The sequence below is a fragment of the Larimichthys crocea genome, chromosome XVIII (assembly GCF_000972845.2).
Source record: "Larimichthys crocea isolate SSNF chromosome XVIII, L_crocea_2.0, whole genome shotgun sequence".
Lineage (NCBI taxonomy): Eukaryota > Metazoa > Chordata > Actinopteri > Sciaenidae > Larimichthys > Larimichthys crocea.
The window spans coordinates 16,376,545-16,448,633 of NC_040028.1; the positions used below are offsets into that span (position 1 = coordinate 16,376,545).

General features: G+C 43.2%; 1 protein-coding gene across 1 annotated transcript; it reads left to right on the forward strand.

The window, feature by feature from the left end:
- The first annotated feature begins 4,284 nt into the window (after positions 1–4,284).
- anos1 (anosmin 1) lies at positions 4,285–45,310 on the forward strand. Its single transcript, XM_019263171.2, has 14 exons — positions 4,285–4,568; positions 10,447–10,494; positions 24,965–25,027; positions 25,442–25,664; positions 30,384–30,568; positions 30,943–31,072; positions 33,353–33,558; positions 35,296–35,440; positions 36,916–37,062; positions 39,922–40,010; positions 41,172–41,343; positions 41,807–42,027; positions 42,719–42,860; positions 44,054–45,310. The coding sequence occupies exons 1-14, from the start codon at positions 4,377–4,379 to the stop codon at positions 44,110–44,112; spliced, it is 2,022 nt and encodes a 673-aa protein (XP_019118716.1). The 5' UTR covers positions 4,285–4,376; the 3' UTR covers positions 44,113–45,310.
- Positions 45,311–72,089: the final 26,779 nt, after the last annotated feature.

Consider the following 72,089-nt stretch of genomic DNA (forward strand, 5'->3'; position numbering starts at 1 on the left):
TCCATTATATCCAATCTTAAAATAAACACCACCACACTCCGTAAAAAAAAGCGCAGCCCGCTAACAACCACCGAGGGATACTCAGCTGTCAGTCAACCATCACTGTCTAAACTGAAACCGAAATGTAACTTAAGCTCTGTGTTGGGGGTTTACACGTGAATCACAGCTTGTGCTTGGACTATCATCCCCCTCAACATTACACAACGCTGCATTGTTTTGGGATGTGGTGAAAGGAGGAGAAAAAAAAATGTTTCATGCAGGACATCTATTTAGTCTTCTATGCCAAGTAGGTTTTTTCCAAACCTCATATACAAGCGCAAATATTTTCACTAGGAATGTTAGAAATTCTTGTGAACACACCAGGAGTGAATAGACTTGAAATCATGAATAGACAAAAGAGGGACTGTAGAGCTCAAGGAGTTTTGCCACATACTATATTTTATTACTTGCAAGACATAAGCACCCACTCATGGCTCAAAATAAAAGAGCAGCACTAAGTAACTGATATATAGATCATGCATACAAATCCAAATTATGAAGCACACTGTAAATCAATATTAGCCTCTCTCTATCTTTCTATCTTCCCTGTGGCTTACGCGTCAATACTCTCTGCTGTTTGGAATAATTAACAATCCAGCAATGCAAATCAACTCGGTCCAGTTATGTCAAATAAAATGACATGGAACATGACAAATGTGGACTGAACTTTTTTTTAATATACCGAAGGGGTTCATTTGAAGCCAGCTAGTGAGCCCGCGTCTTGCTGTAACATGTTATTTGACTCGGTAAGAGGAACAAAAGATGCAGAACAGAGATTTCTTAACTTGGCATGTGATGAAAGGTGTTTAATCAAATATTAGCACTGCGAGTACCGAGGCAAGATTTCACTGTTTTCTGCCTCTACCTGGAGGATGACACTGTAGAAGATGTGTTGCAATGATGTCATTGTTGTAGCTTGTTCTTAGAGATAGATAGATTTCAGCTTTTGTTTAATCTAACATTGGCTGCTGATTCGCCTGAAGCTGTTTTCTTAGTATTAGTATCTCTCAGAAAAGTAAGTCATAGCCCGCGCAGATTAAAGCAGCGATATTTCCATGCGTGGTGGAATAACAGACAGTGTTTTGAGTCATCAAATGGAAAAACCTTTGAACCCTCTGTCTTGTCTATCAGCGGGTATCAACCTGTTCCGTAGCAGGTGTTTAAATTCTGGTAAAACAGTATTATATAATCTCACATCTTTTATTCCGTGAGGTCTTCTGCTTGTGTCAACAATTAAAACAAAGTCAGTGTTTAATTAAGTAAACAGGCAAAATGTCTGCATCATTACACACTGCACCTCCACTTTTCCATGTTGGAACACACCGCCTCCATCTGAACTAATCTCCTTCCCCTTCTTTTTTTTTGTTTGCTATTGTTCACAACAAAAGACGTCCTCCTCTGATCCGGGTGGCCTCTCATCAAAGGTGCGAACCATGAGTCCACCTGCACCTTTAAGGATCAAAGATCCTCAATTGTTTGATCGTCGAACGCCTTCCTTTTTCGTGAGAATGCAGGCTGAAAACCGATAGCGACGTGTTGTCTTTTGAGATTCCTTTTGTCAGATCAGAAACCCACTTTTTTCTTTTCTTTTTTTTTGCAGCTCTAGGCCTGCAGCCAGTCCTTCGCCACACCGGCATATCTTCCAGTCATCTTTTGAGAATACAAACTAAAGAAAGAGCAAAGATGCTGCAGTGTAACCAAGAGGGCCCTTGAGCCGAAGCTCACATCTATGAATATATGTAGACTAAAAATACTACCAGCTTTCTGCTTAGAAATGAAAGTGGGGATATTGATTGGCTGCTTTACACTGATATTGCTGAGGTAATTTTGTGAGAGGGGACAAACTGACCTTGAAACTTGAGAATAATGGAGAAAGACAGTGTTGAGCCACTGCTCTGTGCTCAAATATCAGTTACCGGCTGAATGATGATGAATAACAACAAGACTGAGTGCACCATGCAGGAAGAAAACACTTTGTTATGTACATGTTTTATTGGATCACGCTCATGGTTTATGTACACACGAGTCTATTTACATAGGTAAACACATGTTGTTAGGTAACTACTTGTAAATAAAGGTGTGAATGAATGCAGATACACGTGTTAGAGATGAAATCCAGTCAGAACGAGCTTGACCTCTCTAGATATCTTTATGGCCTCGAGTTCACAATTGGTCGAGGCTTTTCCCAGTCAATGAAAGCATGGCGTCGGAGGGGATACGTGTCCCACAGGCTGCAGGAGACATCAGGACCGCACACAGACAGTTTGTTTCCTTCACTGCACACCATAAAACCACCCCACCACACATGGCTGTAATAAGCCAACAAATTAAGCCATTATACTGTTTTTTAAGGTACACAGACATCCGCGTTTAAATGTTTTAAGAGTAGCAAGGGATCTCTCACTCCGAGTTACACTGTACGTCTGAGACCACCAGGGAAACAAATGCATCATCCATCTTATCATTAGAGAGCTGTCAGATGATTTGTGCGATACACAGTCATATTTTTGCAAAACCATCACAGGCAGTTGTTCTCGTTTACAGCGGTCTGCTTACCCTCACCAAACAGGATGTTGAGTATTCACGAATGACGAACAGGACTTTGTGTCGGATGGGATCTTTTAGTTTGATTTCATGATCTTCCATCGCTGTATGCTGCAGGATGTGCTAATAGGGGCATATTACCATTTCAGCAGAGAGGCGTGGGTCAGACTGTTTGGCACACATCTGTAATTGGCCCAAGGCATGATGGCGACTTAAGCCAAATCTAATGATGGTGTGTAAGTGTGTGTTCACTCCCACTCTGCACACAGTTTAAGAGCAACACCTATAAAAGTTCATTATGTTGCTGCTGTAATGGGGTTCAGGGAAGTACTCCATGAGCTGACAAAAGCAGGAGTGTCTTGTAAACCCCTCAAGGGAACTTTCTAATTAAATACTCACTCTTTAACTCCAATAAATAGCAAGGATTTCAAGCTTTTCCTACATGTCATATTTTCTCCATACCCGAGGCGATGAAATGATGCCAAAAGTTGGGAGTCCATCTTGAGGAATTTAGTCAGGATGGTTTTAATAGTTTTCCAGGTAGAATTGTTTTTCCAAGCTACTGTTAAACTGGGGAGAGAGAGAGAGGGCTGAGGGGTAAGGGCTTCCCTGGGATGTTGGCAAGCTTTCACCCGGGCCATATGTGAGGGTTTGATACAGAGCTGGCTTCTCCACATTTCTGATGAGCTGTGTCATCAGTAGATGGCGGAAGGGCTAAACCCTCCTTCTCATATTAATGTAGACAGGTGCGTTTCCATGATGCTTGGATATATTGTTGGAGTGTTTTATGAAAGCAGAAGAGGGTCCAATTAATTGAATTCATAAATAAATAAGGGAGGCAGCAAATAAAAGAAATGGATAAATAAGCACAAATCTGCATTTTATTTCCATGTTCCTCGGGGTAAAAAATAATTTTCCAGTAAAAATATGCGTGTGTTATTTACCTTTAACTAAAACTTGTTTGTACTAGAGGAACACACGTCTGTGGCTCTAGAAGGAACTTTCCAACATTTAAAAAATAATAATGATGACGACATCAGGGTCATCACTGGACTTATATATGAAGCTTGTATTACAAAGAGGTGCACTGTGTGGGTATTTAGGAGACAGGGGAGTTGCATTATAGGAAATGTAGGATTCCCATACTACAAGGGGGCTAAAAAGTCAGGATGTCTTGGCTTTTGCTGCTTTGACTCCTCCTTTAATCCATCTTTTGTGTGTGTGTGTGTTCCCAACTTTATGGATGTGAAACATACCTTTAATTGTTTGTTGTTTAACTTCTTGATCATGTGCATGCATACATAGATAGATAGATAGATAGATAGATAGATAGATAGATAGATAGATAGATAGATAGATAGATAGATAGATAGATAGATAGATAGATAGATAGATAGGTAAAATAATAAATAAATAACCTAGAATAGGCTGAACTGGGCACACTAGTGCACAGGGAGGTGCTGGATGTATCCTGTGTAGATTAACCTATAATAAACATGATCTGCTCTGATTACAGACAGTGATTTCCATCCATGCACCCTTTTCCTTCCTGCTCTCTGTCTGAGCAACCTGCTGGTGTCTGGATGGACGCTGTGCGGGACTATGCAGCAGTCTACCTGCTTTAATGCTCCTCGTGGCTGTCAGTCACCGTGGGATCGTCCAATCGCAGGGCACGTGAGCCCCGTGACTCCTCCCCAGTGTATAATTGAAGTTTCTTTAGTTTTCTCCGGCGGAGCCCGCACGCAGTATTGTCCGATCCGTGGAGGAGGATTAAATACACAACCGCGGGGACCATGTTTTCCGGGAGGCTGAACGCGTGCGTGACCCTGTGTTTGTGGATTACGGCGTTGATGAGCGCGGGGAGTGTGTGCGCGAGGAAGCAGGACGACTCTTTCTTCACTGGCAGCATTTACCGAGCGAGATGCGCCTCGAGATGCCTCAGTCTGCACATCACTCGCATCTCTGCTTTCTTTAAGCACTCTCAGGTACGAGCATGCGTCCGCAGACTCGATCCCAACTTCTCACGTTAGGGAATAAACAGATGATCGCGGTGATGTTGTTGTTTTAATGAATGAATATGTGGCCAGTCCGTGATCCTTCCTCTTGGAAGTCAAACCTGTTTCTCTTGAGCCCCATTGTGAGTAGTATAGACAGCAGTGGGTCACCGATGGTGCTGAAATACTTTCTCAGATGTGTCTCCTGTCAGTGAATCATCACTGATCATCATCACCAGACGTGTCACCAAAATAAGAGTCAGGGTCTATATGAAAAGGGTTGACTTGCTTGTAAAGTTGTCACATACACAGTATATCAGTGGTCGCCTCGGTGTGTATGTGTGTGTGTGTGTGGACTGAGACGCTTTCAGATCTACCCAATTAACACATTGCAGTATTTTATTTTTTAAGACCGGGACATGATGGACTCCTTTCACTGGAGCCAGTTTCCATTCATTACTTGCTAATTAGTGGAAAATGAGATTTCTTTGAGTGCAAATGTGCTGGATTTAACTCCTGTAATGACTCTGTTTTCCTTGTCCTCTACTGCCTTTTATATATTCACAGTGAGATTTTTCTTTCGAAATATTAGTGTCTTGCTCCTGAGATGCAGACCTTGTTTGAAGTTGCTATAAATGAGCTGTATTTCCCTTTTGGCTGATTTGGTATGTGGTGTCAGAAGTTGTTTTTCACCCTCCACCGGACACACTGTTCTCTCCCAGGGCTCTCTAGAGAAAAGGACTGGTCACTGATCCTTCTCCCCTCTGCTCCTTTTCAACCAGCTATCTGTCTGGTGACCGCCTTTTTTTATTTATACTTAACTCAATTTGCATTTGCAAAGGCCCGTCTTTCTCAAGGTGCATTAACGAATCCCTAATCGTCAGGAAACTCTGTGCAAGGCAAATGAGTAAATTGGTCTAATGAATCAACAGATTGCTTGTTTCTTTGTCACCAATTAGTTTTAAAGCACTTATTGACCCGATGTGTAGCAGGAGAAACCGACTGCGATTCATTCTACCAATTTTATTAGAGAGAATATATACCTGGGGTGAGGGATGAATGTCGTTAACTGGAATTAACATCCTGGCTTTACAGAAAAATCGCAGCGCTGAGCTTCCAGGGGACACAGATTGAAAACAGTGTTTGTTAATTCACAAGTTGGCAAAGCAGTGCCCGTGGACTTGTTTTGAAAAGACTCCAAGGGTATATTGCTGCCCCGGGGTTGCAAAGTTTGGGAATTAAATTAGTCACCAGCTGACTGAGAAGTCAAATAAGTGATGGAAGCCTCACCTTTAATGAACAGCTAATAGTCTATATAATTGACTGCAGAGCCTCGGAGTCTGAGGCAGCCTTTACTCAGCGAGGGGAAAATGAGAGGGAGGTATTTGTCTAAAGAGAGGAGCATTTTTGTGGTCACTGATAAGCAAGGTTGCTTGAGCAAGCGTGCGGGGTCTAAGAATAGAAGGCAATTGTTGATAATCTGCAAAGACTGTCTCATGCACTGTGTTCCCAACGGTCCTTTCATGTGAAAATTGGGGGGTCTGGTCAGCTGCAAAAACATATGGCTCCCTCTCTCTCCACCCCCCACCCTCGCTGCCCTCTACCCCTTGGCCCTGCCAATAAATGCCAGCATCACACCTCATAGGCATGCAGAGGATACACGCCGAGCTACCGATGCTGCTCCGCCGAGGGTCACCTTCCCGCTAAACGCCGGAGTCCAATTGTGCTAAATGTGATAATCTCTAATGTGCTGTTGCCACAACACTGGAAGCATGCTCTGTCAGCACAACCTACAGGTGGATCTGCTTCCTCTGGCAGATCTTGTTACGGCGACAGCCCGGTGCTCCACTCCAATGATTGAGACGACAGACCTCTTAATTCAACTCGGACATCCTTCAGGGGTCATTTAATACTCGATAGGAAAACCAAGACATACAACACTTTCCATTTTAATGGAAATGAAATGTCTGGGCTGTATGTCAAAGCTGTGACTTTTGCTTACTGTTTCTTAATATTTTACTGTGTCTACTTGATATCTAGTAATCTATATGGACCACTACTTACTTTGGTTGTGATACAAGAGACAATTTGTCCTCCTAACACATTCTGCAGCTGGAATTTAAAAACCCTGTTTTTCATATCAGCTTTAATATGATCATTCTGTGAATACTGGAATGATACTTGGAGAATTTAGCACTTGCAGATGTTATGAACACCCACGCGGTTTTTCCTTTTTATGTGGCTGAATCGTCGGACAAATCAGAGACTTTGTTTTAATTGTCGCAATTATGAATTAGTGTGAAATGGAAACAAGCATGGAGTTGCAGAGTTAGGAAACCCATGGGTCGTCCATTGGTTGTCAGATTTATAGTTAAGTTATAACTGTAGATTTATTGATGTAATAGTATTTCCAAATACAGATTTATTGACATTTTACATCACATTTGGGGAACTTGTCACCCCGGTACAATAGACAGAGGGGAACACCCAACCATAAATATTAGCCTCGGACACTTTAAAATATTAAGAGCGAGCTGGGAGCCCTGTGCAATAATGTATTCTGAAAGCATCAGCCTTGTAGTGGATTATTTATGTGGGGACCAGCAGAGCCAAAAACAAGGTGTGTCCATGAGGTCTTGTTATTACATTGAAAGCAATAAAAATCTAACATTTTTAAATTCGCTCATTCATTTCTAATGCAACAGTGAAGTCTAACCATCTTACTTGAGAGATTTGTGTTTTAGGCGAAGGGAAGGAAAAACATTGGAAAGTAGTTTTTCCGTGTCCCCCTTGTTTTTGCCTTTTGATATTAAATGACCTGTGGTGGAATCAAACCACAGCCAGTGCTCTTCTCATGTGTGGAGTTTTTCATTAGTGAAGACAGCGGATGAATAGGGGTCTATGTAGCTTGGCCTCACCTCTCTGTAAGTGCTTTTAAACCATGACAGTCCCGTCTGTAAATCTCAGGCCCCGGTGCTGCTACACCCTGAGCTACCTCATTTGACAAATAGCCTTCATTCCTAAAGTGCAGACAACTTTACACCAGTGTTGTTTGAGATTTCTGAGGCAGCCTTTTTATGTTAACATTGGATGTGCGCTGAACGCATTAGCTCAATAATTGATGAGCAGAATGACCACAGCCCCTCACGCCCACTCAAGTCAAAGACTAAATCTTGATGCCTTTTTATTTTAACACTACATGCGTGCCCTTAAGGATCAGTTATTTTGGTATTGCCCGAGGACCTTTAGGCCGTCAAAGGACACACCAGCCTGTCCTTTGAAGTCCTGTCTCCTGTTAACTTGTCTTGAAATGTACGAGGCCTCCATAGCCTCAACAGTATTTCCCAGTAGTGTAATGCTGGAAAACATATAGTCAAGAGTGAACACAATTCAAAAGCAATTCATCAGTGTAAGCTGAGATCCACTTAATCCAAATCAGAGGCTCATAGGAAACAAAGGATTTCCATTTTCAAAAGGTGGAATGCTATCCTCAAAGATAAAAGGGGTTTTGTCCATGTTTCCCTCAGTTGTCTAGACAATACAACACGCCCCTGGCCACCTGCTCCGACTTCTCAGTTGACAACAGCCGTAATGTATCTCTGTGATAAATTCCCTGTTTACATGACTCCACTAGTGTCAGTGACAAAGCAGCAGCAGAGTTCACCTTAGCCACACACTCATAGACCACTGTCTGGTCTCCTCTCCTTGACCCCCGGTAACTCAGGAAGATATCTGGAGAGCATTCATTCGCTGGAGTCCTTGACGGTCCTCAGCACTGCATAATGTTCAGACTGCAGAGGAATGTCATGGTGAGTCAAAGGGATGAAGTCCTGACCTATAATTATTCCCCCGTTGGTCCCTGACATGGTGGGGTCAGGCCTGGACAGCTGGGGCAACATCCTGCTGAGCTTCTCTGCTACAGAAGATGCTGTCACACAGCAAAATTAGCCCCTCTGTGGATCTGGCCCTGTCGCCGTTGATGGATGGGCGAAGAAAGGTGTCAGAAACAGGATTGATGATTTAGAACATGGTCTAGAGTTGTGACAATCTGTATAAATTTTCCCGAGGCACTGGCTGCCCATGTAAATGTCAAGGTTTTATTTACGGCGTGTTACCAACGGGGTGTTTGGCATGCTCGGATTGATCCTTTTTTATATGAGTTCTAAGCGAACTCCACAAGGATTCTTAATAATTTGTAACTGTACAAAATGATGTAGTGTAGAAATAATTCATATTTTAATCCTCGTTCAGCGAAACGAGTGAAGGTTCTCTATCGCAGAGAAAAGGGCAGAAAACTTGCTGATGCGCACCGAATTTCTCAGCCAACTTAGCACTCCTTTCCACTTCATTTGGTAACGAAATCAAACAACTTTTCAGAGCCTGCTTGGCGTTCTGACTCATATTTTTCACTCTTATCTTTTAGTTTTTTCGTTAAGGGAGATTCTCCTAAGACATGACCATACAATCGTGGATTCCTTTGAAGCCATTTGACCATTATCCTTGACACTAAAAGCACAGCACTCACTGGTACTGGATGTCAAATTAAACCCTTTAATGATAAGTTCTCTCCTATGGTCTCATGGGAAATTTCTTCTGGATTACATTGTGGGAAAAGGCTTTGAACTTGACATTGAACTTAAGCAGACTTCTTGCCTGCCTAAAGTTTGACTCTATCCTACCGCTTCATTACTTTCATTATGAAGTGCAGGCAAGGGAACATCCAAAAGAACGGTTTAGATCCAGGTCACTGAGAAGAATGAATTGCATCAATGAAACTATTCACTCAAAACCTCCATTGAGAATATTTGTGTTAGAATGATCACATATCCAGAGGTGTGGAAAACAGAGAGGGAGTCGGACGTAAAGAGGCTATAATCAATATTTTTGACTATGGATCAGATTACGATGTGTAATTTGGCGAATGTTGCTTGCGGTGATGAACCTGCAGAGAATTAACAACCGGGTCTGCACTTCCTCTTCGCTCTGTGCAGCTAAAGATTCAAATATGTCCCCCTGGAGAGAGTAGAGACCAAAAACTGAGCTAAAAGAAGAATGAATTTTGGACATTGAACTAAAAAATCATGCTAAAACAAACAACTGCCAAGACGTTACACATTAAATTAAAAGGTGATGATATGCCTCTGCCTCCTGCCCTTCCTGCAGGTTTCAAACATTGACCTGAACGACCTTCTAACACACATCACATTCAGACGTTGATCAACCGCTCAGTTATTGTGAAGAACTAGCCTTGCACTTGCCATCAAAGCACAATCGTGTTTGCCAAGGATGACAACATAATTCTCCGTGCTAATGGTATTCAGGAAATGACCACTTGAGCAAACCATTTACCCCCACTGGCCCTTCACTCGACAGCTCTCATATTTACACATAGAGGGTTTATAAATACACGGCACTATTAGGACCAAATGTTTGCCTCGTCGGAACGCAGAAGGTGGCACTTCCACAGCAATTAGAGGAAATTGGCAGTATCTGCAGTCTGCGCAGGAGTGCTGACATCAGTTCCCACCTCAGTGGCCTTGGGGACTTCTGTTGAGAGATCAAACAGAGCCCGAGGTCAACGTGCTCTGCTGAAACTGACCAGAGGCGTGCCCTGGCCCTGGTGCCGGTGACCCCACTTTCCTGCTTAGGTTTCCAGCACTCGGTGTGCAGAGCTGACTCAAAGTCCGTCTTTGAAATCTGTCTACTGTTACAAAATTGCTTCTTAGAAAGGCCATGATTTATGGAAAGTGGTATTAAAATGTACAGCTATAGGAGCGCATAAGGTCAAGGCTGCATATTCATTTGATGAATTGATTATTATAAATGTCTTTTCATAACCTCTGATGCTATTTTTCTTTCTCTCTTTCAGAATAATGGATCCTTGGTGTGGTGCCAGAATCACAAGCAGTGCTCCAAGGTAGTGCGGTTTCACTTGTTTCGAGAACGAGACGCATGCCACATACATGCCTCATTATCAGGGGATAATACAACATAAAGTGTACGAGTCACGGCACGACTAGTTTAGTCATGCCTGCAGGAAAAGAGCCTTTTGAGAGCTGTTGACATAGACTACCATGAGAAAAACTCTTTTCTTTTCAGCCAGTCCTCACTAGACGTCTTCTGCTATCGCCGATAAGTCATTTGCTTGAGTGAACGGGACACAATTAAATACAATTACATCAGATTTGAAGAGTTTAAATGCCTGTCGATTTATCAAAGCGGAGTAATAGTTGTTTTTCCCCACTCATGCCATTAGGAATTTCAGTAGGATGCTTTACGGTGAGTCTCCCGCAGGGCTTGTTTGTGTTTCGTGCCCTGTCCCAAAGAGGGTTGATACAAAGCTGGTGTTGACAGGCTCCTCTGAAAAAGATGGCGCTGACATAGTCTATCAGATTCTCCCTGAGCTGTTGACAAGGCCCTCGGAGATGTGCTATATAGACTGTAGACAGAGAACCCTATGGAGCTGAAATAAGAGGAATGATACACTGAACAGAGGTTGGTCCAAGAGGAAATCTGAACAATGCTCTCTGTGGCTGTCCAATGCTCTCATCTCCTCACACAGACCGTGAAACCAGGATTTAATGCCGTTAGCCCACAAGGACTCGAAATAGGACAGAGACAATGCATATTCATTGTCTACATAAAACACAGGAAGGGTGTTATTGTCCAGGTGATGATAAATTAGATGTAGTCCTTGTATGTATTTGTTCTTTCAGCAGCCCGCAGACTTTGTTGTGCTTATTGAGGAATGCATACCGAGGATCTGGGCGAATCAAAGCGCTGCAGTGACGGTGATTAATTGGAAATTCGGGAATTCTTTTTTTTGTTTTTCTTCCCGTATGCTTACTTAACACGGCCTTACATTTGGTGTATGTATTAATCACAATCAGTGTCTAGTATCAACTGCTTCACAAGCCGACCCTTTGTGTTTGATTTCTAAATTCCTTTTTCTTTTTTTCTTTTTTTGTGAATTTCAAATTGTTTTCTTGGCAATTTGCATTTGCCAGGGACACACAGCAGAGCTATTGTGCTTTGGGCTTTCTCCTACATCTGCAAATCTATAGGTTATTTCCTTTCCCCCCCTTAAATTAGCAAATGTTTACAGCATGTTGTCCTGTCACACCACTGAATGTGTCCTAATCTGGGTTTCAATAGTTTAAGTCGTTATACAGTGTTACTCCTTTATTATTTAGTGCCATTGTCGACCTTCACGTGGTAATCTAAGCACCTCAATTCAAAACACAGTCGACTTAAGCTCGTCTAATTGCCCCTGAAAGCTGAAGAATATATCTTTCATGATACTTTTAAACCTTCTGTGACATAAAATTAAAGTATAGGCACTCGAGGCAAAGGCAAACCTTCTTTTGTTTTCACTATATTGCCGTGAAACTTGTTTCTCTCCTTTCCACTGTGATGGCCAACATTGGCTTTTGGCAACAGTCAGTTCCCCAGTCATTCGGCAGAGTTTTATGTTTAAAAAAGGCTTTTGCTGGCTGTGAGTCCAGGCACAGCATACTGTTTTCATAATCAACCAGCTAACATTGCTGAAAACTCCAGCAAATGTCCAAAAAAACCCTTTAATGGACTTCTTGTTCTCCTCGCTCTAACAAGAATGTCAGTTAGCACTTCTTTATCCTACTTGTAGGCTGTAAATAAATGAGGCTGGATTTGATGTAAGCCCACTAAAAATAATGATGTGCTTGTGTTGCTTGCTCCGTTACTCTGTTGCTCTGCCACGCTGCCATTCCAAATAGTTTCAAGGGGCTCTCTGAATTTAATTAGTTTAATTGTATCCTAGGTTTTTTTGGTTCAGCCATTCAGGATGTCAGCCAGGTCACGGTGCTTAGGTTTAATTTGCGGCCAGAAGTCAATATTTTGGTAGCAAACATCACCACACTTCACATTCACATCAGTGACTTGAGGGCACACTCAGGGCCTGTGTTTAGTGTGTCAAAACACAGAGCTATTGTGGCCACTCTTAACAATTGTACCAAATGGGCCCATGCTGTACAGTGGTACCCCGTGAATAGCTCTACAGCCGCTGATTAGCCTCTTCACTTCATGAACAGCACACACTCAAACAGAGAGACAAAGGCAGTGGCTCCCGGGGAGTGCGTTAGGGCAGAAGGCCTGTCCACTCAGAGCTTAAAGAGCCTCCCTGCCTGTGAAGGAAAATGCGAGGAAAGGGGGCCGCCTAATAATTTGGACAAAGATGCTGTGACCCCGTCCATCTGTCTGCATTTTAGGAAATCAAAGCCTCCCGTTTCCATTTGTGATGAGAAAGTCATCTCTGTCATCTCGTATGTAGTGTCCAGAGCTGCTTGCAGAGCCCCCTCGCTCTCAGCATCCCCATTGTCATGGTAATTAACCTGCTTGCCCCTCTCTTCAGAGCACAGCGAGGTGGCATTTGGAGAGCCGGGGAGTCATTATCACGCCATAACGCTGGACCAGCAGACAGACTCCATTCAAGAGGAGAGAGGGGGGACGCCAGAAGAACAGACAGCAACAGCATTTCTATGAGCCATTGTCATTTTGTCTCCCTACTGTTAGAGCCCTCCTCTTGAGAAGTTTGGATGTATTCCCTGAAAGTTTAAGGGGGGGGGCGGGGAACTCCAGGGTGTTCTCTTTTTCAGATGGCGCAAAGAAAACAGATTTTGTACGTGTGCATGGGAGACGGTGCAAGAAGCAGCCAAGAAGCTTTCCACATTCAGAACATGGCTGATATTAGCAGGGTTTGCTTCCCCCCCCGCCCCCCCGAGGGTGTGATCCAGGCTCCATATCAAATGCTAGGATTGTCTTAAGGCGGCTAAATGTCGATCTGCAACGAGGCGGCGCGCTTCATTACTCAAACTCCTCTCAGGGAAGGAAGTGCAGAAAGGACATGTGCGTTACGCCTGGATAAGTTGAGCTGCGGTGAGTCACTGGAGCGTGTCCATCACATATAGTTCCTGAGGAAGAAAGTGTAACGTTTTTCTTGTAAACATATCCTGAACATTTTTTAATATCGGTGTCCTTTTTCCTCCGCTGAGACGGATCTCTCTCTGACTGTATTAGATGGGAGTGGTGATTACTGAGCTGAAGAGAATTAAAACGCCAGCCGCTTAAGAACGTCTTTCAGCGGGGAGATGTTGACTTGGCCTTACATTTCTCTACACCAGCCACGTCCCTGCCCTTTTTATTTATCCAGAGCTTCCAGAGGGAAAAGCTTTAGAAAGCAACATTGTCTGTTCAGCCATTTGACGGCAATGAGACGTGCATGTCTTTCATAGATGCCTCACATAATCCCAGGTGGCTCTTTTTCGGAGCGCTCTTTTCCTTTCCAATCACACCCCGAGCTGCACATACAAACACGGGAACAAGAAGTGTTTACTCTTCTGGATTACACGCGGCCTCGTCTTCACATGTTTAAAGCTTCGGAGGAGGTTTGCCTGAATGACAATCGCTGGAATGCTACTATGTCTCATTCAAAAGTGTCTTTCAAAGCCCAGCATCAACCCCCCCTCTACGACCAACCCCCACATTTTCTCACGCCAAAATAAAAATGCTCAAACTTTAGTTGTTCTTTTTTGTTTTGTTTTGTTTTTTTCAGGGTCAGTTGAAACCTATAAAACGAAATCCTTCTGCCTTTCTGCACAAATATCACTTTCCCTTGAAGCTTTGGAGGAGAGGGGGCGTCAATGCAATTCACAAGTCTTTTGTGTGGTCATCTCTTCTTTGGCGGTAGGTAGTATATTTTGAGGCGCTCTGAAAAGATGTGATGAAGTGGGTGCCGGTTGTGTAGGTTTATGGCTGGGCATGGCTGGGATTGTTAGACTTAGACTTCAAAGCAACCTTTTGGTCATGTCGAGGCCAGACGTTGGTCTCACCTCCCCGTGTTAGTCACATTACCAGCACCAACACCTCAAAGCAAAGCTGGACTAGAAATCAATCTGTCAAGTGGGCAGCATGTCTGGATTGCCTTGTCAGTGTAACTGCTAAGCAGAGTGTAAAAATTGGAGAAACAGTCCACGGCGGTCCGACTTAATCGATTTTTTTGATTTCATATGTATGTAGGAGAATTCTGAGATCACGTAAAGAGACATCTCTGCTTTCTCCGAAGCCTTTGCTCTAGTATTTTATCTAGTTTGAGGCTGTGTGTGTGTGTGTGTGTGGGTGGCGGAGGAGTGCGAAGCAGGGCTGGTCAGTCCCAGCAGGAAGGACCTGATCTGGACATGGTTGTTAAGTTTCATTGGCTAAAGGGGGGCTGGTGGTGGTGGTGGATGGGTGAGGGGGGTCGCTTCATTGGCTGCTATCTGTGGAGCTCATTATTCACATGGTGGGTGGCAGAGAATGAAAACCCCCCACAGCAAAAAAAAAAAAAAACTAAAGACGTGGCCACGGGAGAGAGGAGGCGAAGAGGAACTGCAGTTTAGACTTCCTCAGTAGTCAAAGCTCACGGCTAAAGCTGCCCTTCGAGATGATGATGAACACTCCAGGAAACCCTCAGACGAAGAAGAAACACGCTCAGTATCTCACACAAATAGCAGTCGTTCATTCTCCGAGATAATCAACCTTTCACAGATAGCCTGATTTCGCATGTTCTCCGTGTCAGAAGGGATTTTATTCTCCTGAAGGATTAACGTAATCAAAGCCGCTGTGAAATCCTCTTTCAGCAATAATGACCAGTCACACTGAGACAATCTGCTGTCATCCAAATGTGTGTATTCTCATATCCGAGGATGGATCGACTGAACATCGTAGATCACAACACACCTTTTCGTGTAGACTTTTCCTCTCCTGAGCTCACGCTTCGAAATGCTGCTGAAGGAAGAACCAGTCCCACGACTTTGCTCATGTGACGTTGTGACGAAGTAATCGTCCCAACACATCACGTCGATGAAAGGAGAAGATTAGGATATAAGAAGCTGACGTGCTTAGTAGATGTGGGCTTATCAATTTATTCCAGCTCCAACTCAAAGCTGCGCCACGCCGCAGATAAATCCCATAGATTGTGTGACAGTTTTCCGGATGATGGAGAGGCAGAATGTGTGTCAGCGACTCGGTGATCGACAGCTCTCTTAACCTTTGACTCGGTTGATGAGTACACGAGCGCACGAGTTTTCCAGACTGTACATGAATCAGACGCCTCTTTTCTTTTTCTTTTTTTTTAATTTGAGTTCTTTTGTTTTCTTTCTACATTGATGTAAATCCCAAAAAAAAAAATCCACCCAGTTCACCCAGATTTGCTCTCTCTTTTGTAAAAGTCTTTGTTCTCAGCTTTAGTAATAAATATAAAAGGAAAATCAATCATCACTCCAAGCAAATAGAACGTGTTATACCACTGTTATTTCCCAATCCCTGTGTGCTGCAAAATCCAAAAAAAAGAAAAGAACTGCTGGCGTTTGGAGCTGTTAGTGGAGTCTGGAGAGGGCAAGTAGGATTAGTGAATTTCAAGTGTTTTTTGAGACTCAAATAAACAAGTGGAGATAGTGGTGGAATGTGACTGCGGCTTGGGATTAAGGCGGCTTTACTCCCCTCAACGGCATGTCATGTTTTACATGTTGTTGGCGTACATTGTGTGCATTTCATTTCAGATGAGGGAGGGATTGAGACGGCGTGAGCGGTCACTGTAGAGACGAGCCAGACGGGCCGACACCCTTCTTTTTTTTTTTTAAATCTCCTCAATCTGCAGTGACTGATGCTGTCATGACACAAATGCGTTTTTCATCTCAGCGCATGGAAAATGTACGTTCATTATCCTCGCTGTAAATCAAACCCCGTACCGAACAGGTTGAATAAATGGCCCTTTGGCTCGGAAAGGGAAATGTTTTATCATGCGATCCCATTTTCAACTCCGCTCCCATTGCGTCTGTCAACGTAACATTATTCAGGCGTGATGGTGTGGGAGTAAATACAGTAAATCATGTGTCGGGCAGATGTGACGTGGAGAGTACGGAGGAGAGGGGTTTTGGCTTTCCCATGCCGCGTCACAGCCGGCCCCTCTTTATCACCGATCTGACCCCACATGATGGATACATCCTGTTGAGTCTAATTGTCATGAAATGTAAACCGAGCCCAGAGGTAGGTGATAACTGAGGCTCTGGTTACGGCCACTGTATTTTTGACTCTTGTCACTGCAGAGCATAACATGAGACGATAGAGGACCTGTAAAAGAAGGAGCCCGCACAGGGGAGGAGGAGGAGGAGGGTGGTGGGTATCTGGGTGAAACTTCAGAGTCATTAAGTATTAAGTGAACTGCTATTGCATTCCACAGCATACAAAACACAATTCTGGCTAAGCTGTGCGGGCTTTATGCTCATAAATAAGGCAGGCACCTCTGATTGTGGGGTGAATGTATAATTCATGCACTGCCCCTCCTACTTCTCCTCTTTTTTTTTTCTCCTTCTCACTTTCTGCCAAGCTATTCCTTTTCAGCTCTTTGTTGTCTGCACCCTCAACTGCATTTAAATTAATAATTAAAGTGATGCTCGAAGAAGGTCTGTGACACCACCTGCTAGGTTACTCACCGTCTCCCGAGTCCCCGGGTTTTTTTTTTTTTTTTTTTAGAAACAAAATAGAAAGTCTTGAGCCGTATACATTTCACTTCACCCCACCGGAGCTGGAATACTCCAGTGTTTTAGTTGGTTGTAAATATGAAGGAGTTATGACGCTGGCAGCGTTTCACAAGCAGGGCTGTAAAACACTTTGGAGGTTTGGAAAATGTGTCATTACTCGAGAGTTTGTGTCAATCTTAGTCTGAATTAATTAGCATACTTATCATAACTGTATCTTGTATTACTTTATAATTGAGAAATGTGATTTTAACTAATAGTGGAAGCTGTGTGCGGCCTTGTAGCTCCTTCAATTCCTAGACAATAACATATTTATCAGCTGCTGCGGGGCATTATACTGCTACAGGCTGCTTGTCCCTCCTCAGACTGGCTGCGACAGAAGTGATAAACAGATACATGGAAAATAAGGCGTCTACTGCACCTAATGCCAAATTTCCATACAGTCTGAATGGCCTGCACCTTTCTGTAGGGATACAGAGTAGAGCAGACAGCCACCAATTTGCCTGACACACATAGATTACCTGGCAGCTGCACAGGCATCATGTACAAGATCTCCCCAAGATTTCAGCAGTGGGCGCAAATGAAGCGCGGGTGTACCAACATGCTGTAATTGTCTCTTTCTTGCAGCGAATACAATAATCCTCCTCTGCTATGTGGGTTTCCTGTTAGTTTGCAGAGGCTTATGTAATTGCAGAATAGGAAACCCAGCAGCAACCACTGCACTGCTGAAACATCAGATCAAAACTTAGTGTGATTATTTGAAACTGAATTTGAATCGACTCACACCAGCTTTTTTTCTGTTGCAAATGAAGCATCAGCTTTCACTGGGAATCATTCCAAGAGCTCCAATACGATTTATAAATTACATACTCACCCGTTTTTTTTCCCTTCCCGATAAGTTTGGCATTTAGATAAGCCGCCTTCTTGCTCATTGGAAAATCTAATTCCGTATTTATGAGCGCCCTTGTGAGCTCGCTGCATATAGAGTTGCAGACTCGCATCTCGAGTCAGCGGGCCATCAATCTTTCTGATCTACCTGATCCCACCCCACTGTCTGCTCAACACACACCTGTGCGGATTTACAGCTGTGCAGAAATTAAATACACAATATCTCATGGACTTAACGCACCATAAGGTCACGTAAGGTTGAGGAAATGGCGCGTCTAGACTTCATAGCAGCTCGGGTCGGGGGATATCTTCTTCCTGATTTACTCGCTAGATTTCCTTTTGAAACCTTTAATGGCACGTCAGAGACTTATTGGAAAGCCTCGCTAACATATGATTTTACGCTCATTCGAATCACAGCTCCGGTACTTGATGAAATATGTTTCAACCTGGTTAACCTGCAATTATAGTCTCTGCGGGCATCACCTGGAGGACAAATACTTTTGGATTCTGCGAGGCAGCTTGAAGTTAAGACCTCCGCCGTGAACGAGAACGAGGGAGGAAACGGGGAAAATCATCAAGAGTAATGGTCCTAACCATGGCTTTCCACTGAGCGCTGACGGCGAGAAGTGACAGGCAGATTGTATTCCGGATAAATCTGAACATAGTTGACTGCGTCTGAAGTTTCTCATCTGTGCTCTAAATGGTAGCCATCCATACTGAAACGCCAAAAGTCATTTCATTGTTGCAAAACTGACATTAATTTAAAAAGAAACGAGGTTGGATGATCTGTGTAGGCTGCGGCGACACACATGGGCGATGGACAAAACAATTAATCAATTAGCCTATCAATGTTTAAAGCAGAAAGCGCTCTCTGGTTTCAGCGAGTATTTGATGTCATAGGTAGCTCAATATCTCTTTGTTGTAGGCGATTTTTAATTTAATGAAAGCTAATTGAGAACATAATTGGTATATGAATGAATAAATAAAATAATGGGTTAGTAGCTCGAGTGCAGGATTCAGTGGTTGCTGATTGCAGCCTCCACGCCTCGCCCACTCCTTTCCTGGCATGTCCTGTGCAGAGCCGGGCCCTTTGTGGAGCCAGGCCCTTTGTGGAGCCAGGGTTTTAGTCTGTCCATGGCGTTTTAACATTTGACATCGTGGAAGAGGATCTGCTCCCTCTGTAGATACAAAAGGCTCATTCTAAGGGAATAAAAACCCAACGATTGTTAGTTTCAGGTGATTATACATGGGTGAAAACATAGTCATGCGTATTATATTTCATTTCTGCCACATTCTGTAAATAGAGCCTCGTAAATCTTACAACACAGACTTAGTTTTGCTTGTTTTGTGCCTCACAAGTGGTCGTCCTTTCTTTTCTGTTCTGTTTAAAATAAATAAATACACAAGTACAGCATGGAAAAACAAATTTGTCATAAATCCCTTGTGCTGTTTAAGCCTACCTGTAACAGTGGTGCTTATTTTTGGCATGCAGTGCTCTCTGCACTGCCAGCGTTAGGTAACCGGCTTGTCGGAGCACTTCAAAAAGGGTATGAAACTCTCCCAGCCATCATTAGTACATGAGATGAACGCATGCATTAAAAAAAAAAAAAAAAAAAAAAAAATCCTGTTCTTTGATGAAATGTCAGAGTATGTGGGGTGTGACCGCTTGCTTGCAGTCTGCCATGGTGGCGCTGTTGATGCCAGCTCACCTCCTTCCTCCACTTTTCATCAAATTTGTATTTTCTGGATCCTTCAGCTACCGAGGTTACATAAAACACTGAACTCGTATCCAGGTTGCAAAATGTCTCTTGAGGATGTTCCATTTTTTTTCTTCCCCCCTCCTCCGGTCTGTGATTGGCATATTTCATTAAATGAGTTTTTTTTTTTTGTGTGTTTGTGCAGTTGTCTTACAGCAGACACAAAACATGTGTCAGTGACATCACCTGTATTGTGCGGTTGGCTATAGGCTTGGAAAACACACAGAAAAATGATCACAGGAAAGAACTGGAGAAGTTGGAAGCTAAAGAAACATGGACTCATAACATCGCTGGCAAGTGAAAGTGAACTGGCAATGTTTGCGAAAGATATATCACATGATAATAAAAAAAAAAGCTCGTTCTTTGTCTTCGCTGCAACGTGAGCCTGGTGTTTTCAAAACTATCTACTTTGGAGAGAGTTTTTGGAAAACATCCATCTTCTGAGTATGATCATGCTGGTCTTTTAGTGGAGATGGAAAGCCAAATAAGAGAAAGAGATGAGTTTTGAAATTTATCTGGATTAGAGCAGACATGGTTTGAGAAAATAAAAGGCAGATAAGACTAGGGAAGTCAAGAGGAGACGACAGCCAAATAAAAGTGAAATAGAGTGAGGAGTGAGTGAATACATGGAGTTAGAGAGAGAGAGAGAGAGAGCAGGGCCTCGCGACTTGCTCCTGGATGGGTCGATAGATATGAGCCCGGAGCTGAGAGCTGCTGGAATAATTGAGTCTGGTCATCGGGAGTGTGCGAAAAAAAAAAAAAAGCACCAGGGCAGCAGAAAATAGCCATAACTCAATGAGATTGGAGGTGAGATTTACAATGTGTATGATCAACAACAGAGATTCCTCTATATCTGAGTCGCCCAGAGAGGCAGAAAGCAGCTGCTCCATCCCGAGGGGCGGCAAAGGCACCTTGTAAATATCTGTTGGCACCGCTCGAGCTTTACGCTGACCGCCAGAGATAGGATCGATGTGCTCGGCTCCCCAAGCTTTTGGGATAACTTACAGGGGGGTGCATATTTTAGCTGTCTGCGTAGGGAAAGTACAGCTTTGTGTCTGCTAAATTTCATTTACAAAATAACAGGATCAGTCGTAGCTGTCTCACCCATCTCCCCCGCGACTATTTGTACTAGTTTCTGGCAAAATGTCATCTACATCAGTATGAATTATAGCCCATCTTGTATTTTGTACACACTGTGTTATTATTAAGCCCGGGGGCAATCTCGACTGGTAGCACTTCATGCTTCATTTGCTAAAACAAAACACGGCCGTGACATTTTTATATAGGCACTTTTTTCATCGTTTATGTTATTGCAGGCACAGACTCGGGCCAGTAAGCATTTTTTTACGATGGGTGGAGATAACCGTGATGGAGAAAGGCGGTTCTGTGCACAGCAACCAACCCCCCGTCTTGTCTTCCTCCCCCCATCCCTCCTTCTTCTGCTTCTTCACTCCCTCTGGCTCGTCCCAGCCATGACAAAGTGAGGATGGGCTGTGGCATTGGCTGCCATTCAGCCTGACTCTCTCATCGGCCCCACAGAATGCCTTTCAGGGTCCCCCAGAGTAACAACTGCTGCGTTTTATTACAGCGTGAAATGGGGAATGAAAGACCGCTATGGATGTTCCTACTTAACCATGCAGAATGTGTCACTATTGGGTAGGAAGATAAGAGGACAAAGGGGAAATCAAGCCCGCTCAAATGCTTTTGTTAAGACTAACAGCTCAAGTCCATAGAAACAGCCCCACGCTCTTGTTTACCTCTCGGAGTAAAACCATTTGTGTCTTTTTAGGTGAAATTTGTCCAGAAATATGTTAACATCACATAGGATAATTACATGCATTCCTTACCCTGTTCAAACAGATGGTAGCCCGCGCTGCCAGCTGGAGAGATTTGCTCGAGGGGAGACCCAGACATTGGCACCCAAACCCAGCAGATACACTTTGTCCAGCTCAATTATGTTCCCTACTTCAGTTCCATGGCGCGTTTTCCCAGATTAGTTCTAAGAAGTCAAACTCTCTCATATCGCCATCGATGGTGCAAGACGTGAAAATGTTTTAAAGGCCTCTAAGCGAACTTGTTGGAGCGCGTACATCTCCTGACGCGATCCTATTAATAGAAAAGTGTCAGATTTATGTGCCACTCATGCGTGCAGGAAGAATTACTAATAGCACTTTTTTGGGGGGGTTTATTGTTAATTAGCAAATTAGTTGTGGTAAGAACATATTTTTCAAATTTCAACAACACCAGAAGTTTTTTTTTTTTTTTTTTTTTGGAAGACGAGGGTGTGTATCTTCACGCGATTTGGTTGGAGGCAACGGCCCCCCTCCAAAATAAAAAGTTGCACAAGAGTTTTCTTAGAAAATATGTTAAGGCAGTCTCCCAAGCATCAGTACTATGGTTTAGATTGAGCACCGAACTGTGTAAATAGGAATCAGGCACTTGATTGATGAGAGCACCTTTGTAATTATATACAGCCGTCCTATTTGCTTTGGCAAGACATCTGTCGTCGGTCCTCCTCTTCCCTGCTTAAATGTCAGTTTTGTGGGTGTGGCTGGGGAGGAACGCTGACAGATTGTCAGTTTTTTTGTGGGTGTGGCTGGGGAGGAACGCTGACAGATTGTCAGTTTTGAGCACACCTGCAGGGAGCTCTCACTGCCTGCACACAAATGCTTATCTTTTTTTTTTTTTTTTTTAAGAGTGCCGTTTATGATATATCCGCCAGTTCAGCAAAAATAACTGATATAAAAAAATAAAAAAAACTTCCTTACAAGAATTCAGCAGTTTTTTTTTTTGTCGGAAACTTTTTGCCTTGAAGACTTGGGGAGTGTGAGACAACACTAAACACACACACACACACACACACACACATGGCCAGCCAGCATTCTGATCTGTGTTGCAATATCCTTGGTACGCAATGTGCTATGTTAATTCATTCTGCTTGGCATGCAAGCCCGAGCATCTCGAGGTAGCGATGATTCTATTTTCACTTGTATAGGCTGCGATTGTGTTGAACCAGAAAAAAAAAAGATTCGTCCTCTCAAGAAAAGCCCCGGTGGAATGTATTCAGTCCGTGCACACAAGATCTTTCAATGAGTAAAATGAGCTTGATCCCCCTAGCTTATGTGTGTATGTTCAGTGATTTGTAGAAGGGATTTGGGGGCTTTAACATGCGCGTCTACTGCCAGAATGTCCTTTAGACGCCGGTGCAGAACACAGTTATTGCCTCAACACCTCATTGTTCCAGCGCCGTGCTTGTGTTGAGGCTGGGATGCTGAGGTTGCTGCTGCTGCTGCTGCTGCTGCCCGTCTTCGCCGCAGGCTGTGCTCTCCGAGGACACAATCGAGAACAGAATTAATGATATAAGGTCACCATATTATTAATAGCAGATGATGATAGAACTGCACAGACTGTCTGGACGGTGAGGCATAACTTGGACAGTGCGATTGAGCTCATATGTCATCTTAAATCTCCGAGGTGTTACAGCGGTTTCACCTGATCAGCTCTGTAGAAACCACATTAGTTTCTTTTGGAGCTCTCAGCTGTCATAACTACGTGCTTTCCTTCCAAGGTGTCCAATTTTCCCCCCGGCGCATTATATTTTATATCATCACGAGAGTGATATCTGTATTGCTGTGGAGTAATTAAGAAAATACCTCCCCCCCCTCCTCCTCCTTCCACCCTCTGGAGCCAGCTGTTTAACACTCAACACACTGTCCACAAAGGGCTTCTCGGTTGCCCGAGACGAGGCTGGGCAGAGCGGAGAGCCGAAGCTGAGTGTAATTGAGCGCTGGCAGGCGTGTGCGTAGGCCCTGATTGCAGCATGTTCCTCCAGAAGCAAGGTTTATGTTTCATCATGCGCCCCGTCCACCGCACTCCATAAAAAGCAAATAAACTTTTCACTGGCAATGGCATAATAATGACAGAGTTGGCTAATGAGCGAATTAAAGTCATAAATACAACCCTGGCCCCCCCCCCTGTCAGAGATGTGAAATTTCTTACATCAACTGTGTTAAACAGACTGGCCTCTACAGTAGGTCCCATCGTGTAACCACTCTTCCGCGTTTCACCTTACGTAACACCGCTTATTGCACCGATGACCGTTTGTTCAGGAGCCTCTTATCCTGGACCTCTTCATATCTATTCATACCGTATCTCACTCTCCCGCTGACGGTGAACATATTGGACTATCCGAGATAAAGAATGTGTTGAAAATTTACTGCCGTGCCTTGTCTTTAGTACTGTAGCTGGTGCAGGAGTCTAAATTAAATGGAGTTGAATGAGTGACTCTGGCAGGTCTCTGGTTGGTGTGGTTTGGGCTGCTCCCAGAGCAGCACAGAAGCAGCCTGGCAGTGGTTTTGACTGTTTGACTGAGCTTGCTCTTCTCTTTCACACCAGCTCTCAGTGGCCAGCAACAGGAGCGTATAAGACCCCGGCTTCGCTCGGGTCCCATCTGAACACATTCCACTTTCCTGCGGCAACATCTAGCCTGATTCCATTGGACATGCATGAGCGTTTGTGTTATATTACGTTTGCTTTTTATTGAATTTGATTCATTCAGGGTGTAGTGTTTTAAAGCAAGAGGATTTTCACTAGATTGGTAAACTTTTCATTTTGAATTTTATCATCTCATTATGTTTGGCAAAAATGACTCGCGCGCGCTTTATGCCAAGCATTCAGTAAATCTGTTCCACGTGTTAAAAAAGGGAATCCCAAAGAACACTAAACCAAGTGTATCACTTATTAAGTGCTCTTTGTTCTGCTTGGTAAAAGAGAGGGGAGTTTGGTGCCAGTGCCAGAGTTTATCAGGCCCAGACATGAGCAGGGAAAAGCTGCAGAATGGGAGTGAAGGCGTAGACTGTATGGGAGGCTATAGCAGTGTTGAGGCATGAGTACATCCAAGCATCAGTACATTATAGACACAAAGCAAAAAGGGTGTGCCTGTCTACTCACAGCACACCCTCTTTGCCCAATGTTTGCCTTGCAGGAGATTGTTTACATCCTTTGAAGGGATGCGGGGCATCTGTAACAAAAACTGATGTGACTGGCTGTTGTGAACTGCACAGGAAGCGGCTGAGCGAGGTGCCTGTCAGGCAGCCAGCGCCCGAGCGAGCAACCATCTCCACGGCAGTGTCTCTTTGATGTGGCTGACGCTTTGAAGCAAACTGACACCCTTCCTCTTTTTTTTCAACAGTGCCTGGAGCCGTGCAAGGAATCCTGGGACCTGAAGGAAAACCAGTGCCAGGATTTATGCGAGGTATGTCACTACCCGCAGAATGCCGCGGCTGCCCCCTCAGACAGCGAGGAGTGTTTGAGCTCTTTTTTTTTTTCATACTTTAGTGGGGGGAAAAAATTCAGCGCGAGGAAAGTTTTTCGAGGGGTGTGAAGTAACTCTTTCTTGCATCGTAACGAGCGTCTCTCTCTGACTCTCCGTGAGGCTGAATCAAAGCTGTTTAATGTACTCGCTGCTCCCAGTGAGTCATGAGCTGAAATGTAAACAGGACGATCCCTGTTAGCTCACAGAGACGCCTGTTTGCAGCCAGGCAGGTCGGTGTTAGAAAGCAATCTGACATTTTTTTCCCCCCCTCTCCTCCTCCTCCTCCTCCTCCTCCTCCTCCTCCCCCCCTCTCTTCATCCTCCTCCTTCTCATCCCTTCCCCTGTACTCCTCAGCCCCTCTTTCCCAAGAAGCACTACGAGTGTCTCACGAGCTGTGAGTTCCTAAAGTCAGTAGAGGGAGTGAAGCAAGGAGACTGTCCTGCCCCGGAGAAGGCCAGCGGCTTTGCAGCAGCATGCGTGGAAAGCTGTGAGGAGGATGGAGAGTGTTCAGCCGTGAAAAAGTGCTGCTCCAACGGCTGCGGCCACACCTGCCAGCTGCCCAAGAACCTCTACAAAGGTAATACTGCAACCATATCTTGCACCATTTTGTGATTTTTTTGCAACAGTTTTAATATTTAAGTCCTGGGCGATTTTAGTCTCTCACTTTTTGAGCAGCTACTTTATCAGAAGTACAACAGAGGTGCAAGTGGGGTATCTGTTTACAGAGCAACCAATCATTTTATTAGTTTTCCATACAACTGCAGGGTATGGGGAGAAGGAGTTGGCTACCTCGCTGAGGAGTTTGAGGTTTGCAGGCTGTCGACTGTAACTCTTCATCCAACAGCTCGCGTTGTGTTCCATTACTACCTACGATGGTTCAAACTAGAGCTGCGCAATCAATCGAAATATTATCCAAAATGTGAAAGCTGCAGGTTTTTTTTTGATAAACGGTGTGACAAAACAGCGTTATAATGAAGTACCGAAGTCCTGCTGAGATGCCCCGGCCTCTAAATCTCGTTCTCCAGATGCATGTTTTGGTATTGACCCCAACAAATGTCACATCAACGTGATGGCTTTCAGTTAAAACGAAACGTTTGATGTAAAATCGATCATTCGCACGTCATGAATCATCGCACAAATCATAATATCTGTCAAAATATTCCCAGCATGTTTGTATTTTTTATCACTCAGCCCACGTCAAAACTGACCAACGTCCAAAAATGATATAATGTTTTGTACATGCTTACTTCAGGGACAGATATGTTGCATTTCCTGTGGCTGCTCCGCCATAAAAGCCTCTCGTGTTTTGCCAGTTGAATTCTTCTAATATGAGGCAGTGCCAGCAGGACAGTAAAACATCTCCACAGAGCTGTATAGAGACTCTTGTAGCGTTGTTTCCGGCGACAGGAAGCAGCTGTTTTCAGCTTAACAATCTACTGTACACCTACCTGCTCAGCACCAGACAGAAATTTCCTTCAAGACTTGATACTGACTAAAGACGGCGTTAAAAGAGAGTCAATACTGGACTTATATTCTCCAAGTGGACACAAACATGCCTTCATATTAGTGACAATATTTCTCTGTAACTGCTGGATATGCTGGATATTACAAATGACTGTAAAGGGTGACGATAATAAACTTGTTTATTGTGTCACAAGGGGCCTGCAAAAGTTATTGCAGGTTTGAATGAAGACAAAATGAACAAATTAACATATTGAATGTATTAATTAGAGGGAGAAGGGAGCTCTACAGGTTGACTAAGATGCACGACGTGACTAAGCGTTGGACTGCGCGCGCCGTTAAAGTTGCTTAATTGTCCGTGCACCCGGCATCTCGTCTCTTTATTTAATTATTGCTCAGTTCTGTTTCCAAGAGGGACCGAATTAACACGGCTCGTCAGCTGAATCACAGATACTCCCTCCCCTCTCTCTTTATCTTATTCATTAAGCGGCGTTTCATATCTGGTAATGGCTCACCGCAAACATCGTGTTTTTTAATGAGATTAAACTGTTGTGTTTGCATAATTTTCCGAAATACTGTTACCGAACCAGTTAATCCCTCGTTATTAATTTATTTTTTTTAATCTCAATGACGCAAATTGCAGATTATCTCGAACAATTTTATCTTGACAACTTGTTCAGAATCCAAAGTCTTCATTTCATCTCTGTGCATTGTCCTACACCCACACAGGCCTCATGCTTTTTTTCTTCTTCTTCTATATAACGATATAACTGTATCTATAACTGGAATAAATCCTCAGTCTTGAATTTGCTGGATGAGCTCGACTGTGGGTTTCACAGACACAGATGTACCCAAGAATCTTTGCTCCAGTAAAACAGTTTAATAGCGCTGCCCCTAGGCGCCCCTGGTGTTTTGAGGGTGCTCACTCGTTTTGTGAGAGAACCAAGAGCCTCTGAACTTGGAGATGAGAGCTGGAACTACATTATATACACTATCAGCGCAGAATTGGCTGGCAGCCTGAGGCCATAACAAAGTTGGGGAGATGTTGAAGCAAGAGCAGTGGAAGATGAGTCTAAATCGAGCTTTTAACCACAGCAAGCGGTGTATGCTTTGAATCACACGCCGTGTTTCACTGTGCTGTACTGTATATAGTTGAGAGAGGCAGGAGGCATGTGATTTTTTTTCTTCGAATTTGAGCACACAAGATGAGCATGCAGACATTTTTTTTATATTTGATGTGGAGAAAAAAAATCCTGAGGGGACTTCATGGCGGATTTCATGCTCAAAAGGTGAACAGCACGTTAATCCGGGGGAAAGATGAAAGCAGGCGTAACCTTGAAAATTTTTCAATACAGTGACCCAGTCAATGAAAACCATTCACCGCACTGTGAGACCTTCAAATCAAGCAGCATACCCCGCTGATTTAGTCCAAACACTGAGCTCATGATGGGTCGCCGTCAGCGCTGCGTTTACACTGAATTACACTCAGCGTTTTTTGGTGAAAGTCCGGATGGAATTCTCGTCCCGGCACTCAGTGTTAAAGGTCTAATTAGCTGCTCATGGTTTGAAGAGTGTAATTGTTTCTATGTGTGCACGAGTATGTGTATGTAGTCTTTTGCCATGATGAGCCATGATGCTGGAAGCCATTAGCAAACACAAGCGGGGAGAAATGGAGCGTTTCCCCCAACTGAGATCACTCTCAGATGTGTGTGCGTGTGTGTGTGTGTGTGTGTCTTCAGGTTAGGGTCCCCAGCCCGTGTACTTATCCCCCCTGAAAACTTCAGTGTTCAGGATCTCTGAGACCACTGGACCCCCCGCTGGGCTTTTGATGTGCAACAAAGCCTCTTCTTCTTTTGATGCAGTTGTACATCATCCACTGTGCATTCTCAGAGGTGTTCCTCGGATAAAATATGCCGTGCACGTATGGAAATAGGTGCTTTATTAGGCACTTTCATGTAGTTATCTCTAGCTCCCTCATTTCCTCCGTTGCCGTGGAAGAAATTGCACCGTGTGTGATGCAACGCAACTTGTTATGCGTGTTTTTCTGATCAAAAGCAGTGCGCAAGAAAGAAAAGCAGCCGGTGGGTGGTTTAAACAAACAATATGTGGAAAAACGTAGATGATCAGAACCAAATTAAGTTGAGCCAGAGTTATCCTCACACTGTCACAACAAGTCAGTCGGTGCATTGGTCCATCATCCATCCTCAGTTCACGGTAAGTCCTCGTGCAACAAGCAGTATTTGCTAGTGTTTTCCCCCAGCCCCCCCCTGTAATTAGAGCCATCATTATGACAGTATGTGCGTGAGTATTGAAAATTATATTCCTGTGAGCGTAATTGCTGGCATGATTAAGACATGAATGGACGCCGTGCTCTTGATCGTGCCTCAGCAGCAGTTACATCATGATTTTTTTTGGAGTAAGCGTGTGGCCATTGAAAAATGAACGCTGTATGATTCTTGGATCAAACCCGGCCCCAAAAAAAGTTATCTTTGGAAAAAGAGCAAGCTGAGAGAAAGTGTATTCGTTTGCCCTCCTACATATTGCGGAAGAAGAGAGGATGTGTGTGTGTGTGTGTGTGTGTGTGTTTGTGTTTTTGTCTAAGTGTGGTTTGTGCTTTGCAGGAGTACTTGTGTGTGCGACTTTGTGGGAAGATGAGCTAAGACACAGGCAGAAGAGGAATGCTGTGGTTACCTCTGTGTTCATTATTGCGCAGGAAATGTGACACGTTCACACACACACACACAGACACACACACACACACACACACGACTGTGGAGCTGTGAAACCACAGCAAAACGACCCCCAGCTGTTAGTATCCAGAAAGCTGTTATCAGTGGGACAAAACAAAGTGCAGACTCCATACGCATGTGGCTCAAGGACCCTCCTCCATCTTCCAGGGTATATATATATATATATCATATATATATATATATATATATATATATACATCAATCAGTCATATCTCTATTCAGTCCTTATGCAGGGCATGTGAAAAAAATAAGTAGATCAAGCACTCTGCATACAAAACACAATCTTGATGATGTTGTTTACCGACGTGAAGCGCAGTAGCCTCGAGCGCGAGTGTGTTGATGCCGTTGATAAATGCCGAGCGTTGGTGGGCCGCTCAGCAGCGACAGAGGTCCAACATAATGGTCTGAAGTGCTAGGTGATTTATAGAGAACAGTGGGATGCATTCAGCCTTCTCCCGTACTTCCAAACTTGCTTTTCCAATCTCCATCTCATTATCACTATGCCCGACGCTCAATCAACAACTCACTACGTCTCCGCTGCAATAAATCCACTCGAGAGAGAGAGAGAGAGAGAGAGTCAGTCTGACTTGGCTGAACATTTGGCCCAGTCCTGCACTTAATAAATCTCTAATTTATTGCACATGGCCACATCGACTTTCGTCTGAAAAAAAAGGCTGAATGTGAAGCGAAGTGATGAACTTTACATGAATGTGCATGTATGTTTGCGCTGTCTGCAAGATAGAAAAAAACAGAGAGAGAGAGGGAGGGAGTGACATTACCCGAGCCATCTTGCATACCTGGATATAAACTGTGTGTAACATTTCTAAGAGGAGCAGCAAATCGTGTCACTCTGGCCAGGAAATATCACAATCGGTCACAGTAGAATGACGACGGCGTTGACCCGCAGTGTGTATGAAATCTATTGCGGTGAGGTCATGTCTCATTTTCAAATCTGTATCTGTCCAACTCTGATGCTGTCATTTATCTTTCCAACCAAAGAAGGAAAACAATAAAATTGCATGTTGGAAGTTCACCTGCTAGCCTCCCGTCACGGTATGTGATCTTCCTTGCGTTTTTTTTTTTAGGAGTTCCACTGAAGCCGAGGAAAGAGCTGGTGTTTTTGGAGCAGCCATCGGGTCAGCTGGAGATCCGCTGGTCTTCCAAGTTCAACATTTCCGTGGAGCCTGTCCTCTATGTTGTGCAGCGCCGCTGGAATTATGGCATCCACCCTAGCGAGGACGATGCCACCGAGTGGCAGACTGTGGCACAGGTAGGAACCAGCACGCCGTATGTGCATGTCAGCAAGATGAAACTTCTTTTCTTTTTTTTTTGTCTTTCAGATCCCATCAATTGTAGTTATGCGAGCGATTCTTTTGATCAGACATATGTGGATTTGTGTCACTAAAGAAATTTCAGCCGCACATGTCCCAGCGTGCCACATGCTACAGCTGTGAAAGTGCTCCACTGCGCTGACAGACTGTTGCACACGGTTGCACATTCCTCGCAGTCGCAGTGTCTTTGAAAGTTTGGCAAAGAGAAACACGCAGATGACTGATGTGGCAGCAAACTCACACTGGGGGCTGTGACCCTGCGTGAACCCTGACCCCTGCGGTTTGCTCACCCACCCCTTCATCTGTCCCTCAGACTGCAGAGGAGCGCGTCCAACTGGCTGACATCAGAGCCAGCAGATGGTACCAGTTCAGAGTCGCTGCTGTCAATGTCCACGGGACCCGTGGCTTCACTGCGCCAAGCAAACACTTCCGCTCCTCCAGAGGTACGTGTGTGTATGCACTTATGTGTGTGTGTGTGTGTGTGTGTGTGGCCTTGCTTTGTGACTAAGTTCCTGTTTGACACCCACTGCCCTCCATTTGTTATCGTTAAGACCTTGGAACAGGTGGAGCCTTTGGGAAAGACTTTTAAAACCTGATTTGACTTCTTATCTTGAGCAAACCAAGTGCATGTGCTGAATATTCAGCCAAGCTTTATCACAGACTCAAAGAAACTGTGTATTTTGCTGCGCATCTCTTATTCACCTGCATCTCTTCAGGGGATTAAAATACAGATTTTTTTTGTGAGAATTGAAATCATGTTTACCTTTTTTTGTGTGATTCACTCCTGAGTTGCTTGACCTCAGGGCTCCGTGCAGCAGCAGCAGCAAACCGATTATGACTGAAATGATTGTTAAAGGAAAAACATACATTCAACACTTTGGACTAACACGTCTTAGATTTGTTTGTTTAAAAATGTACTCAGGTATTAAACCTTTCGATTTCGTGCGTTTACCTAGTTAAACCAGAGTTGTAAATATGTGCTAAGTGGAGAGGGTAATTCATGCCGACGCCAAGTAGATTTGGAGTAATGAGGAGGGACTGGGGTGCGGAGAACATTTTCGTTTCTGTGCTGCAACCAGATCTTCATTTTCGGTTCTTCAAACGAGGGGTTTCCCCCTCTTTACAGTCATATAAAATGTAATGTGTCTGAATTAGTCAGGATATTGCAGGTTTCAAATGAATGCAAGTGTTGTCTTGCCTCCAGAGGGATTGACGTAACCGAGGCCCGAGCTTCAGATCTTTGTCGCAGATTAGTCCTCCCATGCGCTCGACTCCTCCACTCTGCACTTTGGATGCCGAATGACACAAAAATCGCAGTGTTGTGCCGCAGATGGCATTTGTTAAAGCAACGGCCAATTATTCTGCGGTTCCCGGGGATTACAGGTTGTGTCTAGATTGAATCTAATCTGACTCTGCATCTAGACGGCGTGTTTGTTTGACGTGTAGAGGCAGAGCCACCGCTTCAGCCTCGAGTTCGGTGCCTTTTTTTTAAATGCATGTCACGTAAAAAATTGTGTCTGCACTGTGCAGGATGACTTTGTTCTTTTTATCTTTAAAAAAATGCACAGTGCACATAAGTATACTCTACCAAACTTGTGTTATTTATTCATTAATACACATGAATGTTATTTTGTAGTGGTGCACTGGCAGGCGTCCTAAGTGCTTTCCATGTTCTGCCAAATACTCAAAACCTGTGCCAAATGCAAAAAGTATTAGTGTGTTTGGTGGCGGTGGTGTGTCTGTGTGTGTGTGTGTGTGTGTGTGTGTTGACCTGTCCTGTCAAGCCTTCGTCATACATTTATTCCCCGGAGCGTTCTGGATGGCTGTCAGACAGAGCCAGACACCAGGTGGGAAAGGGATTCTGCTGCAGGGATGGAAACCGATCTCCAATCAGGCCAATCAGTGCCAGAACGTTGATAGATTGATGGGAGCTGTCATAGATTTGATGAGCTCCTGGCGATTCTGTCATGCCATTGTTATTTATATAGTACAGCCATATCATCTGATTGCAATTTTGCACTACTACACTTTGTTAGGGCAATTTGTAAGAACTGACTGGCTTATTTATCTTGCGCAGCCAGAATCAGCTGGTATGGAGAACCGATGTGTCCGGTTTGTGTTTTTGGACCTGGATTAAATGTGTTTCAGGTGGGAGAGGGCAGGATAAGAAAGGGGGGAGCCAAAGCAGGGCTGTGGCGTGAATCATTTTCTCATTAAAGGGCTATTCCCTCCGGTCCGGCGTCTGGCATGTGGCCCTGCCTCTCTCCTACCTCGCACCGTGGGCTGACATCAGCAGCAGCAGGCTGGGTCACAGCAGAACCGGTACAGGAATGTTGAGTGTGGAGCCAAAGTGAGCAGCATGTGTTTGTTAACCTCTTGACCTGCGCTCTCGGTCCTGCTGAACGCTGTCATGGACATGACATGACACCTGTCATAACATCTCATGGCAGATTGTCAGTGGAGGACTAATTACTTTACACAGTGTCATACTGCCCCCCCTCCCCCCTTCCTAACCGTTAAGCTCGCCATCAAATGGTGAAAGGTGTCTTGGCCTGTGGTACGTTAAACGTGAAATCATACGTGCAAGAAAACTGCCTTGGCTCAAGATTTGTCACATACAAGAACCAGAGGGCCCCTCTTTGTCTTCCTCTCTAAATGTCCACAGATGTACTAAAATCTGTTCGCGCTGACAGTGTTGTTTCGTGTTGCTGCCATGTCTTCAGATCCTTCCGCCCCTCCCAGCCCGACCAGCTTGCGCGTCACGAACGTGACGCTCGGCGACGAAGGCCTGGTGACAGCTCGCCTCAACTGGACCCTGCCGGAGGAGCCCGATATCCCCGTACATCACTACAAAGTGTTCTGGAGCTGGACCGTGCCCACCAAGTCCATGGTGCCATCCAAGAAGAAAAGGAGAAAGACCACCAACGGGGTAATCTTCTCACCATGTCTTAGTGATGTGTGTTTCTCTCTCTCTCTCTCTCTCTGAGAATCTTGTGCAGGATTATCTCAGCATCTTCCCCTCTGGCCTCAACACCTCGCTGTAAATATCCACGCTGGCCTGCAGTGGAGAAAAAAAAGGATAAACATGGAGCAGGGGTTGAATTTATTTATATATATACACGCAAGGCTATCAATCACACACAGATTGATACAATCTGTTCTTCTTTGTTTTAATTTCTTATACTGATGAAAGGACCCTTAAACGCACCGTTAAGCTTTGAAAGAAAACACATTAAGTGTGATAAATAGCCTTTTTTAAAGCGATAAATCACGATTTCAGGCTCTGCGTTTCTTCAATATCTCAATTTGTGTTGTTCTCTTTTTTTTTTTTTGTCGGGATTTCGAAGCTCTCGGTTTTTCTGATTGTGTAATTCGGCTATTTCTGAAGTGGAACATGGCTTTATTTATTTATCTTGTCTTATTTTGAACAAAGATCTCTCAAAGCCGAGCGGTTGCATAACCACAACTCAAACAGCCATTCTCCTGTTATCATCTCTCACAGTGTATTTTAAACTGAGGGAGGCTGTAAAACGGGACAAACGAGCTGAAAACATGCGAGAAGCGTTCTCTAATGATATCATGTTTAAAGGAAAATAGCATTGATTCTTACCGTTAATTCCTTGGAACTGTTTAGTTTCCATACTGGAACGTTCTCAACTATTTAGCTCGACCAGAAAAAAAAAAAAAAAAAAGAGTTTTATGGCCTCTTGTCTGGGATGTCACAAAGACAAAACCCACTTGCAATCACAAAGAAAGATAAATACAATTTGGTTATAAAAGCTTAAACAAACAGGCGAGCTAAGAGCTAACAAAGTTGGACTTCCTGGCTTGGACAACTCCGAAAGCCGCAGACTAATATTTTCATAGTATTACAAATGTGTTTTTACATACAAATTACACAATTATGTATGCGATCTTCGACTGGACCGTCGAAGATTGATGCGATGGGTCAATAAGCATATGTGAATTGAATCGACCTGGTAGATAAATCATGTGACAAGATCGTTGTCCGTCCTCATAAATCAAAGCCTCTTGTATGAATAGCTGAATAAATTTGGCGTATACCCACTAACGTATGACCTGACATACCTGTGGCTCGGCGTCTGTGATGAGCATTTCGTTTTTTAAGACTCGAGCAAAGAAAGACGGATTGTCTAGACGGTCCACGCACACCTCTATAGAGTCTTCTCCTGAATTAGTTTATGAAACGCATAGCAGATGTGGCACAGAGGCGATAGAGGTGGGAGACACCAGACACCTATTGACACATGTACTACTGGTTTCCACTTTGGCACCTCGGGGCTTTGAAAGCAGCCTGCTGGTAGAGGAATGTCAAAACATGCACAGTCAATAACAAGAACTCATCAAGCTCACGCTGATGGTGGAATGCTGCAAGTCAAACACAGTGAGGAAGCCCTGGGAGGCTCTGATAACATGGCTCCCTCACAAAGCCCCCGAAGGCTATCTCCTCGCCACGATACCTTCCTCAGCTCCACATGTGTTCTTAATAAACAGGGGGGCTTTTCCCACAGGCTCGAGTTGGCCCAGGCTGAGCCAAGCTGGAACTATGACTGGGACAGTGACAAGGGGGCCTTGTGTGTGTGTGTGTGTGTGTGTGTGTGACATACAAAATGCCAACATGTGTGTGTGTTTTCTGTTGTCACAGGCTCAGAGCTGGGTGGATCTGGAGGGGCTGCAACAAAACAGCAGTTACACCGTGGAGCTGCAGGCTGTCACATACTGGGGACAGGTGCGCCTGAAGAGCACCAAGGCTTCTCTCCACTTCAGCACCTCCCAGAATAATGAGTCAGGTAAACACTGGCGCTTATTCCCTGCTGGTCATCCAGCTGACAGACTTTGTCTTTTGCTGCTATATCGTTGGTCGGTTTTACTATTTTGGTCCAGGCTGAAATATCTCAACAGCGATTATATTGATTGCCATGAAATTCTGTGCAAACAGAAGACGAATCCTAATTAACTGAAGGTCGGGGTCGAAATCTACTTGATGCATCTGCATAATGTTTGCTACACACATTCCTTGTTGCCTCACAGCAAGAAGGTTCCTGGTTTGAACTTCGGCTGCAGCCTTTCTGTGTGGGGTTTGCATGTCCTTCGGTGTCAGCGTGGGTTCTCTCCGGGTACTCCGGCTTCCTCCTAAGACATGCACTTAACAGGTTCATTGGTGACTCTAAATTGCCCGTAGGTGTGAATGGTTGTTTATCTACAGATAATGGATGGATGGATGGACATTCATTGTATCCTAACGTCTTTGACGATCCTCTGACTTCCCCTCTAGCACCACCATGATGTTCACATATGTGGCTTTTGAGGGAAATATCGATTGGGATGGAGTGTCGGAAACTAAAATTTGGTACAGACCTTCATGTCCCATACCAGGATTAATCGTAATCACTTCTTTTCGTCTGGGTCAAAAAATTTCACATTTTGTTTTATAACTAAATCTCTGCCATACTAATGACATTCCCAGATCTGGCATGTTAATGTGCTAAAATGTAAGATTGTGACTGTGAATGCGTTCAGCTCAAATCACCGCTGGGCACAGGTTCACACAGTCGCTAGGATGGCTGCACGACATCTTCTTTTTACTGAGTGAATGCCATTTTTATGAGTACTTTTAGCAAAAAAACAACCTTTAGTTTTGGTCAGATGCAGCTGATGTTAATGTGGCAACCAAACAGGCATTGTAAGGTGCAATTAAGAGTCACATGCAGCATCACGCACTGCCTCAAATCAAACACAAAACCTGGACGGTGCCGCAGTTTTGTGATTGCGGCTCCACATGGGATTGATGCCGAATCAACCTCGGCAGAATGCAATCGTCGTGCTGTTTGTTTGTGTCTCTTGAGAGTTTTAAGTTTTCCTAAATTACCGAGAGTCTTCAGGCAAACAATCATCATGAGAATTGAAAAGAAAAAAAAAAGGCAGGAATGGCCAAGGTACGCTGACAGCACATCTGCATTCATTCGGAGCTCCCGTGTGTTTAGGAAACACACAGACCGAGCCTCAGTGCTTACACAGTGTGTACATTTTGAAGCACGTGTGGCTCGCGAGGGAATTGAACCTCTAACCTTGGCAGTTGTAGTTGCTGCGTGTACCCATCGAGTTACGCCACACTCATGCATAAAGAGCGTGTTGTAACTGCTGTGATCTTACAAAGAAATAATTGTGTGTGTTTCTGTTACCATGCCGGAGAGTTTGCCACAACACAGTCAGTGTGTGTGTGTCTTAGCTACAGCAGCAAACATTTCTCCCTTTCTCTTCCCAGCAAAATCAGTGCTCAAGTCAAAGAAGGAGGAGATATCGCCTCTTAGTTCGACCATGGCTAAACGCCCTTCTGGCCCTCTGGAGGTAGGCACGCCTTTCTACCAGGACGGCCAGCTGCAGGTCCGCGTCTACTGGAAGAACCGGGGAGGTATGCGCACTCTATTGAACTGATTTATAGCTTTGTCAGAATCCAATTAGTACCTCATTATGCCCATTAATCACCGCTTGTGCCATAATAAAATGTTATGGCTGAATCCCAGTCGCTCAAACAATGGATGATTCCGTTTAGAAATGCGGCATCGGATGGTGTAAATGAAATGAATGAAACAATGTGTCTTTGTTGGAGCTGGGGTAATGTGAGTTGCCGGGTAAATTGGTGTAAACCTGCACACGGACTCCGAGAGCGGAGCCACTGTTTAGTAAGAAACAATAAACACACAGAGCTAAGCCGAGCGATGGGATTTATTGACAGCTGTATTTAATAGATCCTCTCCCCTCACGCATTAGCCGTCGAAGCGGCCCATTTTTTTTGTTTTACAAGACCTGATGTCATAGGGAACAGGAACGGTCATGGGTTGAAGCACCACAAGGGGTTAAAGCCTATAGGAATGCCTGTCCCAGCGGCGTCCATCCCCCCCCCCCAACCCTTCTGTTAATACCAGAGTGGAAATATGGAAACCTTGAAAGCCATGCTCTCAGGGTAACCTGTCAAGTCCCATTCACTGGTCTATGTTATGTTACTAATATATGTCATCGCCTCAGCCAAACTCCACATCTTAGAGTCAAGAATGCAAACCCTGGCTGAAGGAGAGGCCTGGTGAGACACCAACTGCTGAATCAGAGTGAGAGAGTAAGAGTAAGGGGAAGATAGAGTTGGCCCAGAGCTGTTGGAGCGAGGTTGGCCTGCACTCTGAGAGCTGAGTGATGCTGACGGGGATCGAGCATGGTGTTGCAGTGCAGAGTTAATCCCTGGTCCAGCTTCTTTTTCTGTCTCTTGTTTGCTGGTCTGCAGCATGTGTGTGTGTGTGTACATATGTGCCACTGCCACTCATTAGTCTGAAGGATGACCTTGGCTTTGACTCCTGACAACCTGGGTTCCACTACTGTAAACATACAGACGTGCAGATGGCCTGGAGAGTTTGGAGTCTCTGGACATCTGGTTTGTGTGACAGACAAAAGGGGGCAGGTTAACTGAACTATGATTAAACTCTCACTCATTGTCTCTGTGATCCAAAACAGCCCGGGCCTCTGGGTTGTCTCCAGCAGACGTAAGAGAAACCTTACTGTACACCAGCTCAGATAATATATCGCTGTCTGCCCGACACCCAGACGATAGACAGCAATCCGGCGGTGGCGGCACTTCTGAGGCACGATTCCAGTCGTGATTTATCGAACATCGCCGAGGTTCTGTTCTCTACCTGATTTCCATGTCCCATTTCTTGTTTTACATACCGCTTCCCCTCTCCGTCAGACCTGGCTAAGCATATCTTGTTTATTTTTTACTGATTTCCCGGTTCCCTGTAATTCCTCTCTTCTGCTTCCAAAGACCTCAGGGGCTCCTAGTGCCAGATCTGTGTCTAAGCCTTCAAAGGACCCCTTTTATCTCCCCACTACAACCCAGGCCCGCGCCGAGGGGCAAACATAGCATAACTCAATTATTAATCGGAGAAGAATTTCACATATCCAGGCGACACAGTCGAATGAATATTAAATCCAGTAACATAATATGAAAGTGATGGGCGGATAAACACCGCCGATGAGCTCAGGAGGTGCTACTGTACGGTAATGAAGCGAAATTTCTGCTGCCGCTGCTGCTGCCGGAGCTTGCAGCTGAGAGAGTTGGTGTGTCCCAGCATGACCGAGGCTGCCAGTCCAAGCTGATGAGAATGCAAATCCTTTAAAGTCGAAGCAGAAAAAGTTGGTTGGTTTTTTTTGGGGGGGAACTGAGCCTTCAGCGAACGAACGGAAACGTTTGGGCAACAGGGAAATCATGTTAATAAATTAATGCAAAGACAAAAAGGGGGAAGCGCTTTCATGTTATTTTCAGAGACGTACGTTTTATCGTGACCATCGATGAAGAGCGATATCAGATCTCGGATAGGGGGGTGTTGTAATTTGTGAGATACCCATCAGTTAATCATTCCAGCCTGTCGGACTGTCTTTTGATATCAGATTAATGTTCAGTGGATGCAGCGCTGTGAGATAACTGCCTTCATCCACTCTGTTCTCATGTACTAGACGTCGAGGGGCTGAAGGGTTTTTCCTTTTTACTCGACTACATTTGTTTGTAATATTCATTCGATGCGTTTTGTCCAAAGCAAATGAAACTTTTATGCCCACATCGAGAGCGGTTTGTGTTTCGCTAAAAGATGCTTGTGACGGCAGCAGCACAGCGACTGAATCACACTTAATGAATTACTCCAGCATCTTGTCCTTATAAACACAATGATTACACTAATAGTTACATGAACCTAGACACCGGTGTATATACAGAAGTACCTCCACCTTGTTTTGTAAAGTTAAATTTCCCAGAATAATTACTAATTAAACTAAGGAATATCAAGGAATATCTTTATTATTAAGTAATGAAAGACGCCTGCTCCAGCATGTTTTGTCACTCAGATGTCCAGAAAAATTTGTTCCATAAAGAGAAAAGCAGCAAATTATTATATTTGAGAACTCTGAGCCGGTAAATGTTCACATCATTTCACTTCGTGACTGAATTTGATCATAAAAATTGCTGTCTGTTGATACATTAATCATTTTTATACTAGTAATAAATACAATTATACAATAATATAACTCTAACAAGGGACTTTCTGCTGCTTAATGAGTACTTCATGTTTAATACTCGAGTACATCTTGCTCATACTACTTAAAGTTCCTTTCACTTTAGTGAAATTTGCAGGACTTTCTCTTGTAATAGAGGATTTTTTACATTTCCTAAAGGTGTGTACAGAGTTTTGTCTTTGTTGTGTGACATCTGCTCATCCTCTCTTTGTCTCAGATCCCTCTGTGAGTCGCTACCACGTCCAGTGGATGCCGGAGTACTGCAGCCACAACGAGACCCGAGGACCAGAGAAATCAGTCACGCAGGTTAGTCAAAAACCCGGCAAACCCGGGCTCTGCACAGCTTCCAAACCGAGGTTTTGATCGCAGAGTGCAGCATGCACAGAGCTACGGCTTGATCATCAGCCCCGGCGCTATGCAAAGCACGTGCCTGACCTTTTTGTCTGATGCTTTCAAAGGACAGCTCCCGCTAAAGAAAACAACTCCGCTGAACGAGCCGAAGCCCTGTTGCGTTGGATTTGCACTGGGCAAATCACTGGCTGTTGTTTTGAATATTATGAGTCAGTTGTGTGGTCAGGCATGTGGTGTGTTGGCCAATAAAACGCATTTACTTAAACATTGTTTCCCGGAATGGGGGTTCATTCACCTCCAACAGCCCCAGCCATGCTCCCGCATGGGGTTTTATTTTAGGGTGCACTAAGGTCTGTGTGTAGGCGTCGGGAGAGTCTGGGGGTGGCGGGGTGGGGGTTAACTGTTGGGGCTCAGGCTGATACAGGGTGGCAGAGGCCTGGCAATCAACACATTCTTCGGGGACCGGCGCTCTGGTTGCTAGGTAATATACATCCATTTTCTATAGATCGCTGGGAAGGATTCCAGGCTTGTGCTTTTATGTGAGCACAGCGCCTCATTCACTTTTAATCAAAGCTGTTCCATATCAGAGAGAATATACACACACCCTTTCTCAGGGGACTGCCTATTAACGTGGAATCTCTTTTATTACAAATGCAAGATCTAAATCCACTAGTCAGCATGATTTTTTTTTTTTTGGATTCCTTGATACGAGATGAGAAAGGAGTTTTTTTTTTCAGATCAATAGATGATTAAAGTTTGAAACGAGCGTATAGAGTGTAAGTCTGAATTCATTAACATGGATTTACGGATCTCTTTTTAAATTGCATATGAATACACTTTGGTCGCAGCTTCTTAATTAAGTTCCTCTTGTGTTTTGCCGCATGTGGAAGCGATAAAAAATCATTTATATCGTAAGCCGAATAGAAGAATAGTGGTCTAACCCCGACCATGTGAGCGTTCAAAGTAGTCCTGTAATGTGGGGCATGTTCCTGAGGTCTTAGTGGGAATGTGATCTGCCTTGGCGCTGTGTATTTAATTATCTCTGAAGCTCCATGGGACCTGACCTGGGTGACATGTCAAAGTCATCAGGGCTGAATAATGTGTTTCTTGGCTCAGGAGAACTACATCAACCTCCCGGGCCTGCTGTTCTCCTGCAAGTACAAAGTCACTGTTCACATGCTCAAGTCCAAGAGACGCTCCAAGGACGAGAGCACCACCTTCCTCACCCCGTCCTGCGCCACCATCCGGAGCAAGACTCACAAACACATCCCCTGCCCGGGGGAGGGAGGTGAGTGTTCAGCTGTCAGTGCATCAGACATAAGATGTTATAATCATGTGTGAGATTTTGGGGAAATGCTTTTGTTTTCTCTCATGTCTGTGTGATAAATATGAAGTTACAGCAAGCAGCAGGGGGGTATCCTCACTCCAGCAGCTTTAAATCTCACTGTTTAACACGTTGTAGCTCGCGTCGCCTTGTTGTCACCTTGGGAGACTCCAGGAAATCACACCCGGCTCTGATATAATCCAACGTATAACCCCCAATGAACATTTTGTTTTTTTTTCACAAATGAAACAAGAAATAACATTAATTTGTGATGATAAGTGGCTGCTTGCTGAAGCGACATATGAAGCACACAGACACGCGAGACGTAGTGATCTTATCATCTAACTCCCAAGCAAGAAAACAATAAAATGTTGAACTGTTCCTGTGATATCAAACGCCGTGACCGAGACCGCCTTTCTCCCAACAGCTCTGGGGCTTCCAAAGGTTTTGGCTAAGCCGGAGAACCTGACGGCGTCTTTCTCCATCAACGAGGGAAACATCACCGGCAACTTCCTGTGGCGCGTGTCCAGGGTGGCTCCCCATCAGCGGATCACGGGCTTCCAGGTCACCTGGGCTGAGATCACCACCGAAAGCCGGCAAAACAGCCTCCCCAACAGCATCATCTCCCAGTCCCAGATTCTGCCTCCAGTAAGTCTTCATTAAACCAGGATTTTCTCAGAGTAGCCATAAAGCGCAGACTGTTTTCAAATGCCGCAGACAGATTAGGCTTCCATTAAGCACGGGGAGAATGCTTTATCATTGTCAGTAAAGTGTCCCTTCCCTTAGCGAAGCATGTGCTATCTCCAGCATTTTCATTTCATGGCATCTGTCAGAGGTGAGGGTGATTTGAGGATAACAGTGTTGTGGCCGCTTTGCATGAATCTTTGTGATAAGCTGTGGTGTGCAGACAGACACGGGCACAGATCTAAAGGAAGTGTTGTGTCCTGCTGGAAGTTCTCCTCCTCTACCTTTTCATCTGCCTTCACGTCTTCGTCTTTCATCCTCCGCGAGAGTTCTGAAAAAGCCGCTCTTTGACATAATCTTCTCCATCAACAACACGTTCCGCCTATCTGCACCTCCCAGCCTCTGGAGCTTGTCTATAAATAAAACCACCCACCGCACACTTTATCAAGCTGGCAGCAAGAAAAGGGAGACAGCAAGCCTTATGAAAACAAAGTCTTTGTTTTTGTCTGTGGTTTGTGCAAAGACAGCTACGCATCTGGTACTCCCTTGGTCCGCAGCCCATTCCGATTCGAGTCCTGTCAAATTCAAAGGCACAGTTCTGTTGTATTTCAACTGATTGCATGTCTTCTGCTGCTCTCCTCCCTTCTCTTGGCAGGATCATAACTTGCTCGTAGTGTCCAACTTGCGACCATCCACCTACTACAGACTGGAGGTGCAGGTCATAACGACTGGAGGAGAAGGTCCAGCCACGGTCAAGACCTTCCAGACCCCGAACATATTACCCGTCATTCAACACCGTAAGTCTCAAAGTTGCTGTCGGCTCAGTTTAATCTTCTGGCACTTCATCATTTCCACTAATGTGGTATTTTATTTTGACTTGTGCGGTTGCGTTGGGGACTATTGTTTCGATCGGCAGCTGTTTATCCTTACGGCAGTATTTTGACATTTTAGTTAATGTGTTTATTTGCCTTTTGGCGATAAGTCAGAAGATCAATACTTTTTTTTTGCGTCTGTGCAATAAATATAAAGCTACAGCCAAGCAGCCGGGTTTAGCCGAAGACTAGAAACAAGTGGAAATGACTAGCCGGGCTTTATCAGACCTCTGCTCAGAGGCCAAGACATAGTCCAGTACATAAAACAGCAAATTCTTACACTTAATCTGTAAACAAATGAGATATACAATATTAATTAGGGAGCTCATGCACCAGAAAAACAAGTTCCCAAAGCTATTCCTGTAAAAATATGATCACTAGATACATATTTTAATATCAGCAATAAATCTCATGCCTAGTTGTATGTAAAAGAGATTGCTCAAAGTCATGAACCCACAAAATATTACAGTAGTTCCCCACAGCGCTGTGGAACGTTTTAGTGTCTTTCAGCTACTGTTCTGGTTTTCCAGCCCACAACTCTAAAACTCTGTTTTGGTTCACTGTCAGTGCTCTCTTTAGCATCATTTCCAGATGCAGCAGGCAGCTGTTTTCAGCATAAAAATAAAAAATAAAAATCTCTAGAAAAACCCTTTTACACTACCTGCCCAGCACCGAATAGCTAAGATAAATAGTGGAAGCATTTAGCAGCTAAAGTGTCAGGTGTTTCCGTGATGAATCGGTGCAGCGCGAGACAAAGCTTAAAAAGAAAGTGAATATCGACCTCGCATTCATCCGACTGCCAGAAACACGACTCTAAGCACATGCTAATGTTGCTCTGCTGGATGTATAAATAGCCAACCATATCAACTTTTTAAGGGGGTATGTCAATGTTGTCAGCTGATTTCCATTACCCCCCCCCTAAGCTGCCAAAAAATCAGCAAGAAAAGATGCTGATTACTTTGTGTTTTTACCGGAAAAGACACACTTAACTCCGGGTGTTTATCTCAGCGAAAAAGAGAGGATGTAAAAAGTATTTATGGCCTAGATAAGAAGTTAAACGCTGATGTGTATCTGCAGCGGCAGATCTCTTATTTCTTTTCTTATTTCTTTTTTTTCAGGACCCAGACTCCGGCAGCACCACTCTCACCACCAGAAGCCATCAGTAGAGAGGCACTGAGTCGCAAGTGGAGGTGAACCCTTAATAGGGAGAAGTACCAGTGGCTCTCTGCTCCTGTCTGTCAAGGAAGGAATGTGTGGAACCAAACAGAAACAGCGCACCAGACCATGAACTGACCCCCCTCCCTGATCGTGAAATATGGGTCCATCCTCTCTAGGCTCCGCAAAAAAAAAAAAAAACACATCAGCTATTCCTACTTAAACTCTCTCTCTCTCTCTTGACTGATAACGCATCACCGGACGGGCTCGGCCTGTACAGTGAAATTCATACCGCAAAGGGTTTCATATTCTGCGTTGGTTAGCACGCCCCCCCTCACACCTCATCATGAAGTTATGAAATATTAAAAGTAAGACCCAGGAAACGCCTACAAATGCTGTCATTGTGTGCAGCGACGAGATATTATATCGAAAAATTGAAATCAGATGATTCATGTCGAGCAATTAGTTCACGGCTTTAAAGAAAAACAACTCCTCTGGCGACTCGATTGAAGACTGTTGAATTGTTTATCCGTGAAGAAAGAAAAGTATAAATCCCTCTTATTTATTTTGTGTTACCCATTAAAGAGGCGCTTAGGCACACAGTCAGTACTGATGGATGATGTAACTAAAAAGTAAAAGTCATTGTTGTCTAACCCAGAATATTTCACATAGTATGTTGCATGTAGTACATTTGATTTTTTTCTTTGAAGCTGTAAATGAATTACGCGCTTCAAATTGAAAGCTCGTAATGGTTTTGCATGACAACCGTTAGCATTCTGTTGGCATGAAATAACGTCTGTGTTACCTCCTTTTTCAATATGTTAGCAATATTTCATTAACAGATTAACAAAGAATTATATTGGGAGTAATACGTAATGTTTATTAATGAAATTATAACTCGTGTGGAAATGATGAATTGTACATGTTCTTGGCTGTAGAAATATTTGTCGTGGAACAGTCAGTGAATGTCTATATTTATTTATGTGTGTATTACAAAGTTTGGTTTGGATGTGTGTGAATGTGTATGTTCTTTTTTTTTGTTTTTTGTGTGTGTGTGTGTGTGTGTGTTCTAGTCTCAAGTTTTTGAACCCGGCAAAAAAAAAAAAAATACTTGTAAAGACATTTTGTAAAAATGGAATTGTAAATACAGTCTTATGTTACATGTTATTTTTCCATGGTAGAAAACTGTACAAAATGCTAAGTAATAAAATAATCCTTAACCAGATCTCCCCCCCTTTTTTTTTTTTTTTTGTTTGTTTAATTGAAGCTGCTGTGAGGAGTAAATAGACATGCTTCTCCTCCTCCGTGCTCAACTATTTGGCAGTTAGTGTTGCTTATTTTGGCTGTAAAACCCATCACGGCAGACGGTGTACAGCATATTCACTGATCGGCCCTCGGAGCCTGAGACATGCGCTCTGCAAGTCCAAATAAACAGGTCATCTAGCTCAACAGCCCGAGCGAATTCACCCATCGCCGAGGTCGGGCAGCCCCTCAGCATAATGCTCTGCTTCTCAGAGTGTTTGAGGAGCATTAAATCCCTCCTCTGCTCCGCAGCCTTTCACCCCTGTGAAAATGAAAAGTGGAAATGTTTACAAGAAAATAAAGCTAAGAGTGACACTGTGAGAGTTAAGCCTATTTGTGGGGAGTGTGTGTGTGTGACTCTCTTGTACGGTGGCTACGCCGGCGAACAATAATCATGAAAGGAGTGTGTGCAGAATAGTCTTGAATAGTGCATACTGTGTTATCATGAGTATCCAGGCTTCTCACTGAAGCTTTGTCATGACATTTAAGTTCATTTTGCAGATGGTTTGGACCAAAGAAGTGCATTTATCTTCTGTCAGATGTTGTCTTGCACTGCATTAACGTGCATCAGTTGATAATTTGCTCATTCACTTCCTCCAGAGACCTTTATTACAGTATTCAAACCACTGCATGTGCAGTTTTTGTGCTTGACATACAAGCTGCTTCAAAAGACATTTAACTTTTATTTTGTTAGAAGACGACAACACGCAGGGAATCGATTAGCAATCGGATTTATTCTGCATTATGTTCAGATCTTCAGATCTTTGCACGTCCCAATGTCAAAAAGTTCCAGATCGGAAGCTCGTCTGAGTTTCTGCAGATATCTTTGCACGTCTCTATTGATTAGTTACTTCAGATTCAGACTTCTTCAGGCTACCACAGATATAACTGTTTCAGACTCCCTATGTTGAACATGAGAAGTCTTCACTGCTATTTCCAAAAATCATCCTAGACATGACAACTGTAAAATGAACAGAAGCATTCGTGAAAGCAATGCCAGCAAAATAAATGTAGCAATTGTTGATCAATTTGAATCATTCTTAACTTTTCCAATTGCTCTGACAGTTTGCTGCCAAGTTTCAAATCGATGCATTTTCATAAACTTTGTTTTTTTTTCACCTCCCTGACAGATGCTTATGTTTCGGATCGCAGGTGTAATTAATGAAAATGTTCCCAAACAGATTCCAGTGCTCTGCAAAGCAAAGTCATAGTTTCCTATTCTGCTGTTGGAGGTGATTCAGTGTGACTCGAGTATAAATATGTCAGCGTTAAATGAAAGATTAAAAAACCATGCGCTGTAATGTTTGTGTCTGCGTGAAATGGGTGTTTGTATATTTGTGTTAGCTGATGTTTGTGAACAGACGTCGCTGTCCAGATGTTTAGATCCAAAGTCTGCTCTCATCGCTCCTTTTTTTTTTTTTTTCCACGGCGAGAGACCAAATCGTCCGAAAGCCCCTCTTGTTTTCACACACTCAGCCTCTTCAAGTCAGTCAATGCTTCGCCACTCACTTCTCAGGGATGTTGTTTATGTACAGTTCTATTATGTCATAGGAGATTAGTTCCTCTTGGTCTGTGCACGCTAATCCCTCTCTCTTTTCCAGGAGCCGAGCCAGTGTTTAGCCAAGGTTCCTTTCTGTGTGAGCCAGTCCCAGCCCCTCTCCCTTTTCAGGCTGTCACAGTCTCTCCCCTACACACACCAAATACCATGGCCCTCAAGTGTGAAAACCTCAAAACAAAAGGGCCTCTAGCCTCTTTTGAGGCGTGTTGCAAGACGTCCAAGTCTCCGAGGACATGAAAGAAAGGAAAAAATGCAACAACTAAATAATAGGCTGGTCGTCAGCACAAAAGCTTTGTCTCTGATGGTACAAGGCCAGTGAGAGATTATTCACTTTGAATGACATTACATCCCTATTGTGAAAGTCAGGCATGGGGATATTTCTTTTCAGATTTAAACACATATTTATCTGAAAACAGTATTATTCATTTGGCTCTGCGGATAATCCCGGTCAGTTAAACATTTACCCGTCTTCTGGTTGACATTAGCCCTCGTTTTTTTTATTAGAATTGGGAATAACACAGTGAGTCCATTGAGTGGAGCGCAACAAAGATAGGCTGTTTCTCCCACACATTTCCTGTGACCCCTCTTAGCACCCGTTCTGCAGATTACCATCGCAATGAGCCGTACATCGCTATTTATCAAATTTAAGCCACTTTTATGGGTCATCCTACAATAGTTGTAACATTACTCCTTTAAAGGATGGGTGGAATCTTGAGTTTTCGATGATGGGTACAATCCGAGCATGACTTTGAAGGATGGAGCGAAAAAATAAAATGGACGTGCTCTGCATTCCCTTTTAAAAAAAATTTTTTAGACGACACACCGATCGTAACCTGAACGATTTGAAATTTTACTCTCATGTGAGTTTCAGGTCAGTGAGATCATCGAGCCGGGCCAGGCATTTTTCGCTACAGATTACTACCACATGGACGACATCCATTTGTGCTGGTACTCCTTCAGTATGATGAGATGGAATATATTGTCTGTGAGATTGATGAAAAATAACCAGAGTGTTTCCCCCCTCCATTAGGTAAGGCAATGTTGCTTTAATACTGTGTGGTACGGTGAGAAATCTGACCTTGCCCTGGGCAGTGGCATGTTTCTGCTTAGGCTCTGGTGAGTGGGACCAGGCAAGGGGACACATGAAAGGATCTCTCTGTCAGGCCGCAAAGATGTTCAGTCTAAGTCTAATGAAGACCAGAACACATGAACAGACCTGAGAACATGCATGCCACACATTATACAAGCACTAGAGCTACAACGCCGATGACAAGCTTAGTGTTCCTTCTCCAGCTCTTTAAAGGTTGACAAAACGAACGGCTGCACACTACCAGGACACAGAAGTGAAAACATCCAGAGACAGAAAGATACTGTACTTTCATTTTAGGGAACAATTTCCTTTGCCCATGTGGCTCCACGGGGGAACTTGATTTCCGAGTCTCTGTGCCTGGAAAAAGCTTTTCTTTCGTGTGTGTGCGTGTATGTGTTGGATGAAATGGAAGATGTGCCATCTTGGGTTGTACAAGTCAGCGACTGAGCCGCTATAATAATAACCACTACAGAGTTATTTCATATAAACAAAGTTACCAGCTTATAAGCTACACCTGTGCAATCAAATGCCCTCCAATTCAATAGCTCTCCAATAACTTCAGTCCCGTAACGTTTCATTTTTGTTGACACCGCGTCGAGAGAACTGTTGATTTAGCTTTGTGGTCATTTTGTGGCGCGCGTGCTGGAGAGATATTGGGATATTATGGAGAGCTGTGTTGTGGGAGGAAAATATTAAATCAACGCTCAGTATAATCAGTGGTGGGAGATGTTTATTCTTCTTTCTTTAAAGTAAAAAGAGTCAATGCCACGTTGTGAAAATACTCACACATTCAAACTTTTGCTGAGGTAAAAGTACAGAATCATCAGAAAAATGTACTTAAAGTGGTGTTTATTATCTATATTATTATTATTATTGCAGATAATTAATATATTATATACATTATGTAGAATATTTTTGGATTATAACAATGTTTCATGATGTATTTTGGAAACTAAGCTTAGTCTTGCAGGTAAAATCTAAATCTGTAAAGTAACTAGTAACTGTAAGCTGTCATATAATAGCACTGAAATGTGGCATACAATGAAAATATGAAGCTAAAGTTCATGCACCTAAATGTGCAGTGCTTAAATGTGCAGGTATGATGCAGCATCATGCAACAACAATGCTATCTACAGCCTCATAAACGGCTGCACAGTTGAATCAACTCATCTATGAGATCAGAGATGTTGAGCTAGATCATACAGAGTTACCAAATCGCTCGGTGTATCGAGTTCCACAAGCCCTCTGCTGATCTCCTGATAGATATATTCAATTTGTATATCACTGGAACTTATCGTCGTAGATTACATTTGTTTAGCAAATGTTAGACAAATGTGTCTTCCTCGTACCTTCGGATGGATCCGAGGTGTGATAAAAATCAAAACGATTGAAGCTGTGGCGGTCGAGCAGAGGTTCAAAGCTCAGCTCCCCCGCGGTGTACCATCATGTGATTTAGATTGTGGATGTAAAGGGGACTTGAAAAGCATCGACTTCGTGAAAACAGGAGGTTTGCCAATGGCTATTTGTAATTTTCGAGTTTCTAATCCCAGAGTTCCTAAAATAACAGGAAGGTACGAAAACCTATTTATGTAATGCCAGCTGCCCGAGGGATGAATATCATGTTTAGTTTGAATATAAAAACACACGCAATGTTGAGCCGAAATACATCCATCTGTGTTTCAACCTATAGTGCAGACAAACCAGGGATGGTATGAACGCAGTGATGTTCTGCCTCTTTTTATGGCTTAGCTTGTGTTCAAGGTCTGTTTTTTGCATTCCATGATGTGTGGTCTGCAGTAAATAACTCTCAGTCTGACCCTGAACCGCTTCATCTTACGATATGCGACATTTCACCACACATTGTCGCTTTTACCCTGACGCGAAACACACTCTGTTCAAACGACGCGACCATTCTTTGGAGTTTGGGTCAAAGGTAAGCGAGAGGTCCGGCATGTTTGTGTTTACAAAGAGGAATCATTATCCAGAGCCCTCTTTCCAAACCAAACATCCCGCTCCACAGGCGTACAAAGTGAAGAGATCAGGCAGGAAAAGTACCATCCAGCTGGGTAATAGCTGCATATAATCCCCTCTGATTAGTGTTAATCCCCTTAATGCTCCTTCCTGAGAATAAACACATGTTGACCCCAGTGACCCGCTCCTAATTAATGAAGTTAGGAAGTTTGGTATGCTGTCTATTCACTGTAGTCAATCCGGTGTTACATGAGCTCGTGAGTGAGGTACAGTTTATAGGTAATAACGCCAAATACAGCAGCTGACTCTTTTAAAATGACACTAGCCGGTGTCAGCTCTCTCTAATACAATACACACACACACACACACACACACCCCTGGGGCGTGACTAGTGATGAGAGGCAACTTTCCGTCTTGTGTTCTTCTCTCCTGTGAAGTCAGTTTGCGGGGTCGGTAGCCGGGGCCTCAGAGGCGAGGCAAAGTTCACAGGTCAGCGTGTACCCAGGAGGATGGACGGCAGCGTGAGGGGCAGGGACCAGGCTCGGGGACAAGGGGAAGGGGGTCAGAGGTTGAGTTCAGACGGAATCCACACAGAGGATGTTGAAATGGATATTGTCAGGGGAGAACAGAGCTTCCTCCACTTTTTTTTCTTCCCCTGCCGGCCTGCCGCTTAAGCCTCCACGGAGGCAGAATCAGAGACTGTAAACACATCTCCCAGCTCTGAGCGCTAATTCAGAGGTGTTAATAAGATGATGCATCTGCCATCCAAAGTGGCAGTTACAGTACAAGTGGAAATTATAGCAGGCATAATTTGATGTGTAAACACTCCACTTCAGCGCCTCGGCTTCCTCGTTATGTCGGGGATGAAGTTGCATGACAGAGAAAAGAGCAGCCGAAAAAAACAAGTGTTCTGTGTGTTTAGAGATAAAGATCCATGTACTTCATTTTGCACTTTTTAACAATAAACAAGAAAAATCAGATTCCTGCTTCAGCTCAAACACGCTCGCACATTTTAATTTGACATCTCTCTGTGGGAAATCTGCTCCGTCTCCATCTTAATTGGCCACGACTATCTTTTTTTTAAACAGTAGATTTGGTGTTTGTCTGCCACGGAGAGACTACCGTTGATCAACCTTCCTGGTTTGTTTCCCAAAAATCATAAATATACCTGTTTGTTTACGTATTGAAACAGGGCATCAGAGGTAATTACCAAGGCACCGAGATATGTTTTTCCAAATTTCTGTTAAATCCATTTGTTGTCCTGAGAAAATCAAAATGAGGCATGAGCTGAAAAGGGGAGCATGAAATTGATTACGCTGTAAAAAAAGAAGAACAGCTTATATGAGCAATCACTGCGGCTATACAGGCAAAAGATTTTTAAAGGCCCCCCCTCAAAACAAAACATGGGACGACAATTGACTCCACAGATAAATTAGCAGCAGGATAATGTGATTTTTTTTTGTTTTTATTTTGTATGTCGACGTTGATCTAAACACATTAAAACAAAGCCGGCACACAGCTCAGCAAACCACAATGTTTATATAATGAATAAGCAGTATTTCATCTCTTTCTTCCCTATATATATACATGTGTGTGTGTGTGTGTGCATGTGTGTGTGCATGTGTGTGTGCTCCAAGGCTAAGAGCTCATTTCCACCCCTGATGATCACAGGCACCATTGATTGTAATGCTGACGAGCAGGCTCGTTCTGCCCGTGGCGTACAAAAAGGAATCTGGACATGTTTAAAGCACTAACTTTCATGTTTTTTTTATGCTGGTATGAAGTTGAATGCTGATGTTGCGGGGGCAGCTGGCTCTCATTAAAAAAACATGATGTCAAACAGAGGGCCTGACTGGTGAAAGTCAACCTCTCGTGCTCTTCGTGGTCGCCTGCGTCTCGCAGCCACGCTGAGAGCATGTTCGACCTGCTGGACTCGATGCTTTCGCTTTGATCAGTAATATCCTGCAAAGACTCCAAAAAAAAACAAGTGAATGATGGCTGTAGGTGTGGCAGAAATTATGCAAACCTTACACAAATGGGCTTATATGAACACAAAATCATATTTGTATTTTGATTTGAGTGTTTTCTAACCAGAAAAGTTTTTCAAAGTTGCTTTTTGAATGGTTAATAAATCATTATAGATGAGCGAGTAATCATTTCTAAGAACAAATTGTGCAAATTAAGCTTCATTTGTTTTGTTTTTAATTTAAACCAGCTATGAACTGAAAGTATATATTGCATTGTCATGTCCCCATCTCACTCTTTCCCTTTGTTTCCTGTCGTCTTTCCAATAACGGCATTAAAAGGCCTAAAAAACATGGTGGAATAACCCTTTAGTGCTTACTCGCTTACCAATAAGACATCCAGTTTACAGTCATGTAACCACAACAAGCTCCTGTTCTTATTAATGTGTAACCGGGTACTGTGTCCTGATCTATTTATTCATTTTATTTGTTTATTATATCGCAATTAAAAGTAATTGCACTAGCTATAACAGCTAATTTGGGCAAGGTAGACAAAATAAAAAAATAACCACAACCGCAAAAAAAAATAAAAAAATCTCCACATAAAACAGCACATTAACACAAAAATCCAGTTCTGTGAGGTCATTTATAAAACACGGCGATTAAATGAATCGTAACCCATGAACAGAACTATTAAAACATCTTAACGCCTTATCGCACGCAGAAAAAAAAGGCACAGTTCAAGCAACATCTAATACTTTCATGGTTTCAATTTATGACCTCTGTGATCGCTGACCATTTCCTGTGCCTGGGCATGCTTCGAGGCACAGGCCCGGTCTTGTTTGTCTCAGAGGGTGTGAGGGCGATGGTGTGTATCTCTAAGCATTTCAGTGTCCGAGGGTGCAAATTTCAGCAAAATGTCAAAGATCTTAGCAGGTATCAGGCGTTAATGTCTTAGGACAGTGGGTGGATCTGCAGTCATGACATCTTCGACGTAAACGCAGAGTTGCGAGTGTACGTTTTGGTGCCTGTTTGCAACATCGACACTTCCATTTGTGTTGAGGTGCTGAGCGGACCCAAAGATTTAGGCGCGCTGAGGGAATCCTGTGATTCAGTGTCAGGACAGGCCACTGTGGCCCGTGTTAGCCTGTAACACGTTTATGACACTCAAGAGGAAAACATATGGTATACATGTTAGGGAGGTTTGCACAGCACTGCTAACAGAGGGATTATCTCTCTTTTTCCGCCCTTTGATGGTAAGTGGCTGTTAACCATGTCTCACCTTCTGGGATAAATGACATTAGCTGCTTTATCGATCTAAAATCTGCTTTTCATCACACATGACAGAAACCCAGAGCACATTTCCCAACCTCAGTTCACTGCTCAATCCTTTATAACTGACATCTGATGACTACAGCGATGTCTTTTGGGGTTTTAATTGTTATGTTCATGACCGCCACAAGAGAACTCTGTTTATGACACTGAGCTGTCATTTGGAGCACCTCGAGATTCCTGAGAAAACCAAAACCGCACGGTTTCCGGTACGATCCACATGTGCTAAACAAACAAACATATTTTTCCTGTTTTTTAAATTCAGGGACCGATCTGTTGCTTCACATGATTTGTGTGCTGTGTCTTACCAGCCATCTCTCTCTTCTCAGCCTTGCGACATACGCGACGTTGCCAACGATCCCCCTCGACTCGAGCTCTGTGCTCATCTCTTCTCATATTCGCAGCCTTTTAAGCGAAGCCTCAAAAGACAATGAAATATTGTGCAGATCTGATTGGAAACAGCTTTCATAATGCTCAAACTAGAAATCTCTCAGACTTATGTCATTCCAGTTTTAAAATAGACTTGAAACATCACGGTAATTTTGATTAAAACGGATGACAGCCCGGTGAGTTACTGTCAGTGCGCCAGTGGGAAAAGAGTGTTTTTGATTTCTCCGAAGGAGAATCCTCACCCCCCAGCAGTTCTTTTAATATAAGGGCAGCGCCTTTCATCTGCTCCCAAGCGAGGCTCTTAATGCGTTGCAGATTCTTCAGCTTCAGCCGACGATATTTTACCATCGTCTTTTTTTTCTCTCTCTCTCTCCTCTCTCTAGTGGCTTTTGGATTGCATTTCAATTAATCTTAAGTAAGAGCAAACTATATGCTTTGTCTCAACACAGTCAACCTAACGTTGGATCACACACACAGTATGTTGGAAAACAAAGACATGTATTCCAGCTCGCAGTGCCAGGTTAAGCCCCGATCACACACACTTTATGTTTTAATAGCGTTATCCAGCTGATGAAACACTTCTGAATAGGAAGCACCGTGAGGGCAGATCTCATATCAGTTGTTGTTGGTGAACTGTGCTTATTTTGTTCAGCTCGGCAAGATGAAGGCGGCTAATTACCAGAACAAAGTAAAGGGATAGTTTGACATTTTTGGGAAATACATCCTGCCGAGAATCAGATGAGAAGACTGATCCAGAGTAGTATTGATCCATCTATCTAACGCTCTGCATGAAAGCGAATATTCCCCAACCAACTATCCCTTTAATCAAAGCTCAGCGTTAATTAATGCAGCTCCATCGCTGTTCTATGAATTCCTCTATGCTCACGAGACAAATGAACCACAACAAAACCCAACACCCTCGATCCTTGATTACCAATTAGTAATGACCAAATCAAGAAGGGAAGCCACAAAGTAAAGATAATAAAAAAAAAAAAGCAAACATTATATTAACTAACCACTGTAGTGGTTGTTGCAAAATCCCTCTAGTAGCCCTCGGCCCTCGCTGCACGATCTGCTTTCATAGACGACAGCGCTGACTGCCAAGAATAGCACTCTGGCTGATGTGTGTCTGGCTCTTGTTAGTGGAGGATAGTTTGTGTCAAAGCACGGCCTCTCTGCAGTGGCTGAGCCTTGTTGTTGTTGTGGTTTGAAAAAAGATGGTGTGGTGTGTGTTAATGGTGACTGTGTGTGTGTGTGGGGTGGTGTGTGTGTGTGTGTGTGCACTGACAGAGATGTCGGAGCTGCTAAATGACACACCTCTAATCAACTGATCCTCTGCCAGTGGGAGTGAGCTTTTCTTTCCTCTCTCTCTCTCTCTCGTGGCAAAAAGCCTGCGAGAAAGTCTTTGAACAGGTGTCCAAAGCTGTTGTTTTTCTTTCTCATCACTCTTTTTTCTTTTTTTTATATAGATATATATATTTTATTATTTGTGTATCTGATCCCTGCTAAGTCCAACCCTCCCACTCGCTCACACACCCACCCACACACCCACCCACCCACACACACACACTCGCTCGTCTATTGCTTTCTCTCGGTCTTTTTCGTACAAAAGAAATAGTGTTAGCCTCTGGCATTTATCAAGGATGAAACGTGTTCAGAGAGAGAAAGTGCCTTTGAATTTGAGCCTATTCAACATACTTCATGAGAAAATATTGAATTCAGTTAAACTTTCATACCGGGAACATTTTTTTTCTTATTCTTTTCCAGAAGATAAGGGGATTGTATTTCTTTACTGCAAATTTTTCTTTTGTATTCTGATCCTCGTTCAATTTACTAAAACTTCTTATGAATTTCTTCCAAGTAGCAGTGTCATTGAATAAATATCCGCTGACTTCCCTCCCTTGAAGGTCTGCCAGCTATTGAGGGGCTGTTTTTAATTGACCCATTGTCCACATGGCTGGCATTGCCACAGGCAAGGAGTTTCTTCTGCTGTTGGTCGAACATCTCAGATCTGAGGCCAGTAATTGAATAGATAGGATTTTGATTGATGTTTAGAGGAAGTCCCTTTCCTATTTAAATATTCATGGGTCTGTAGCCTGCAGGGGTGAGACAGGAATCCAAAGCAAACCTGTGTGCAACAATAGCAGCCCTGAGTTCCTTCTGTCTGCTTCTCATTACAGTAAATACACTCTCAGAGCTACCATCCCTCCTTGCATTCCTGCTCTCCGCTCCACTGGGCTCCACCTAACGGAGGGTATTTGGCCTCCGAAGACAAGCCTAAATGCACGGAATGAGAAGACAAATTTCCCATCGTCTCACTGTTTTGGTAAGTAAATATCACCAGAAACATGAATGACAGGGTAGATTTAGACTTCTCTGCATTTAACTGGCTGTGCTTAATTTTCCTGCAGAGCACAGATCGAAAGTGACTGTAATGCTACTTTGTTTGAAACATGCAACTCATATTACAGGTGTTGCCTTTGGCTCCGTGTCTCCACTCCTAATGCACTCACGGTCTTTCAATCCCACCAAATCCCACTTGAAATGTGTCAATCATAGCCCGGGCCTGCTGTTACTACATCAGAGACTCCCCCGGTCTGCCGTGTGCCAAAATGATCCCAAAGCATGAAACATGTGCAAGAAAGCAGCATTATGCGTGATTTAGTCTGTGGCTTTTCACTCTTTTGGAACAAAGCCCCCCAGTATGATAATACGGGAGGAACGCCTTTAAAACTTCATATCAAGTGGCAATTATTTTAGTCTGCATTAGCATGTGATGACATCCGAGCCATTAACAGCCACATGAAAGCTAAATATGAACTGAGACAGATCAAGCAGAAGGAAGAGAGAAATCATTTACAGACACTAATGTCCAGCAGCTGTCCTCCTAAACAAGGTGCAGCTTCAAGGTGGTTCATTACCAGAACACACGATCTTTTCATCCTAAGCAGTAGAAATCAGCAGAGGTGATATAACAAACTTTGTCCTTGCTCTTAAAAAAAAAAAAAAACATTTTGGAGACATGAATCATTAGAGGTGTTGAAAGCTGCCAAGGAAACACCTCCTGACCGGAGTAAGAACGATGCCTCATTAGTGCCATAAAATCTCACCACAATGTCAGATATGGAATCCTGGATGCCTTCAGTATTTTAATTGCTCGTATGACCGGGGTCTCTGCTTGACTGTCAGCACACGGCAGTGTCAAAAAAATCCACCGTAGCCTTGCGAGACACCGAGAAAGAAAAAAAAAGCCTGTTGGAAATAAATTCAGCCACTTATAAAGCCAACAAACACAGACACAATCTTGGTTGGAGTGAGCGCAGCCGTCTTTGGGAAAACAAAGGGCCCGTGAATTGTCTGCAAAAGTGTTTTCTGCATTGGAATATCTCCTTTCTTTCCACAAACACATTTTCAATCGAGGATTTAATTAAACGAGTGCGAGAGTTTGTTTGAGGAGTACCGGGAAGCGGCACAATAATAAAAAACCTTGCTACGGAGCCAGAGAGTCAAACAGCACGCTGCTAAATACACAGCTCACATTTCTGTCTTTTTTTCCATCATTTGTAATTTGTCCACACGTTTTAATTTATGAGGGCCTGTAGGTATGAAGCCAGGACATTCCTTCCTGATGTTGATGCTAAAGGATAATTCTCAGCCATGGGAAATAAAGATCCCTAAGCCGAATCAGAAATTATGTTTTTATTGCTTGTTGCATTGTGCTCTATCCATTATGACGGAGCGCGCCTTTGAAAATGACGAATATGTTATAGAGTGTGCTCTTTTCTGTTCCTGCTAGTTGTTCATAGGACAAGTGAGCTTGGTGAAATATGTCAGTGGGTTCCCAGCAGTGTCTTTGAAGTGAGAGACAAAGTGGAATGAAGCATAATATCCCCAGGGTCCCATTTAGTATTGAGGGAAAATAAACATTTGCCAAGCCCGATCTTGTGTGACTGATTTTCTACGTATAGGTCTGGGAAAAGAGCCAGTAGTATTTCTACAATATAATTAAAGTGATAGGTATTCAGGAGATGAGTTGCTCTTTAAGGAGAAGTGATGATTTCATTATTCAGTCTTGTTGACTCCAGACAGTGTCATGAGTAATACAGACACAGGGGTTGACATAAACACTGGGCTTGTTTGAATAAATATCATCATTGGATGGATTTCTGGATGTTTTTTTCACCCTATAGTGTCAATGTTTTCCTTCGGTTTTATGAATGGAAAGAAAAGAAGAAAAAAAAAACCCATCTCACATTTAAAGTTATTCTAGGATTTGAGAAAACAATCACCACAAAGTCCATTTAATAACCGTTTCAATTATATCATATGATCTTCATCAGCGGATGGAGTGTGCCCAGTTGTCATGGCAGTCCCGGGGGCTGTTCATATTTCCATTTTTTTCCACCCATTAGAATATAATTTGAATCGGAGGTGTGCGTATGAAGAAATAATCTGAAATAATGCATCATAAAAAGATGTGACATTTCTCTTGCGTCGGGTAGGAAGCATTAGGATAATGAGATCTGATCACTAACTGCAGATCTGAAGGGGAGAAGATGAAGTAAGACTGCTTTAAGAAATGACTCATCAAAGCTTATCTGTGCCTTTTTTAATGACAAACTTGCTTCTTGGCATTCATTCAGAGCTCCTTTCCAAGAAAGGGAAAAATATAAAAAAACTTTCTTATGACAGAGCACATATTATTTATTTTTTTTTATCCTTTTCCAAAGCCCACACTTCAACCACTCATAATATCCCTGCTAAATGTCCTGATTTATTACGTCTTCAAATTTCACAATCTGGGGACAAATTGGTCTCCTCAAAAATGCAAGAACATGGCTAAGAAGCCTCATATTAGATGAAAATGCATTCCTGATGTTGCAACATGAGAGAGTGCGGGCACGGTCGTGTCACTGTGGATTAAAGGAGATGCCATGTTTTATGACCTGCAATACTGTTACTAATTTGGGGACACTCGATATGGTGCATTTCATTAGAAGGAGAAACAAACGTAAAAAAAAACTTTAAAAAACCCACATCGCTGGTTCTCTCTCGGCCCCGTCGTTGAGCTCAAGGTGACAGAGACACATGGCTCACAGGGTGGCTGGGTTAAGCATCTCTTCTAACAAGAGGAACAAAAGCATTGTGAAGCGGAACAGGCCGTCATGCCAAAACACTCATAAAGAGGCATGAACTGGCAAGTCCTCCATCTCCACATCTTGAGAAATAATCACTCCCTTCTGGATGTGTTTATGAGGGCAGAGGGGCCTGTGCTATGACGCCTGTACAATATACTGAGGAAGAAGCGTACAATGCAGCTGATCTGAGCCTTGGACTCTCTCAAAAAAACAAAACAAGAGCATGCCTGAAGTGACATTGTGCTTTCGTCATGTGAATCTCCGACGGAGATCGAGAAGTTTGAAGTTCAACAGAGCTGCAATGCAAAATTAATTCAGTAAGTCACTGAAAACATGACATGGCATATCTATCTGTGACTGCACACAAAAAAACACATCACGCATTGTTTCACTTTACAGCTATACGGCTTTCTAATCGTAGGTGCTCCACATGTGCTTCCGATCAAATCATAAAAGTCAAGGCATACGTTAACTTTTGCAAGAAAATCATTTATCCTAGCACGAGCTTATATAAGGTTTGCAGTAAAAGAAAAAAAAAAAGAAGAATATTCGTCCCTTGGCACTGAGTTATTGTTAAGTCCAAGGAAAGAGAGAGGAGAGTTGAGTCCAGCTCCTCTGTGACTACAACACCATCCAGTGAAAAGCTCTTTCTGATTCAAATGAATGGAGCCAAGGTCGGGGCCAAGGAGTCTGGACACCACGCAGCATGCAATCACCTCTCAGAGCAGCACTGAACACATGTTTTTGTGAGAGACCAGGGGCGGGTTTAGAAACTTTTGAATGAAGGGGCCAGAGTGGGGCATGATTTTGTAAAATAAGTAAACAAATGTGTTAACACTCAATAATAAACTTTATATTATTGAAACTGTGTCTCTTTTATTAGTCATTTTACGCTTCTTTTCATGTGTTTTATGTCTTGTTTTGTGTTGCTTTGTGCTGATTTGTTTCAATCGAGAAGCTCGATACAGGTGCCTATTCGGTATTCCATCAATTAAACCATTAAATGTCCGGTGTGTAGGATTTAGTGGCACCTAGTGGTTGAAGTTGCATGTTGGAACCAACTGAAAAAAACGCCGCTTTGCCTCACGCATCCCTTCCAAGCGTGTAGGAGAAACTACAGTGGCTATTAAACTCAATCACATTTCATGGGGGCGGTGGCACCCCCCCTCTCAGCCCCTCTGGCACCGCTCCTGTGAGAAACAGCAGGACGGCACCGTCGGGAAAAACCCACAATCCATTGACTCTGTATTAAAATGATGTGGAAGCAGATTTAAAAAAGCATGACATATTGTAAGACAAGAAAGAGGCTGAAAAATACTTGAGTGGATATGAGGTATGTCATGTGAGCAGTAGACTGTTTACAAGTCACCGCAGGATTAGGGATAGGGTGGATTTATGCCCCTGCGGAGGTTCAAATAATTCCATGTCAAATCCAGGGATACGTATATTTTGTCCACCCCTTTTAAAGCAGCTCTTTCAAGCTGATGGATATGGTGAGAGCACATGACATGCAGAGGATTTGCAATTCCCTTTCATGATTCCTGTGGCATTGTTTCTGTCTAAGCTTTGCAAGCCTCCGAGGACGTCTGGGGGAAGCCAGGCATGTGTTTGTTTGTCATGAGCCCATTTATAATAGATCCATATTTCAAAACAAAAGAAAACCATCAAAGTGTTTATCTTAATCATTACATCCTACTCAGCACAGCATTTATGAATTATGTTACAATGAGGAAATGAGCTTCAAAACATGAAAGAACAAAGGAAACTTTTGAATTTAGTGACACTTGATACGGTGGAATATAAAATTAGCATCTATTTAGTGGATAGTTGGTTCATATAATAACAACTATGCCTGGTTTGTCTGAACCCACACACTTTATAGACATTTAAAAGCCACTGTGCATGATACTATGCTTACCTTATGGTTTATTTTTATGGTATTTGCATTTGGGGAAGGAGAATTCCTCTGAGAACCTGCTCAGAAGAGTTGCATCAACCTTGTTCTCCGGACTGACGAAGAGGAAGAGGGCTTTACGTGTCACTGCGAGCTTGTTAAAAAGCAAAAGGAGAATGTCAAGGAGAGGAACACGTGGATATATCATTCCCGGTGGAACAGCCCAGATTTTAAGAGAGAAATCTGCACCAGTTCTTTAAAAAAATGTTTTTCCCTGAATGGCTTTTGCTATCAATATATTTTATTAAATATGAAAAGTTCACTAACATACTTTGCCAGTGACCTGAAATGCCATAAAATTTTCCTGGAACTCAACTCGGAAGTAGAAATAAAAGTGTGTTTGTTATTGCTGGTTCCCAGCCTGCGCTATTGTTCATAGTGTCATTGACATTTGCTACCTTTGAATTGGTTCACAACCAAAGTTAAGATTGTGATTTATTTCCTACAAATGACCTTAGTGTAATATATTAAAAGCAGCTATTACAAATAGATCCTCCGCTTTAGCCAAAGCTACGCAAGCCGAGCAGCGGCACAGCCAAGATACTGAACAGTAACTGAGGGAGGAGGCCACAGTACAGTACAGGAATCTAAATAAGGACCTATTTTTGTTTAGGTACACCTACATTTACATAACACGTCTGCAGCAGTTTCCGTGCTGACAGTTACAAGGTGGACGAGTGTGAATAGCTGTTGCAGGCTTCGCCTTCTCACATAAAAAAGCTGCTGGGTATGGGTTATAATGTCAGAGCATCCTGACAGGTCCGTGTTACAAACCCGGTGACGTGACATCCGGACCTCAAGCTCCAGCCGCCTTGTAGCACCACATGACTACTTCCTTTAATTAGTTTCTTCATTCATCAGCCAGACACTTCGCCACATGCCATCGATGTACAGTTATCCTGAAACTAAGAGCTCTCCTTTGATATCGAAACAAAACAATTCATCACCCTCTCCGCTTCCCATCACGCCGGGCAGCTCGACTCAGGAAAATGACATTGATTGTAATGGTTCGCCATGTGAAGGTGCTCGCTCCAGTTACTTCTGATTTGACATTAATCTGAATCTAAAGGTGTGATCACAAACAGGCCGAGGATCAGCAGAACATTTCGCATGAACATCTCTGGAACTCATTCCTCTCCATGTCTTTGGACCTTGCTGCGAGGTGTGGACGAGAAACACTGCAGTGGCTACAGCTGAGAGCAGATCTATCGCTCTCTGCTGACTGTCCTCTCTACATCCTCCTCCTCCGGCTAAAAGATGATCACTTTAACCTGGAGGGCGAGGCAGTGCTGAACATATGCAAGTCATTTGTATAGAATAAATAACAGGATGATCTTATGACAGTCAGTGCAGCTGCTCGGGGCTTTATTATTGGCTTCAAACAGGCAGCTCTCTGGAGGCAGCAGTGCCAGGCTTGGAGCTGTCGCTGTGGAGACCTGGAGCCTGCTGCACCACTTGTAAATTCAAATTAATTTATGCATCACTACATTAAAACAAGTTGCATCATACAAGATAGCAACTTGTTTATCCAGTATATTTAAATATACTGGATAAACGGGTTAATATATGACTTGGCTCTTCTCTAAATCTGTTTATGCAACAGTTTACATGGTTGATTGCTCTTTATTGGACAGTGCAGATGTTTCCTAGCGACTCAGTTACATTAAGGTCTCAGCCGTTCAGTGATTAGTTTAAAAAGCTTTAACGAGCTATCTGCTGTCAAGGCCTATTACTCTGTCTGTTTAAGTTCACTTTCTTCAGCGAGCTTTAGATCGGTGGCCACAACTGTAAAAGATGTCAAAGAAGGAGGAGGGTAGAGGTAGAGACATTATGTGTGTTTGAACGATGGGAACAATCCGATACCGAGGTCTTTAACTGTACAAAGGGTAAAATCCGGGTGTGAAAATACTCACGTAGTTAAACATGACTTCGAATTCACACACCATCACACGTGAAGGGCGGGGAACTATTTGGGAAATGTCTAACAGCGTGCAAGTAACGGATCATAAAGTTTTGCGTCTGTAGCAGCATTTTTTCTCTCTCTCTGTCTGTCTCTCTCTTTTTTTTTTTACGTTTGATGATTCACGATATTGGAGAGCTGAGATAGTGGAAGCAAACAGTTTTATGAATGTTTCTTTTCACCTAGTGAGAGATGAGAGATATCTAAGCCAAACAAAAAAAGAAAAAGAAAAAAGAAAGTATCTGATGGGAGGATACACCCTAACACCAGATCGATCATTTTTGTCGCCGTGTCAGATCAACTTGCCAGCGCAGGTAAAGATTATGGATCTGCTCATTTCCTCTCCGTGATCCAAAGAGCAGATGGATTGCACATTAAAAGACTTCAGACGCGCCAACGGTCATTTTTAAAGGCAAAAAAGAAAAAAAGAAAAAAGAAAGTGGGATGGAGGTGACATCCTTACAGGAAGGAGAAAGATTTAAAAATGGCATGATTTCCCCAAGGCCTCAGTAACCAAAAAGCATTTGGAGAGAAGACTTAAGAGTGAAATATATTCTTTTTGGAGTGTGGATTCATAACATTTCAGATGGATGAATACAGCTCAAGGTTAAGAAGCTCATTAGATAGCATGGCTAAGGAGGATCAACAAATTACACAATGGGGAAATCAATTATGTGCAAACTGTGTTTATGCATAAATGTTCAGCCCACACGCTGAATAATGGTATAGATGTAAGTTTAAGCAGGACCTTATTCTGGCTCGGCTATCGGAAGGAAAACGTTTCCTGATGCTTTATAGAGATTAATAACAACCTTGGTCACACAGTACATTTACATTAGATGGATGAGAGCAGAGCATTTTATCAGACATCTGTTCAACCCGACCAGTCTCAGACTGGGCTGGAGCTGAAGCCTCGCTCGCTTGAACCAAATAAAGCCGTGAACTGTTTCTAACACTGCACAGTGACTCGTGGTGGACTGTCATCCAAGAATACCACATAAAACCAAATCATTCTTATAAAGCTCTGCTGTCCCCACGGCTTTGAGCTGGGGCTTCAGAGCTTATAAAGGGGATACTAAATCCCTTTAAGAGACTTTGTGGCCTCGGGGTTAAGGTAACAGTTAATTGTTTCGCTTGTGTCCTGAAGATATTCACAGTGAGCTCATGAATCAAGCATGTGACTTATGCATCAAGCCACATCCCTTTATTCTCCTCGTGCAGCATGCAGCCTGTGATTTATGACTGGACAGTGGCCTGCAGAGGTGTTGGATTCAATGAAATACAAGGGAGAACATCTGGAAAGACTATTAGCTCCAAATCACAGCTTGGGCTAGTTTGATAGCGATGGCTGATGCAAGTCTGGAATTGACATGCTGGTGCACACTGTGTCTTTCTCATCGAACAGATGTGTGAACCGAGGTTGTTCATATTTTAAGTAGATCAATATTAATGGTCCTACTTAAAGCGCCAGGTGAGCTAACAAGAGCCTTAAATGAGCCTCTTCCATGTGTCTCTAATGCCTCCCAGATGTACTTCAGTCCCGTTGGCGTCCTTGGTTGGAAGCGAGCGAGAGTCTTAATCTGAAAAATGAAAAGGCCTTGATAGGATAAAACATCCATTCCAAAGCTGCGTGACACAGCCAGTGTTGCACAAGTCATTCTAGTCAAGGATAATTGGGTAAGAAAGAGCATCGGCAGGGAGTGTCTGAACAAGGTACCCCTGCCTCCACTCATCTCAGCCTCTGTAATAAGAGCATGGGGAGGTGTGTTGAAATACAACCCTGTCACTATTCATCCTCACCCCGTTGATGCAACAATGACTAGCATGCAGTCTGCTTTTCATTTAAGGGAATTACCTTTGGGAGGCCAGCAGACGTCTCCTGAGTCGCTCTGTGTGTGTTCTTCTATTCCTGGCATGCTGTTCATTAAACCACAACCCAGCAGGCTTGGCTTTTTTTTTTTTTTATCTAGCCCCATCTCTGTCCTGGTGAAGCCTGCAGCGTGCAGCATGGAAGCTGAAAATAATGACTCACGCACATTACAAAGTCCCTGTCGCAGTTCCCCTAGTTCCAGCACCACTCCCCGGGTCGCTGCAGCTTCAGACCTCCAGCCTCTCTTAACGAGTTGACTGTAATGCTGAGGCCACTTAAGGCTTAGAGCGGTGGTGGTGGTGGGGGGGGAACAAGAGAGCCAGGGTGTTGTGTGAAGTAAAAGAAGTAGCTTGTCTAATTTATGACTTTCATGAGAGATTTTGTGACAGCTTGTGTAGCTTACCTATGAGGTTTTTTGACATGGTACATGAGTTCTTATAGCTTTTCAGTTGAAACATGACCTGTTGTCTTATTTCAGTTCGGAGTGGGGGCCGCTATTACTCTTTCCTGTGTAAAACATGTTTTACAGCCATTGAAAAGGCCTAATTATTCAATCATCAGGAGGGTGGCTACTTCCTTTAGAAGCACTTAGGAGTTCAGGCGTCATCTCACCGGGTGTGGCTATATCATTTACATTTCATTAAAGCACGCTGTGAGACATCATTGATTTCTTAGTAAACCAGAGTTTCCATGATGCAAGCTCATGGGTGGGGGGGTGGGGAGTGGTAGATGTGTCACCCCTCAGGAGCTGTCAGGGGCTGTCAGACGACAGGATCCAGACCCTTGGCCAGGAGAGGCCAGGCCAGCCAGCTGTCACCTCTCTGACACTGGCTGAGACCATCCATCTGGCTGAGAGAGGCCCACCATGGGTGGAGAGGGACTCACCAGATCCCAGACTACATGCACATGAAGGCAGGAATCGCACAAGCCAGAAAACATGTTTCATGCCGACGTGACACATGAGCAACATTTATGCGCGTTCAGTGGCTCATGCCTCCCCTCTACGTATGTACGACGCTGCATGCCAGGGCTATTTCGGGTAATCACCAGACACAATCTGCGGCGCTGTCCACATGAATCATACCCACGAGGCAGATCCGGGAAACAAAGTGACACGCTGCCATCAAAAGCTGAACAGACACAAAATAAACAATTATAAAATTTGGCTGCAACACCAGCTTTCACATACAGTAACTCTCTGTCTCCACGAGCAGCTTCAACCGCAGGGGGCTTTCCCCCACCAAGTACCTATGAATCATTTTGAAGAGCATAAAAACTCTTTGAATCTTCCTCCAGTCCAAATTTAGACATGTCACAGTAGAAGATCTATCTCTGCTTGTTAGGTTTCGCTGGAATTATTTGCTGTGATGCTCATATGAAGTAAAACAACAACATCATCGCACTTGTGGCCCGAGCGGAAAACAGATCCGCCCTGGCAATGTTTAAGTAAGAGGGTCAGTGGAGTTGCCAGACATATGGAGAGCATTTGGACATGTTCAGACTCTACATCGACCACAACAGAGCCAGACAGAGTGTTGTACATCTTGTTTTGGTAACATCTCCATTTTCATAAAATCTTAAATAAGCCACAATTGTCCACAAAATTCTGGATCTATTTTACTAAAAGACACATTTATCCCATTATTCATCTGTTATTTTCACAATTTTTTTCACGGATGACTGAAATTCATTATGACTCCATTTTTTCTTGTCATTCAACCTGTGGTTCAACTAAAAAAAAAAAAAAGCATGTCACCTCTCTTTCTGCAAACACAAATCCAAAGTGGAATTTCTGTCTTTTTTGGGTCAGTATTAATTGTTCAGTAAAGATTTATTCACTTAACGAGGACTCCGAGGTAAACCAATTAACCGAGGTCGCGTTCAAATGTGGGTGAACTCCGTGTCACACTTCTTGGTCTCTAAATCTTGACTGGAGTTCAACTGCTGTGAACAATACTCGCTGCTCTCTGATGAATCCACCATAAAACCGCCGTGCCAATTTTGGTGTAAAGACAAAAGTCATAAATACACCACCAGACAACCGGCAACAATTATCTGTAGTCCCAACGCGCCGTTTCTCCCCTTATTAACAGAGGTTGTAAGTTCAGAGTCAGTAAAGGTGATTATATTAAAAGCCAGGACAAACAGAAAACAGTTATGTGTGCTCTCTGTGCACTCAAAAGGCAGCATGTTATTCTAGTGAAGTCATTATGATCTTATCACACTCAGGAGATAGAGCATGAGATGTTACTGAAAGCACAGGGCAGACTCAGGAAGGCAAAGATAGACAGTGGAGGAGCTGGGAGACTTAGATCATTAATGTGATCTGATGCATAGTTGAGCGAGCTGTTCCCCTCTGGTGGTCTCACCATCGACCAACTCAGAGTTGAAGAGAGTGAACGTTGTTGGATTGGCTTTAATCTTCCCCTCAGACAATACGAGGCAGGCGGTATGCTGCAGTGTTTTCCATTTTGCCACAAGAGAATTGTGTCAGGTTCTGCAAGTGCACAAGCGCCAGATACGTCAGCGGGCGCATTGACAGGCAGCTTGTTCAAATAAAGAACTGACAAAGCTCGTAGAACCGAGCGGCTCGACTCTGAGACAAAGTATTTACAGAAAACACATGCACATGACAACAGAAAAACAAAAACAAAGTGATTCCCTCTGTGGTTCTCAGAAAACTGTCTGTCCGTGGTGCTGAAAGGATATATTCAATCGTTGAAAAAAAAAGGGTTGTGCATACTTCTTTCCACTCCAGAGTTAATTACAAACGGTTACGGAGGGTTTAAAAATGCGAGCAAATAGAAAACATAGCTCTTGGACAGATCTTGCCTACGCAAAAAAGTCAGAGTGTTCAGCAACATGCGTGGAGCTGATCTTTGACAAATAGCGTCATATGGGCTGGTTGATTCAGACACGAGAGTGTGAAACCAGATGATGAGTGATACTCGTTGCAAGAGAAACACTGTGCGTAATCAAAAATCCAACGTGTCTCAATTGTACTTTGGCGCGAAAAGACATGCTGCTTTTCTTGACAAAGGAGCAGAAGAATTTCATCCCTAATGACTGATAAGTACTTTAAAAAAAACACACAGAACAAGAGGCTACGGCCAGGTTTGCAGCTCCAACATTGGTAACTCAGTGCTTGAGTTAAATGGTAAGTGTCAACGTGCCTACAAAGACAGCATGCAGGTGTTTTCTCCCTTTTCACCTCTTAGTTTAGCCACATTTGAGCCTGTGGGAATAGTTTTGGTAGGAATGGATTAGGATAGGATAGGATAGGTATACTTTATTGATCCCTAAAAGGGAAATTCGGTTTAGGGCGCCACCATTTGCTCACGCCAAACCATGTTTTAAGAGAAAGAAAAAAGTGCAGTTACAGGCAAAGACAATCACAAACACATACGACATTATACAGTGATTGGTTTACATGAGGTGTCTTTTTGTTGGATCACATTTTATGAGAGAGATGGGGTCGCGGTACAGATAGGCGAAAGAAGAGAAACATGTGACACCACAGGGCAGTATGACGTAGAGGGCAGAGAATTACAATACGTGGATGTCAGCCTTGCCAAATTGATATGATGTCAGTAAGTAGTTAAAATTCCATAATTATAGCAAAGAGATGTATTTGAAACGTAGTGAATCCAACTCACCATCTAGGTTTGACACCTGGCTGAGGGAGCTGGTAGGAAACTCTCCCTATTGAATACCTGACAACTTACAGAAATTCTAGTGGTTTATGGAGACCCATCCTGGAGTACTTGAAACTGTAGTTGCCCTCTTCTTAGAGTATCTAATCTTATTTGGTGCATTTCAGTGGACAATCAACTCTGACACTATGTTAAGTCTGTTTGTCTGTTATGTTTGTGCCCAAAGTTACATGTTATTTATTATTTATTTATTCACTTATTTTAATGATTAATGTTATTGTTTCTGTCATTATTATTATTATCATATTTAAACTTCCTTACTAATTTTTCATTGTTGTTGTTTTAGTGGTTTGCGTGTTTCTGTTGTTTCACTTTAAAATGTTAAGAAATCTCACACTAAAAATATTTCTGGGGGAAGAAATAAAAATTCCATCAAAAGTGTGAGAACTTAGTCACCAAAAACTCCTAAATGTCATCCTTCTGGTGACACGAGAGGACAAGTCTTGAAAGAGGATCTCTAAAGTCATTATAATCTGTGGGGATCATGTATGAATGGCAATCAATCCGATAGCTGTTGAGATATTTCCATCTGGATCAACACTGACAACGACAACATACATTACACTGCTACAGTCAAGCTGTTTTTTAATGTTTGCTCCTTTTATGTTGTATTGTTGTTCTCGTTTCACATCAATACACAAATTAGACCAGATTCCTTGTCCGCCACAAATATGAAAACGTCTCCCGAAGCGAATGCCCCAAGAGACAACCATAATGAATACATGTAAAAGCTCCAAGATTTTTCCCTGGCCATGCAGAGAAACATTTACTTATGACATAACAATTGATGTTTCGTAGGAAATTATTGCCAGGACATTGGTGACAGAGAAAGCATGCAGGCGGCAAATATATGTGACTGAATGCCGCGCTCGCCCGAGGCCGAGCAGATGTCTGAGACTTTAGTAATTAGGCTTAAGCTGTCCTAATGTTATGGGAATCACTGCACCGCAAACATTGTTACACCTTCGTTCAGCCCGGAGGCCTCATAAACCAGTGTTTATGTTGCGGTCACCATATTGAACATGGCAACAGTGTTGTGTTTGATAGACCCCCAAACAGCAAGAACCAGAACATCCTCTAATTCGTTCCTTATAGTGGGCGTCATCACAACATGATAGGCTGCGTGAATCTCAATATGACTGCCAGGTTATTTTTGACTACTGAGATCATTTTGGCAACAACTTCAATCTTGGACCATCACCTATTTTATCTGTCCCATTTGTAGCTTTATAAGGTAAGTAGCAAGTAATAAGTGTTTCCACTTGTGTTGGTTGCTGCCATGGGTTATAATCTTTGCCTTGGGCACACTCGAGTTTTACATGATGACCAAAAATAAAATAATAATAATAATAAGAGCATGAGGTTGGTTGGAACTGATGTACAGTAATAAAAACATCCTCACCCAAGAGAGAAGCCGTGTTTAATAAGTTAATAATAACAATTGACAAAACAATGCTCTACTATCACTTCTCATACAAGCAGGGTCCACAGACAAATCAGGCTTAATAGAGGTATTTTATAGAGATAGGAAAAGGGATATTATATCATTATAATGTCTCAACCACACTTAACAATTTATCCACATAATTATGGGTGGGCGCCCAGGTTGCACTGTCACAGAAGTAAAGTATGGCCCCGAAAAAGCGCCAAGAACTTTTATTGAGCTGATATTAATTGATTTGTCCTGACCTACCCAGACCTGGCCCTCCCGGGCTCAGCTCCTCAGTGGAGTAGTGCCAGGTCTGTCCTAATCTGCATAAAATAAATGAGAAGCTATGGGGCTAGTCTCTTAAAGCCAGGGTATGGTTCGATTTCACGTCAGCCCTCCAGGAGGCATTTAAAAAACCCAGCATGCCTAATAAAACTGGTATAAAAGGGCAGTTCTGGAGGGTGGCCCATTCTTCTTTCTTTCTTCTTTTCTTTTTTTCTTTCCTTCTTTGGCGTTTGCAACAAGGCAAAAAAATGGACCTAACCATCTTGGAGAGAAAAGTTGTACATTGGGGCGGTATCTGAAGGAACATTACACTCCAGTGTATAGTAACTATGTGACTGTGGAAAAAGACAGTACTCTTGCTTTAAAAAAGGGCTCCGCTGGCGTTGCAGAGGCCTGGCATGCCAATCGTCATTTTTTTTCCAAAGTGAACAAAGAAAAAAAAAAAACTTCTTTGGTATAACATCAAATCCAAGAAGAAAAGGGACCACTTGTAGAAAAAATATGGTTGGCATGAAGAAAACTATTGTTCCAGTGGAAGGACTCTGGCCAGGATGTGACGGCCATGCTGCCAATAAGCACATCAACAGCGTCTCAGTGGAACCCCATTGTGGGGACCCTCGTCTGAGAGAGGCCCAGCCCCGATCCCACAAATAATTCAGTACTCTAACTATCCCCTTGGATTTGTTTGCGACCACAGAAATACGGATAGTTTCATTCTCTGCTTGTGCCCTGAAACCCACAGGTCAGGTGGTAGCAGATCACAGACTTCTCTGTGACTCAGAGGGTAAAACTAATCATGCATGACTTTCTGCACATGGCCCAACGGTACCTTCAGCAATCTTACACCAAGCTGGTCATCCAAGCCAAAGTGGGTAACCTGCTTTTCATGGCACTGACCTCAACCGAAACACTTCAGGTGGTTGACAGCTGCTTTATTATTAACGGTTTCTCACTAAATTATATCAATCAAGTTATGAAGGTCACTTTAACATCCAATATGGATGTAAACAGGCCCCATCATTATGTTCTTCTAAACCGCACCGACGATTCCTCTGAACTTGTTTCTGAATGGCATCTTTGACTTGGGCAAGAATCTCCACACATTTAGATTTACATAAGCTCCGTGCCCTGACTCAAAAGCAAATATCACACATTGCATGTCTTAGATTTCTGGATAAATTGCTGCAATGAATCCTTGAAACCACATTTGGACCATCACATATTTCAGCTGTGGATTTGTTAAGCTTGCCCTCTAAAAAAAAAAAACAACAAAAACAAAACAACAGTCATGACTTAGAGGTAAGAGCAATAAACACTGCCCCCTACTGAGCCAAAGGAGGCTCTTACATTTACTTAGCAGTATCACAGACGCTTCTCACGTAAGTTTTCCTCTGAACTGAATTGTAGGTTCAATGTAGATTGTGCTCTGCTAGCGGGTCAACACACACCATATCGTTATTGTGACTTATTTTCCTCTGTATTACATTGCAAGTGTATTGCCATTTCAGTTCACAATTCCTCCCCTGATGAAATGGCTCCTCTGTAAATAAATTACCTGAGTTTACTGGCTCCATCACGCAGCTTCCGAAGGAAAGACCTGCTCCTAATACTATTCTGGTCTATTGAATATTACTCCTCAAAAACAGCCTAGATTGATGTTTTTTATTAGAACAAAAATAGAAGAAAACTTAAACTGCTCACGCTTAGTGTGTTGCCTTTATTAAACATTCATGAACGGCAAACAAGAAGAAAGTTACTAACAAACACAAACGTTGTGAAATTGACAAAGTAACTAAATATGGCCAAATGTTACAGGAGCTAATATTTTCAATGCAATCAACTAACAGAAAGAGCTTGCTAAAAGTGCACAAAACAGTACAAGTACAAAAAAGTACCTGAAAGAACAAATATCTGAACAACGTTACATCTGTCAACCAACGGGGTACAACGTTTTAATTGTTAACACCACTGATTCCAAAAGGTTGCACTGTAATAAAGGAAATAACAAGGAGAATCCAATGATTGATGCCTTTTTCACTGATA

What these genes read in the sequence shown, in the direction of transcription:
- anos1 (XM_019263171.2), top strand. Translation starts at nt 4,377, where the DNA reads ATGTTTTCCGGGAGGCTGAACGCGTGCGTGACCCTGTGTTTGTGGATT. An exon ending in CTACTGGAAGAACCGGGGAG is followed by an intron (nt 37,063 to 39,921) that starts GTATGCGCACTC and finishes TCTTTGTCTCAG; the next exon opens with ATCCCTCTGTGAGTCGCTAC. An exon ending in AGTCCCAGATTCTGCCTCCA is followed by an intron (nt 42,028 to 42,718) that starts GTAAGTCTTCAT and finishes TTCTCTTGGCAG; the next exon opens with GATCATAACTTGCTCGTAGT.